We start from the raw sequence: 72,089 nt of genomic DNA on the forward strand, positions 1-72,089 counted from the left end.
ATCTTTTAGAGCAGTCTTAGGCCCTGCTTTCATTGTCAAATGTGACATGAGAAGCTGATTTGTAGAGCAAGACAGCTGGCGGTAATTCAGCATTCTGAATGCATTTCTAAAGGCCATACTTCAAACAAAATCTTACATGGTGCAGTGGACTGAACACTTACCACGTAGCCAAGACACACAGGATGTAGAGTATGACATACATCATGCAAGATGTGCATCCTGAGACAGCTTGATTGGAGAAGCCCTTTCATGGGCTGACACCACCACACAATGTAAATTGAAGTGTGAAATGCAGGGAGGACTCAGAGATTCATTTCAAGAGTGTTCAACTTACCCAAGGTAAGAATGGCAGTGTAGGTGCACCCCTGTTCTCCCAGCTGCTTCCCACACCACCTGTATCCCCCAGCACTGTGGGAATGTGCAGTGCTGAGTTAAGATCTACTCACATAAACTGACTTTAGTTGGAGTGAGGGTTAGTTCTTTCTACTCTTGTGATACTGACTACAATATCCAGGCCTTTGCCTTCTATATGCAAAAGTAAGCAACAGTCATTTAGCTACACAATCCAATTTTAATTAAAGCAGACAAGGAAATCATCAACCTGTAGTCCCTAACTCTCTTCTCTCTCCATTGCAACAGTGGTCAAATTTTAATTACATATGATGAAAATCCAGGCTGGATAAGGAAAAGTTTTCCCAATTAGTCTTTTCACTTGATGACAAAGTACTCTAAGCTTCCTCAGAGACTTGCACTTCAAATGACTACTGACAAGGTTAAGAATTATGTTCACCCTTTTTTTTTTTTTAATTCTAATAATGAATCACAAGAATATTAACTGTTTGGTATTGCAAGTGCCTGGAGCCAGGCTTCTATCTATGCAACAAAACTGTTCTCATATGCCAAGCCAAGATCAGCTTAAATTTATTGATTACATATTTTATACTGAACACAGAACACAGAAAATATTGATAGCCAAATTATCTGGCTTAATATAAAAGAAATACAATGGATTTTGGAATGAAAGCAGAACCCTAACATTTACAAGTATTTTCAATAACCAAAAACTCCATGAAATTACAATTTCAGCAGCTAGTAGTGCACATTAAAAAAAAAAAAAAAAAACCCACACCCTCAACTTGATCTATGATCTACAGCCTTAACCACTGGTGTTATACAGCTGGACTAACAATCTTGAGGATGTGTTTTCACTGATGGAGGAGTGCTCATTTCTTTTCCTCTTCTCATTTCCAGATTTTTTAATGTAGTTTCTAACAAGAGAACTACCCCACCCCCCCCAAAAAGCCCCACCCATACCTTTGCTTTTATATACAATTTCAACACTATTTTGAGACTTGGAATATATTTTAGTATTAATAATCAATATTTCTTAGGCTATTGCACTTTCTATGAAACACTGAGTCAAAGACTTACTAATTTGTCTGAGACATAAGGGGACAACTTACTTTTCTTGGAAAGTGACAACACTGATAAGCCACTAAAAGAAGAGAACAATTTTTCTAGGCTAATTATAATATCCATTATGGAACGGATATCCTTTAATAATAGTCTTTATTATGAGAATAAATACATAAAACAAATGCAATATATTAGCCACATTTCTTCATATACATTCAGAATAGAACAAGAAGCTAATAGGCATAATCAGCAGAACTAGTTGAACAAACAAATTTTTAGTAAGCCAACAACACTAGAGGGAAGTTGGAATGTTTATGCACCCGTAGCAGACAAAGAGCATGTGATTTCAGGATTTCCTTTGTATTCATTTAAAGAGAAACACACTGAAGTTGTAAGCACAAACTGCATGAACTGATGGAAGTGTTTAGCTCCGTGCGGTGGCCGTCTGAGGTTGTTCTGACTGCAACTGCTTCCCAAGGTATTCCCTGAAATACAACAAAAAATTAGATTGAGAAATGTTCTGGAGAGTGGGGAGTGCAACAGTCGTGGGAATTACTAAGTGTATAAAGAAGAAAGAGCTTTAAGTTCAGAATTAATCCCTTAAATGATGTCAACTGGAGCAACAATGAGCACACCCAAGTATCCATCATCTGCCCTATGAAAATAAAGTACAAATCAAACATAACAAAGCTGTCTAGAAAAAGAAAGAGCCCAAAGGGAATATTTAGAAGCCCTGACAACTGACACAGAACACTCATGAAACAGATAAATTCTGCTTGTTAAATACATATTTTAGAAGCTATGGGAAAACATTTGAAAGTATCCCTTTCTACAACCCAGCTGCAGGAGCACGTGTAACACAAAGGACATACTGGCAATACAACAGGCAAGCAAATAGACACTGTCTCAATAACTACATATTCAAGTTGAGAAAAATAAAAGATAATCAATCCAGGCCCACTGTACAGCAACATCTTCTTTAAAGTGCTTTCCTCACCTGCACTTTGAAGTGCACTAAGCCACTTACTTTCTATCTCTCCTCTCAACACTGGAACATCTCTCAGATTACTGGCACTTGCCCTGAGCAACAGTGTCTAAATCCCATGGAAAAATACTGCACAGTTCTTCTGAATGTAACAGTCCTTCACTTTCTCTCTTGTGAAAGCAGATCAACACTTCGCAAAAAAGAACCACAAAAAAGCTGTAAGCGGTCTTTAATAATAGTACCTGGGCTGCTGCTTGTCACAGAAAACACAATAATTGTACCACTGTATCAAGTGAAAGAGAGGCTTCAGGACTCATGAAATGTAGGCGTTCTTTTTCTACTGCTGATCATACACTTAGTACTGTGCTTTCTCACTACACAGATATTTCAACCTACACAGGTTAAGCACTAGAAGCATCTCAGAAGGATGGTGTTCAGAAAGAAGTCTCAAAAAATCCCTACATAACTCAAGAGTATGTGCTTTTGCTTAATTAAAAAAATAAATTTCAAAGATCAGGGTTTTTGCACATTTCAAAAACTAGTTTTCAGCTTAGTGTCCTGTTGAACAGTTATCCCTTACAATGAAGTTCAGCACTCCAACTGCACCACCCAACACCACTTTTCTCAGTTTTAACATTAAGCATCCAGAAAAGCAAAAGCTCCTATAAAACATTAACTTCAAACACCTCTAGCAAAGAAAATAACACATAATTTGTATGCTGAACCATATGTTAGGGTTTAGTGCCTTCATTTACAGCTCCATCAGGTGTTGCTGTAAAATCACAGTATTTTAATGCTTGGGCTCCACTTAATAGATACAACTCCTGCTCATAACAGGCAGGTTATCACCCTCAAAGTAGAGGCTCCTGCTGGCAAAGGAAATAAGCTGCTCTCTTGTGGTTTTGCAGGACTGTACCAGCAAAACAAAATTTGATAGTCATCCAAAAACACAGAGAGCAACTATGGAAGAGCTTCCACACTCACCATCCCTCTTTATGCTCCCTCTATGTTTCTGGTTGTCTTTTTATTTGTTTTGTTTTCATTTGTTTCATGCCTATATGCATGTACTGATTCTAGTATTTCTTCTCTGACATCCAGCCTTGAAACTAACTGACACTTGTTGCATACATGGCTCTGCTCATCATATTACAAGCCCACAACATTATTTGTTCTTAAAGCACAGATGAACCATATTGAATGTGAAAATCCCACACTATTACTTCCAAGTAGGAAAATCAATCAAGCTAATAATCCATAACACTACAACTATTGCAAAGTTTACACTGCTTCAGATGCATGGCCAAGGCTTTCTAAAAACCCCACTAGAGTGCAGTGCAGTCAGCAAAAATCTCCAAGGCAGCAGAGCAGTAGCATATTTTGTAGGTACTTAGTGCCTTCACAGACATATTCAACTTCTACAGTAAGTAGAACAGTATGTTCCCTACAAAACCTTTTGCAGGTGTAAGTTCTAAGTGCAGGGTCAAGGAAAATTGACCCATTTCCCCATACAGAATGAGTGCCTGCAGTTACATCTCTACATTGTCATGCTGCATACCCAAGTGAAAATCCCATAGTGTTCCTACACCATCACCTCTTTAGCCACCACCAAGGGCCACTGAAATGCAAAAACCTTGCATTACAAGCTGTTAGAAGGATCACTTAACCAAACAGAAAATTATCACTCCCATTTGAGGGTCACTGGTTAACCCAGGACAAGCTATTGCATGGTCTAGATTAGATGAACATGGAATCATAGAATGATTTGGGTTGGAAGGGACCTTAAAGATCATCTGATTCCAAGCCCTCTGCCATGGGCAGGGACACCTTCCACTACACCACGCTGCTGAAAGCCCCCTCCAACCTGGCCTTGAATACTCCACAGGATGGGGCATCCACAGATTCTCTGGGAAACCTCTTCCAGTGTCTCACCACCCTCACAGGAAATAATTCTTTCTGATATCTAATCTAACTCAGCCCTGTTTTATTTCACAGCTATCATCCCTTAGCCTTGTGGGAAGGCCCTCTCCAGCCTTCCTGTAGGCCTCCTTTAGGTACGGTACAGGTGCTCTAACATCTCCCAGAGATTCCTCTTGTCCAGGCTTAACAACCCCAACTCAGATCTTCTGCTCACAGCACAGGTTTTCCATGCCTCTAAATCATCTTCATAGGTCTCCTCTGGACCTGCTCCAAAATGTTAAGCAGGACCCTGTTCTCCCTCTGCTAAAACACATATTAAAAGAATAAGAAGATTCAAATATATTTTATAAATACTGGTGTTTCATCCTGTTAGGAGGTTAAGAAGCACTGTAAGCTCCAAACTTCACTCATAAGTTGGACATAAATGTCCATCCCCATGCTATTACGAATTAAGGCTCTAAGACTTTATTCTGCACTGATGCTTAGTTAAACTTTATTTTAAAATCCCAGTTTTTCTCTTTACTATTTACCTCTCAAAATTAAAGTCACCTGTAAGAATGCAAGTATTCAACACATTGCACTATAAGAGCAGGTATGATGGAAGGATGGATCTTGTCATAAGATAACAAATCAGTTAATAAAGTTATCAAAATAGCGTCTGAGATTTGCGATGCATGCTACAACAGGAAGTAATGAGGTAGGTATTAGACTTACTTTTTTTTTTTAATTGCAAGCTATAAGCCCAAGAATTGGACCACTACAAGATATTTTAAACCATTTTCCTCACAGAAAGGCCTTTATAAAAAGGTCAGGTTTAGCCATCTTCTTATTTCCTTCACCATAAAACCATCCTTATTAAAAGCAGATGAAGCTAGTGCAAACAAGTTTGCATTTGCACAAAACAGCATTCAAACATGAAACAACTGATTCAGTATAAATTTAAAAGAACAAAAAATATTACCTCTGCACTGCAGAAAAGCTTCAAACATGCAACTGTAGTACTCAAGACTACAGTACACTTTTGAGACTAGCTATAAAATCTTCCATTTCTCAATTAAAGCTCAGACCAACAAGACTTGAAACACCACACACTTTCACTTCCCTGGTCATCCAAAAGTCTGACAGTGAAGCAAAAGTAATTTCCATTTGCAAATTAATCTTTTTATTCTTACTAGAACAACCAAGTGAGATTCCTTCCACAGTAGTAATTCCCCCTTTTTGAGGCCTCTTTTTAGACACACATTTTCTGCTGTTCCCAAAGTGCTTTTTCCATGAAGAAAAGGAAGCTTACAGCTGAATACAAGAATTCATTTTATCTCAAATTCTTATTCTAATTTGTTTCTTCCTTTAATTTAATCAGTTTTTGTTGCTCATGAGACACCTTGAAGCAGAGACATACTTAAATGTCATAATTGAAACAAACACTTCAAGTTTATTTAGGAAAAGGCACACAGAACTGATCCAACATGTAAACTCAGTGAATATGGAATAAGGAGATTGCAAACTAGCACAAGACACCACCTACAAATTTTATACTAAATATACTAAAAGATCATTGTCAAACAACAAACAATCTGTGATAGAAGGGTACGATAAGACACAACAGATCCCTAGGAGCCATGTGTTAAAAGAAACAAGCCTTGAAGTTTAAGTAGTACTACTTTCAGTGTTATTCTCCAAATTCCAGTGCAGTCAGATTTATCTGTCCTTTAAAGGACACTGAAAATTAATGGGCAAAGGAATAAAAGTGGATGAAGCACAGAGTAAAGGAAGGATTCAATTTTCATATTTTCTCTTGTCTTACATTTAACTCTTGCATCCTGATTATTAAAAATATTTGATAGCCTTGAATATCTGCAATCTCTAGCTTGGCTTAGCAGACTGAGGTTCCCAAGAGACAGAATGCCTTTCTTTGACAAAAACCAAATTATAAAAATATTGATTTTATTTTTCTCTATCTAAACATAAACCTAGAGTCCCATACTTTCGAAAATGAAATTGAAAAGCTAGTTCTAAAGAAATCCTTCAAAAAGTCTGCCACTTGACTCAATACACTCGAAAGACATTGCCAACATACACTGCTTACAGACAAATCATAAAAATATGACAAATAGTTAAACAAACAAGTTCACAGGACAGGTAGCAGATAGAATAGTTTGAACAAATTGATCAGTTTTGCCAGCCCTATGTTGCATTTCTGCTAGAGGTCTAGTAACCGGGAAAGAAGTTATTAGACTAGAAAGAGATGGACCAGTTTTACTAATTTATTGTGGCTTTACAAGTAGGTATTTGAATCACATAATTGATATATTCCCAATTCTAAGCAGGCTAAACTAACTCGTGGAAACATTGTCTTGTTAGTGTTACACTCCACAGAGTAACCACCCCTGGAACCTCTGAGCAGTACACATGAAGTGGCAACACCACCACAAGGTTGCAACTGTCTAGTCTCCACCTAATCCAATGTGAGACAGAGCTGGAACACCGACCCTGTAACCCATTCCAGCTGTGTAGGCCTGTTTCTCACGAGGCACTCAGGGTATTCTAGTGAGACAGCACCTTTTGTTCATTTAACTCCCAGGTGAATTGCAGTGAATTGCTTTCCACAAATAAGCTCCCTTGAACATGGTTACTGCAGTGTCACATTAACACTGGTGGTGGCTGGGAAAAAGGCGAGTGGAGACCCACAGGGGCCACCACCAGCTGCATTTGTCTCCCCACAGAGCCACAGTTACAGAAGCCAGGAAATAAAATAAAGAAGCCAGGCTCAAATCAAACCTGAAGTGATGTTAATATTTGGTTCCTGATATGTAATATTAACCTGTCTTACTGCTGGATCCAAAGTTATAATGCTGCACATTTTTATATGGTTTTTTTTTTCTTCTATACTATATACAGAAAAGATATATATATACACATTACATGTTCCTCAGTATCATTTTCTTCACAAAAGTAAACAGGAAGAGAACAATTATAAAAGTAGTAAAGTAACAAACAGAGACATCTTCCTAGAGAGCTGGGCTGGGAAGACTGCCAAAGTTAGAGTGCTACCACTGGAGAACTGCTGTTGTCTTCTGTCATTTGTTTACTGAACACAATTTTTTTCTTTGACTCAGTGGATTTATGCAATATGAAATAGTCCAATTTAAAAATGGTATTAAAGGATCTAATTTATGTGTTTATTATACCAATGCCTACTATGAGTGGTTTTGAAGCTAAGTCATCACAAACCAACAACAAAAACAAAAAAAACAAATCTACACAACAGAATCAAAGCCACTTTGACCAAACAGCTTGGTCCTCCAACAAACCAAACTGAAGATTTTTATAAATTATCTTTTTCAGTAGAACCATGGTCATTTTCACCCTGTATCTCCTTGACCTATAAATGTGGCTGTGGATCTCAAGAAAGAAAAGATACTGCAAACATCTCTGCAATTCTCAATACTTAGTTTAACAGATTCCACTTCATACAAACAAATAGAACAAAAGCCAACTGTTGAGATAAACAAAATCTAGGACATTGTTTCTGTTTAATTATTCACAGTAAAGAGATGCTTAACATTCTGATGTGCACATAAAAACTAAACAGCTTGAATGGTTGTACAGAAGGATTATGAACATTACATGAAAGGGGCTTTGTGTTTCCAAATGGAGCCCTTTCTTCAGTTGAATGCAGTAATATTAATAGACAATCTACAGATTATCATGATTACTGAAAATACTACTCATAGCATGGTTTAAAGCCCTCCTTACAACATGAAATGCAGCATTAATGTGAATCTTCAAACTGAGACACTACAAGAACCTCCTTTCCTCTCAGCAGTTTCCCTGGTTTTGTCCAATCCTAGAACGTGTTATTATAGACTTCCAGTTCACAACTTCACATACAAACTATGAAGAGACAGCAGACCAATGAGGTCTTATAACAAAGCTATTACTTAAGTATTTGATTTTAAAAGAAAATAAACTGTGAAATCCAATTCAATATGTATCTTTCTATTAGGGACAAAGTGCCAGCCGTTTTTCACTCATAAGATATGCTATGAGCTAAAACAAAGAGCCATTCTGTGAATTTACAAAACCCACTTGACTAAACCTTGCAATGTGGTTTGGAAACAGTTTTATATTTAAACAGAAGGTTTAGTTACCACAAAGAATTTTTTTGCTTACAACACTTAAGAGCTTTTTATGTAAGAATGACCAACATCCGTAGTTTTTCACTGGATTTTTCTATCAGGAAATCAAATTTTTAAAGAACACTAATCAGAAGTAAATTATCAAAAAGTTACTTCTTTGGTGACATGTTTTTCAGCATAGTTCATGAAAACAAGCAATTTCTTTGAAAAGAGAAAATGCAAACTGAGCAGAATGTCTGATATCTTCCATGCTAACATGAGCTCTATAAATATTAAAAAGTGTTTCTGCCAAGAGTAGAGATCTCATGACAGAAAACATGAGCACAGCGTGAATCCCAGAGAGCATATGCCCAATAAATAAACACAGCCTCTACACCTACATGGAATGAAGTTTTATAAGAATACACATTTATGTGCAAATAAAAAGATGGAACACTCCACTAGATATCAAGTGCGCCTGCAATTAACTGGATTTTTGTTTAACTTGTCTCATTCTAGCTAGGAACTGTTCTCTTAAAAAGATTTATTTTTATCAGAGACACTATCTTCTCAAGCTTTTCATTTAGTTAACTTCTGTTAACTACTGAAAGGGAATTGTAGCGATAATGAAGGCTAAGAACCAGGAGAAATAAATATAGTGGAAGTCATTATCCTGTAGGTATTGTTTCCTAGATTTAAGCCTACTACTCTATTAAGCATTCTACACCTCAGTGTTGGGATGGGGGAAAAAATAAGGGGTGAGGGTGGGTGCAAACTTTGTGGCTGCCAGTTAACAATCACTACACCCTGCGCTTCTCACTCCCAAATGCAGGCATTGTACAGAAACTATCTGTAGAGTAACAGTTTCTAAATATAGCATATTGCAAATCCTAGGCAGTTTCAGATTTTTTACTGTCTCCCTGCAGAATTCCTCATTTTAAAAGATGGAGAGCAAGTAATTTTGTCTGGGCTATGCATTTAGAAAACCATGTATGAACTTGTTGTGTATCCAAAGCTTGCCCAATTTGTTGCTTCATTCAGTATGCCCTTTACGAATTCCACTTCCATACCATAATTGATCATGCTCAAGTGACACATCCTAACTCCCACTGTTTAGCACCTGCCAACATACTCATCTCTTCATGTCAGTATCAAGGAGGAGGTCAGGAGCCCCACAGCCAAGCAGGTGAATGTCTGAGGGAAGGCTGTGCTGGAGCAGGGTCCTGACAGGGATCTGCAGATCCTTGGAGAGAGAAGCCCATACTGGAGCAGGTTTCCTGGCAGGACTTGTGACCCTGTGGAGGGACACATGCTGGAGCAGTGTGTCCTTGAAGGACTGCACCCTGCAGAAGAGTGACCCATGCTGCAATAGTTTGGGGAGGGCTGTTGCCCATGGGATGGACTCGTGTTGGGGAAATTCATGGAGAACTATCTCCCATGGCAGGGACCCCATTATGGAGCAGGGAAAGTATCCCTCTCCCTAGCCAGTGGGAGAAAACAACGTGTGACAAACTGGCCATTATCCCCATTCTATCTACCTGTAGCCCTAGGGGAGGAGGTAGAGCTTGGAAGGAGGGAGGGGTGGAGAGAAGGTGCTTTTCAGGTCATATTTACTTCTCACTATCTTGCTCTGGTATTGTTAGTAACAAATTCAACTAATTATCTCTAATTTGAGCCTGTTTTGCATGTGACAGTATTTGGTGAGTGATATCTCCCAGTCCTTATCTCAGCTGGGAATCCTTTGTTGTATTTTCTATCCTCTGTTCAGCCATGGAGGAGAGCAATAACAGCAGCTTTGGTGGGTGCATGCACCCAGGATCAACCCACTACACAGGTTCCTAATATCAGCATGGGGTGCCATGACTAACACAATTCAAGTCAGATTGAAACTCAGGATTAATTCCCATGTACAGGCAGTAAGTGATGATAAAGATAATTTTGCTCCTTGCTTCATCAAGTGCATGACCATTTAACATGCAAATGTAACTGGAATATTTCACTTGAACTTATCTCATGTGAAAAGCTGACAGCAGTTACTGCTTTTTCCAATCTAGCTTCACCATTTAAGAGAATGCTTGACAGTCTGATTTCCCCCCATTAATCCCTGACTTAAAAACCCCTAAGGGAAAGCCTGTAATGAACTACTCAAATTACTTAGGAGTTAACTGTCTCTAAGTTAAGCTAACAGTCAAATGATACAGCTGTGTTTTAGGCAGAATGCTACTTCAGCTGCCCCATGGCATTCCCTCAATTCAAGTACCACAAGTTTTCCTTTCTTAGCTCCAGGCACAGCACTTGCATCAAGCCTTATTGTGGCAGAGCAAAGCTTTATTTTCTAATCTTTCTCTCACTTAACCTTCGGGAAAAGCCTGACTACCTCTGTCACAAGTGTCACAGATAGTAATGCCAAATTGTTCTGTACCAGTTAAACTCAAGGAAAAAAACACAATTGCTTTGAGTGAAATAACTGTAATTCCAGAATAAGTGGAAGCAAGAGGAAAAATGTTTATTGTTTCCCCAGGTCTGAAGAGCAAGGGAAATAAAACCTTGAAGTTGCTGAATAACGTATCTTATGACAATGCAAAGCTTAGTAAGCAGGCACTTAAATCTCAGTGTGTGGCAGTCAGGGGACTCAGCTTGTGTGGTGAGACGAGACAGCAATGAAACAGAAGAGCTCCCAACACTCATCAAAAGCCAGATCTACACAAAGACAGATCCAGCTTCCCACATACAGTGTGTCATTTCCTTCACTTAAGCTGTAAATCCATGCCAGGGGGAACACTAATTTGGCAAATAAGAGCCAAGGACAGTGGGCCCCAGAAGCTTGTTCCACTATGAATTAAACAAGAAAACATTCCCTACAGAGATGACAATGTAAATCTGGAAGTGGCACTAACTTACACAGATTCTTTTTACTGACACCTCTGAAGATCTGAAACTAGGTACTTTTGCCATCTCCCCCTCAGTTTCAAGTCTAAAGGTTCACAAACTGTGAAAAGCAGGCACAGAAATGTTCATACCATGAAAAAACCAAAACAAATCTAGAAGACCAGATGAGATGTTTTTACAAGTAGTAGTCTCTCACTGAAAGTGAGAAAAAGCCAGGCTTGGCATTCAGGAAAACTTTTCCTACCAGTGAGGTTTGTGCTGGAGAAAGACCAAAGGTCTTCCTACCAGATTTTCAAGACATCAGAACACACATGAAATAAAGCCCATCCCTACTGCAGAAGAGAGTATCAGTAACTAAACTTTCCACACTGTAATTTCTATTTAGAAGTAGCTGGTTTGTAATACTCAGAATGTTTCAAATGTATCAGAACAGCATAGTGAGAAAAGAAATGTATTAAACTGAGAAGCAGGGTAGAGTATAATAGACAATAATAACCAAAAATTAAATTGAACATGACCATGTGTTTAGACTCTATCTCTACACTCAAAAATTTCATGTGATTTATCAAAGTACTCATTACAGGTGGAGAGTATAGCAGGAATTTTCATAGTAGGGTATTTAAACACATGTTTCTCTTTTATAGAGGGTTCCCATAGCATCTAAGAGAGGGAGTAGGATAAAATGAATATAACATGCACGAGAGTCAAAACTTTAAAACCTATATTCTTCAGAAGGAAAGGGAGAAAATTAGCTTTGTTTCACCTATGATACACTGCAGAGAGAGACAACGGGAGTTTTTTGTCAACTTAGCCAGCCTGTCACAGCAAGGAGGAGGTGACTTAGCCTATCAGAAGGTGCTGAGGAGTCCATGTTCCCCTACCACTTTCACACTGCTAGCATCATCCCTACTCAGCCTTTCAAAAAGTTCAAATTCTGTAATAGGTGAGAAAATTGACAGATGTTATAGATATGTACAAGCACTAAGCTTTTCAGAACTAAAAGGTTGTTTAAGTCCAAAATTAAATTAGTTTTTTGTATCTCAACACTTATGTTCCAATATATTCAGATGTATTCCTGTATTTTATCTAGCTTTAAGGCAATGCCAGACTGAAAACATGAGCTCTGGTGCACTCATAATTAATAACCAGATTAAAAACTCCTAATTAGTATTTTTAACTCTCCATGCTTTATGCTTAGCATACCTAATTAGTTTGGCAACTTATACAAAGCTGCTTCATGAACACTGTTTTTCAGAGCTTCAGCCCTTCAATGCTTCCCTATAAAGGTCCTGTGTGCTGTTGGAAAGGCAGCATCACACACCAGCAAGCTCTGCAGCAGAACTTGCCGAGACTTCAGGGTTATTAGAGAACACTCAATCAGTCCATAAACTTCTGCTACTCCACACACAGCTCAAATAAATTCATAGAATCATTACAGAATATCCTGACTTGTAAAGGAACCGCAAGAACCATCAAATCCAGCTCCTGGCCCTGCACAGGGCCAGCCCAAGAGTCACACCACGTGTCTGAGAGCATTGTCCAAACACTCTGGTGCTGTGACCACTTCCCTTGGGAGCCTGTCCCACTGCCCAATCACCCTCTGGATGAAGAACCTTTTCCTAATACCCAACCTAGGCTAAAACACATTGTTCAAGTGAATTACTTGTGTGACATTCAACCATGTAAGGAAGCTACTCAAATGAACTACCTCCAAAATACACAGATAAACGAAGTTCTTACTATAAGCATCATATTAATCTGCTGTTTAAAAACTGCTGTATTATTAACACATAAAAATGTTATTTTTCCCCTAAAAGAAATCTACTGTTCTGAATCCTGTCTCCACAACAAAGATTTCTCATGGTTATTAGTATGTTAAATAATCTTCACATACCAGTTGTGAACCATCAGCTTCTGCACAGCCAGCAGTGCATTATAACGAACTTGCTGGTCTTCGTGATGCATGTGGTTCATGACCAGCTGCTTACCACCAAGCTGTTCAATCACGCTGAAAAACAGGAGAGGAGCAAGTTTTTTGACATTACTTTCAATTCTGGGTAGCTATCCTATCCAACCACTTCTCATCCAAGGCATTAAGAGGTTAAGTTTAAATTATATAATATTTATTTCATTAAAATTATTTATTTGCCAAGATACACATCTCACCTGATGTGTTACGAATACATATTACCTTCTGTAATAACTACTGATTTATTTTTTTTTAAGATTTTTTAAGAATTCACAACAGAGAATGTTTATACTGGACTCCTGTTTGCTACTTTGAAATAAATAATCAAGAAAAGAACCCTTTTCAGAAAGGGTTATTTACTTTACACAGCTCTGGAAAAGGTTTGCAGGGTACAGCATTATGAATTATTAGGTAGGAGAGGTAGTCCCCTCCACCCCATAAATGGATGGCAACCAGGTCACTCAATTTTTTGCAAGAATAAAACCTCAATCTCTTCTGGCACTAATACAGAAGAATGCTTGTAATCACACCAAGACCTATTAAATCACCCACCTCATACATATAGAGCTTTTTGAGATGCAAACTGTACTAGAGCCACAGCTACTCCTGCACAAGATGCAGAACTGGCTGTTAAGGTACCATACCCAGAAAAAAGGATATGCTTCAGCTGCATCTTTCACTACAAACTTCACCACCACAGTCAGCCTTTTAACAGTTATACCAAATCCCCTATGAAATACTGATGAAACCTTGTATTGCATGCCATGAATATATTATTACTAAATAAAACTGGTGGAAGGCAACACACTTAAAACCTGAAAAGGTATCACCATCCAGATAACTTTACATGCAGCATTTCAGTCTGTCATAACAGTAAATTTGGAGAGAATTTGCAAGGAATATAAAAGCTGATTTACTCACTGACTTTCATATGGTTTTTTACAGTGGTTCTCTCACTTAGTAGTTAAACATGCTATCCTGTGAAGACACTATCATTTGCTTTAGAGGCTTAACCTGATGTTGTCCTGTCATTTAAAACTTACATTAGCTATCTGCATGTACTACTGCTCTTTTCATGGCCAGATTAATACATACTGCTATCTGCATGTAATACTGCTCTTTTCATGGCCAGATAATACAGCTGCACAACAAAATGTGTTTTTGCAAACTAAAGAACAGGTATGAAGACATAGCCTGGAGATGAAAAAGAGAATTTTCAGTTTCATTTTCTAATTCAGTCAAAACTATCCTTAAGACCACAGGGAATATTATTTCCCAATAATATTCAAACATCTTTTCCATAAAGCAGGAATGGATTCAGACAAGTGCAATTGTTTCAAGCTGGAAAATCCTTGCCAAGAATTCAAGAAGTTATTAGTAATGTAACAGATTAAAAAAAACCTTTATGCCTGCCTTATGCAGCCTCACCTTTTTAATAAGTTAAATATAAAACCACTGCACACAAAGGCAAGAGTATGAAACATAAATAATAATTTTTTTCTTTATTAAAGGACTGACTTAAGCCGCTGGATGTTCAGGAAGTCAAAGGATGTGAAAAAGGCATTAAACTCAAAAGCTTCCTTATGATAGAAGAATGCAAGAACCAAAATGAAAGGTTAAAAGCCTATAATCACAAATGGTAATAGGCTCTTTCAGATGACAATACATCACTGAAATTATGGCTGAGAACATGAGGAGTTGAAGAACAGCATTATCATTCTTGCATAATGCTGCCTACAGGTACAGATCACTTCCCAGCCATGAGTTTAACCCAAAGGTCTAAACAGTGAAGAAGGTTCACAGTGAATCATGTTCGTTCAAGTTCCAAATGTGTCCAAAACACTATTTAGTTTCCCCTCTCCTCAACTGCTGCTTATTTTACAGAAGTAATAGAGCCCAGTGTTACAGTTATATGTGCACATCTTCTGCAGTGACTGCTCCCCATAACATCACTGCACTAAGCCAAAACAGTGTCATTTCAAAAAAAGTCTCTGGATGCTGAAGATTCAGGTTTTAACATGACCCATTTAGAGGGAGAAAGAAGACATAGCAGATAAAGACAAATGAATGCAATTTAGACTGTTATAGCAGAAAACAAATATAAAATCCACACTACTTATCTTTAAGCCAGGGTGAAAAAGGGAATGCAAGTTTTTTTCTGAATCCTGAGCTAAGGAAGAGAATGGCTCTAGGTGTCCATCTCTTAAACATGTAAAACACAAAGCCCACATTCATAGCATTTAAGAAATTCTAAGTGTTGATTGTACATAACAATAACCTGTAAGCCACATGGAAGCTGTGCTGGCAGTCTGCATTTTTAATGTCAGGAACCAAGAGTGCTAAACTTTATTTCTGATGTTACACTCTCAGAAAATGCATCTTTGTGAGCCTCATGAGAAGCCCACAGTGATACTGTCTCAACAATTTCGTCCACAAAGTGTAATTTTAAAAGCAACTTAAAATTATTTAGGCATTGGAGAACAGCCATAAAAAAAAAACCACAGGATCTTGTTAACAAACATTTCTTTTGTCAGACAAAGGGAAAGATTAGCCAGAACTGTAGCTCTAGGTCTCCACTGTGCCTAGCAGGTGAAGTTAAGTAGTTTTAGTATCCAATTCATCTCTGCAATCTTCAAAGGCTAAAGGATGATCCAGTTAGGGTTCACAATAAACACTTAACAGAAACAGAAGTATTTAGGACACCTGAATTCTTCTACTCTTCTAAACCAAGGAACTGTATCCGTTCTTGGAGTGAGTCATGCAATGACAGATTAAAATACCAATCACATGTGGGAGCAGTACACAACTGTGTACCAAAAAAACATAAGAAATGGATTATTATGCTGGAATGGACACACAGTCCATAGACATTTTAAGCTTTTAGTTAGTTCCAAAATTGCTGAAGTCGTATTTGGTAAGAATACACTGGATTACAAATGAAATTCTTTAAAAGTTTGTTCAATGGAACAGAAAGTTAAATAAGCCAAGTCTGTAGACAGAAAGCAGCTAAAGTATTAGAATTTGAGATAAGAATGTGGGTTAGAACAGTATCTAGGACACTTTTTATTTGCTGATGACCACTTCTTTTGAAGGCTGGCACATTGCTGAATAGGCTTAACAGCCTGGGAGCTAAGTGGAGCTGCAGTCCTAACAGCTATATTTTCCCAACCACAGACAGAAGGATACAGGTCCTGTTTATCCACTCTGATTTCATAGCTTTGCACCAGCAACCACATGGCCATACTAGCCCACACATTCAGGTAAATGCATGCTAACTATTTCAAGATTTGGCCAATATGTAATAAAATAATGTCATACAAAGAGCAGGTCAAAGCAGGAACAACCAGCATTAGCCAGTCCTCCAGCTTTGCCACTTGCAGCACTATTAGTTTCCACCTTACTGAAGGATATCTTGCCTCTCCTTCAAATACCATGTCAGTTCTTACAAGACTACAGGGGCTGGAATCAGTACATCTTCCTAGCATACATATGGCCTGAAGTTTCAGTCTGCTGCCCATGATTCTACTACTGTCAAGACAGCAGTCTGCACAAGAAGAGTTCATGAAATTCCCAACAAGGCTAGAAGGCTGTTCTCATCTTATCTATTGACCTGGTTTTAGCTGCGGTAGTTGATTTTCCTCTTTGTACTAAAAGCAGTGCTGATTTCATTATTGCCGAGCAGCATTTGCACTGCACCCAGGCCTTCTCTGCTCTTCACCCCACCAGCAGAGGGGCTGGGGCTGCAAAAGGACTTGGGACAGGACAAAGCCATGGAAGCTGACCCCAGCTGCCTAAAGGGATATTCCATACCATATGGCAACATGTTAGCACACAAAACTGGGAGGAGGAGGAGGAAGAGGGGAACCATTCAAAGTGATGGTGTTTGTCTTTCCAAGTACCCATTATTCATAATGAAGACCTGCCTTCCCTGAGATGGCTGAACACCTGCCTGCTCATGGGAAGCAGTGAATTAATTCTCTATTTTGCTTTACCTATTAAATTGTCTATATCTCAACCCACTATTTTTCTCACTTTTACTTTTGTTTCTCTTCCCCCATCCTGCTGTAGAGAGAACAACTGCCTATATGGACCCTGAGTTGCCAGCTGGGGTTAAACCACGACATCCATTAAATCCTGTGCAAAAACCAGGAACAGACTGCTTCTTTGCTACAAAAATTAAGTCACATGTGCCTCTGTGTAAGTGATGAGCCAGTTTCCTGCAAAAACCAAAGGCTTCTTTCTGCTTCAATGGTCTCTACCTTAGAAGTGCAATTACTCAGTAAACATCTTTCCTCATAGGTTTTTAAAGCAGGAAAATATGGCAATGTCCATGTGTATTTCAACAGGAATTTGAGTTTATAATGAACATGAAAGCTTTCACAAAAATGAATATTTGTCTAGCTAAAACATGCTTAAATGGAAGAGTGAAAACTGAATCTGTGCATCACTGAAATTACACCAGCAATTATTCGTGGAAAAAAATTTCTTTGTAGTCTTAAGTCACAAAACAGTCTTTAGCTGGAATAGTCCATGTCTACCCCAAGTCCAGTAATTACAGTCCAATTAGTCATAGAGAGGAAAAATTATATGTTCATTAAACTCTTGATAGTTCCTCCAATTTCTTCTGGTACCTGGCTTCTCCTTTAGTCTAAACATTGTATTCAATACTTTAATAATTGGTTCCCTTTACAGTTAAGAGACATTGAAATCTGTTAAGTCAGAGATCCAGTCTGCAGTTTCTCATCTGATCTAGTTTGTGTTTCCTTATCTTCCCAATAAATAAAACTTAAGCATAACCTGCAATCCCTTTGCAGCATATTTTAATATAAATAAGCAGAAAAGGCCACAGGCACAGTACACACTCCAGCTACCTTCTAAGACAACAACATACTGGCATTTTCCTACCGTTTCCCACGGGGATAGTGGCGTACATATTCTCCCACGTCATGAGCAGCTACAGCCAGCACCTGTGGATCATCAGAAACTTCCAGAAGTTTTGTCAGGATCCTAGGAAAGAATGTGAAACAATGAAGTCCCACATTTTCAGTTGGTTTTTATTTTTTTGTTTTGGTTTTCTTATTTGTTGATGGGTTTTTAATCAGTGATAACTTAAAAAAAAAAAGCCCATAAGCATAAAAATGTTTTACAAGTCACCCAAACAGTAAAGCTAGAACTTTTTCCAAACAATGCAGTTGTACTTAACAAAACAGGGAACCTGCCCTAATCAACAAAATTATTTTAAGTATTCACTAGAATCAGTTTAGTGAACTACATACACAAATACCTATAACCAAGGATTACAAAATCTCTCCTTTTTTTTTTTACTTTGGCTCCAAGACCAACAGTTCTGAATTCTAAATAAGCTCCATTAGAAAGCAGTTCTTTCCTAACTCAAAGACTGAGATGAGAGCTATGCTCCTTGCAAATTACTCCAGTGCCACATTATTTTCATAGCATGCATAGAAACACCGAGCTGTAAGAAGCATAAAACAGCTTCTGGACTCTTAACACTGTTTGAGTTTTTTAATTAAGTAGTTAAACCACCTTTAGTGAAAAACAGCTACAAGTAACACCGCTCTCTAGACAGCAATGAGAAGGGAGGAAAATAACACAGATTATGAAGGTTAGACACAGCTGAAAAGGTTAAACATAGAGATCACTGGAAAATTAGAGTATTCTATGCTTAGTGAGATGACAAATGTGTTCTAATCAGACAAAGTTAGAAACAAGCTGAAATCGGTAGGTTAAAAATTCAACTGGAATTTAAAAAAGGAACATGCAGGTAAAATTAAATTACCACAGCCACTGCCTCCCTAGAGGCCAGAAAGTGACAGGAAAACCACTTCTCAAATGAAAAGAACTACTTTTGACAAGAAAAGGAAGCAGAAACTTGAACCATGAGACTAAGCAGAAGACACCAAAGAGCCATATAATGATGTTGAACAAAATATAAGCCCAACATCAAGGCAGGTAATAATGCAGAAGGTACGAAAACAATTATGTTTAACAGTAGTGTGAGAGTATTAGATTTAGAAAACTAATAAGCAGGCAGATATGGAAAAATAAAATTATATGGCTCAAAGCAAATAAGGCTTGTTTGTCAAATGCCTTCCAAGGCAAAAAATGAAGTTCTGAGGTGCAAGAATCTCCCCATTATGTTGTGGCGGAGGGTGTTTTTTTGAGGATTGGTTTGTTTGGCTTGGTGTTGAGTTTTTGGGGGATTTTCTGAGAGGTGGAGGTGTGTCAGGAACTACTGAAGATCACTGTCTTTGCAGCAGCAAAAGTGCAAGGAAGTCCCAGAATCAGGAGAAATAAATACAGCAAAACATTGTAATCACTACAGGAAATACTAAGCCTCAACATCAACTTCATGCCACAGTTGTCAGCATCTAAAATTTTTAAGTCTATAATCCTACATATTCAACAATATGCACACAGGGAAGAATTTATCGGAATTTTTCTAAGGTGTCAGGCCAGCTGAAATGCACGTAAAGCTCAGGATCACCTTGCTCTTGCCATGTCTTTTAATATCTCACATGCTCCATTTGACCTCCTGATTTCTGTTAGATCTGGCACTTATTAGCAAGCCCTGAACTGGAAGAACACCATGCGTTATCAGTTAATGACAAGAGCCAGGCATCATTTCAGGACACAGTTTCATATGCCAGACAGCCATTCCTCAACTGCAAATAAATATGGTTCAGGTTCACTTCATCTAACAATCTATATACTCCAAACACAGTCCCAACACAAAACAGACACATTGCAACATAATGCACTGAGTCAAATTTCTCATGGAACAGTAGCACAACTTTCAACTCCAAAATATCCAAGACAGAAGTTCATTACTCGGATCAACATCACCACACAACACAAATCTAAGATTAAGATACAGCAAAAACACTTTTTTAATCAAATCAAACCTCCATGCAAGTTAACTAAAGATATTCCCTCTATCATAAATACATTTTTACCAGTAAAAGCAAATAAACAGTTCTGGTTTTGAACACAGTAAACTATACATTCTAAAATAAGCAGAATGTTTTGACTTGCTTTCATTCTTGACTTTGTGCTAAAATGTAAACCTTTATTAGATTCTGGTTCATTTAAACACAGAAAATACTAAAGGATCACATTATTCAAGACTTGAAAACTTACTTGAGTAGTTCATAATTCTTCTCATTTAGTCTTACAGCATTCTCCCGCCAAAACTTCTCAGATTTGTGCACAGGACTCCACTCCAGTCTTCCTGACTTGAGCTCAGAGCTGTATTCATCAAAGGAGCTGTAACACAAGACCTAAATGAGATATTGGCCAAACTTCTACAAATACTTTGAACCATATGCCCAAGCCTGTCCCTAACGAAGCTGGAGCTCAAATTGCTATGACACATTTGGAAGTCAGTGCTCTGCAGAGTATGAGAATTGCTCCCTGCAATTTTTTTTTTTTTGGTAAATAAGAAAATGCATGAGAGGCAATAAGAAAAAATTGTTTTCAAACACAACCCTCTATCCACCCCAAAACTATTCCCAGAAAACAAATTTTAAAAAAAAAATTAAAAACCCAACCACGCAAATGTAACATTTTGGAATTTAATTCTCTGTTTTTCTGGGTTTTTATGTTTTAACTTTCCCAGTCAAAGATTTCAGTCTACCTTCCATCCACTTAAACCTTGGACACTACCTACAACATGCACTTCAATTTAGGCACAAGACCAAGAACTAGGTAAACACTAGCAAAAACTCGAGTTAATCTGGACAGTAGAAATTATTCTAATCAGGTAGACTTCAGTTTTGACTGGAAATCCTTTAAGATCACTTTTGAGTCCTTTAGCAATTTCTCAGTTGCAAAGATCACATTTATAAGTGAAGACATTTCTATTTATTTTCTATTCAACCTCTAAATGCTGACATACAATAGGAAACTAGCAACCAGCACATCTCTGTATGCTCTATCTTACTAAATAGCATTTACATATTATAATTCTGTAGATATTTTAGCCTTACAAAAGAAAAAGGTTCTACCAACATTCACATAACTGCTTTTTTTGAAGTGCACACTGCAAAGCATACCTAAGGTCCTGCACGCTCTCACCAAGCTTGTCCAGTAGAAATTTGATATCTTCACTGATGTCTTCATCATCATATTTCTGCTGATCCAAATTCTCTAGCTGCTTTAAAACCTTACATTGAATCATGGCAAGAGCATATTCTTGGCGAGTTTCTCTCTCCGTAGATTTCTCTAACAAATTCTAGGGAAGTAAAGATGTATTTATTTTGTTTAAGAACAGACTACTTTGAAACAAAGTATTTTAAAGAAATACTCTTACTGGAACTTTTTTTGTTACTAAGTGGCAAAATTGACCACTTCCTGAAAGCATCTCTTTTTTCAACAATAGAAAGTACTAGTTCACCTGTTTTGAATATTTTCCACATGAAACTGAGGTGACTACAAATACTATTCAAAGAAAAAGGGCAGGCTTATATCTCAAATACCAGAACACCATAAACAGCCACTTTTATCTTGGATTACCATTTTAGCTTTCTGTGCAGCAATAGCATAAGGCAGAGAGCCTTTAAAAAAATAACCTGAAGTCTTCTTTCCAAATCAAAGTTACCATCTGGATTAGATCAGCTCTTTACAAGTTTGGGAATACTCCAACTAGACATTTTTATTTAAACAGCAGCTTGTTGGTAAGATTGGAAGTATAAGCACAGAATGCAGTAGTCAAGTTCCAATATCATTTAGTCATTACATTTCTACTCAATTTTATCAGCTTTCAATTATATTTTTCAATTGCAGCTGGCCACCTGCTCTTTTTGATAAAGCTAAAAACATGAATTTCATACAAAAGACAAAGTCCTTAATAAACAGAACACATGTTCATATAAATAGGATTTAACATTTGCCAGAAATAAACAGTGAAACTATATAGAAGGAATTTGACTGCATCACTCTTGTGACAGAACTATTACACTTAAGGTTATTTTATATCAGACATCCTATTAGTTACTGAAGCAGAATACTGCAAATCAATTTTAAAACTTGAAAACTAAATATAAGTCATATTACTGCTTTTAATGGCCATATATAATTAGCTTTAATGTGCAAAATAAAGGCGCCCCAGTTTCTACTTCAGTGAGTGAAATAAAAGGTAATTCACAGAAAGTAATGCTAGAGTTAAAACTGCTAATGAGAGCAAATGAAAAAATAATGAACCTTAAATAAGACAATTCAATAGGTTCAAGGAGCAGGTGGATAAAGGTTCCAAAGAACTCCTAGTTAAGATAATGGCAAACAGATGTGGAAGCTATTCCAAATATTATTACCTATCTATACCATAGTGAGATGCTCAAGCTTTTCATAGTGAATTTGAAAGGATATGTTAACAAAGTAAAAACACAAATATATGACTATATAGAATGGATCAGTAAACCATTCAGTAATAAAATCCAAAATCTTAAGGAATAAGACTAGGTCTACGAAACAGATGTAAAAGGGGATAAAAGTATGAAAAATGAGGGGATAAAATAATAGGTAGAGAAAACAGTACATTCAAAGAGAGAGTAGTGCCCAATACTTGTTGCTTTATAGAAAAAAATACTACATTTGCAGTTATATACTTCAGGCACTAAACTTGATAAAAAGGTGAAATATGTCAACTTAGGAGAAGTAATAGAGAGTACATCCAAGTTGCCAAGACTCATGGAGCACTTTCCATAATGCATAGATAGATTAGGGAATCATCAAGCCTAGTCATTTATTCAATTCCCCACCCCCCAGAAACTGTGGCATCTCATACAGGACAAGGACTACTTTTCCTCTGCTACCTATATTAATTTTGTTTCAGAACTCACAGCTCTGATGTCTAATTTCTAATCTATTATGTTCCTGGCTGCCAGTTAACAACTCATCTTCACGCCAACACAAGTCCTTAATGTTGGAGAAAGGAAACAGCTAAGTTACACTCCCCCAAGCCTGTAACAGAAACAGCTTATTCTTTCTTAGCCTTAATTTAAAAAAAACTTTAGCTTCATTTTTGTCTCCTCTTGCAAAACACAGTAGATCTAAGAACTAGCAATTATTTCTCCTATTTTTTATGACCTTAGAATAGGAAGAAACTGGATATTAACTGCTGAGCTTCTCAGCTTCTTTTTCTCTTTTAAATTTTTTTTCCAATTTGTCTTGCTATATGTCCCTGCTTAATCCTAACATTAAGATCTTTAAGAACACTACAAGATCTAGAGATTAAGAATAGTAGGAATATATAGTAAGAATAGCTCCAACTGAAAATTTCATACCACTGTTCTCCTTCAACAAGACAAACAGCAAATTCTTATGCTCTGCTTTATCCAGAAATATTTCAGTGGCAGATGTTTCCAGATAGAGAGACAGAGTAAGCACCTTCACACAGCTTATCATTGCTAATCAGCAAATCAGTAATCAACAATTTCCCTCTCCCCATTCTAATGTGCTTGCAACACTTACTATTGGAACATCCAGCAAAACAAACAGCTTCCAAGACCTGCATTTCCTACTCAGGAATACCAAGTGCTGCTTGAAAACAGCATTACAAAGTTGTTAAAAAAAAGCTTTCCTGTATTACTCACAAGACACTTAGCAAACATGCACATAAAACTAGTAGCATCCATGAACCTAAAATGGTACTCTCATAGTAAAAACATCAAGCCTAGGAATTCAATTCTTCCTAATTATCTCATATAGGAACAGGAATTTTCAGGTAATGAAGACACAGTAATTCAACTAATCACTCTTACATGGGTATTCTCATCTGCCTTTACAGAGCCACCAAGAAAAGATTTTTGGACTAGTAAATAAAAATAAGTTCTCAGTGGGAGAACAAACATATGCATTCAAAATAATACTTTGTTAATTAAAGCTTCATAAGATAAAATTTATCAGCTATTAATAACTCCAGGGTTTTACAGTAGTTCCAATAGGAAAAAACCTTGAAGTAAAAAAAGAGAAATCACTAGTGCCTGTGTTAACATTGGTCTTTTTAGTCAAGCTTATTATAAGAAGGCATTGACAAGCAGATATCTATTACTAGTAATAACCTATGTATTACCTGTAGCAAATGTTCAAGTTAACAAAAAGAAAAAAAAAAAGAGGAAAAAAAAAATAACCAGAGAGTTAAGCTTTCAATCAGCTTATTGATATGATCCAGCAGAAATAACTGTTCATCAGCAACATTTGAGACCTAGGAATCTGCAGGAGAAGCACAGCATGACTGCAGTCAACAGGTACTCACCCGAAATGCTGCGAGGATGATCCTGGTTACTTTCTCTTTGACAGATTCCTGAAGAATGTCCGAAAGCACGGGGACAATATTGTACCGACGAAGATATTCACACATTTGAGGGCTAAATGCCAGCAGCCACACACAGAAAATCATCTGATACTGCAGCTGAAAACCGCATTTGTTGCTCAAGACACCCATGATGCTAAAAAATTGACATAGTGCACATTTAGTTTTTAAATAATGACTACATAGCTTGCATTGCTCCACTCTGAAACGTTAAAAGAAATGGTAACACAAACTTATTGGAAAGAGCTGCTGAGGATGAGCATACAACACACATTTCACAGTAACCTGCATCACTATTTATCATTGTATAAGCAGCTTGTTCAGAAAGCCATCTTTTAAAGAGATGTTTTTTTTCACATTAGCCTTAAAGCCATAAAGCAGCTTTTTACATTTGAACTGATGTGGTACTGTATCCATCTTCTGGTTAACCAAGACAGGTTTTCTACTGGTATGTTTAAAGCATTATTTGACATTCTGGAAGAAACAAAGAAATCTCAACTACTCCTTCAGACTTAAGAAGAAATAAATTGAACAAAATCTACACAAATTGAACCTCGTTCCTTAATTGCACTTGTCCACAGGAGTGTCTGAAATGAGCTGAAGTATTCATTATTTAACAGCAAGTTCTCAGAAAGTGTCTCATAGATACAAATATACAAAGTACTGTTAGAAAAATAATAGCACCACAAGATCTTCAGGAAGACATCATGCAGCAGGTTTGCTCAGCTGGAGTTTTGAAAATTTAATAAGCAATTTACAGGTCAATTTTGAAATAGATAACTCAATTTAAAATTTAAAAAAGAATCTACATTCAAAATCATTCTTATCAAGTTTAAGACCAGTTCAAACATGGTGAAACACAGGCTTATTGTAATGCTTTAATACTTGATTAAAAAGCTTCCTTGATTTCAGCAGTGTCACCTTGACACACAGCAACATCACCTGAAATTTTACTTCACTAAGAATTTTGACTTTTCTCCATTTCAGTGTAAAGGGATATTTTTCATTAAGTGGAAATTATGTATCAACCATCCCCAGTAGAGGCACAGATGGCAGAAAAATTATTTATAGGCAAGCAATTTTTAAATAAGATTAGTGCTGAAATCCTAGCCTAATGCAAAGCTATTTATTAGGAGAATTGGATAAAAGAGTGACCTACTTGAAGCCATATGTGGAAAAAAATACTCTTAGCTCTAGAAAATGTTTCTCCTTTCACTAATATTTTCAGACAGAACAATTCCAAACTCTAAGACTAGGATGATCAGCAGAAACTCATTTTGTTAGTCCTTGTTCTACTAAAAAATAAACAGAACATCTTCAGCTGAAGACAAATGGTTATATTCCTGTTCAGATACCTACTTAAGCAGTTCTTCTCGAACAGGGAAGTTGCACCAATGCCTCAACAGTGCAAGTTCCATTTGTTTATTTGACTCTGTTAATGTCTGAAAACTAATCTCTTTTGTAGGCAAACAGAACAGCTGCCTATTACAAGAGAGTTCTATTCCAATGAAAGATCACTGGGGAAAACACTACTAAGTGCATGTATATCCATATAAATTGAAATAGGTGCTCACCAATTTACTCCATCTGCTTCTACCCATGCAAAGCGGTATTCATTGACCCTGAGCATCAGCTGCAGACATCCAGCAACACATTGTACATACTGGGAACTCTGGGTGAAAAGAACAGCACTTCTTATCAGAAGAGTCAGGTAGTAAGAGTTGAAGTACAGTTTCCTTAATTAGGCTTTACTGGCATAAAAGGAGAGAGTTCTGAATATTAAAGAAGTGTTATGCAAGCAATACCACTTTACATTATCAGAATATTTGAACATGCCTTACTTCAGTATCTATGAATGAAAGCTGTCTTCTGTTTGAATAAAGTTGCCAGAGCATGTTTTTCTCTCTTCTTACTCAATTGTCAGCATTACCTTCACTAATTCTAATCATAGATTAATCAGATATGCCGCTGATAAAATCTTGTTTTCTTTTTTCCTCCCTATAAGCCTTTTCCTTGAAATTCTCACAGTAGCTCACTCACATAATACAAATTCAAACCTTTCAAACATTTAATGAAGTAAAGAAGTTAGGCAATCCCATATGAAAAGAAAGGAGGCAATAAACAGAATTGAAAATAAAGAGTAACTCATTCTGCATCTCTCATGAGAGATTTAAGTCCTTTATGTAAAAGCTAAGTCAGTGCATCTGGGCTCAAATCATCTAGAAGATCAATTTCCCTGTGAAAGTGTTCATTTTCACACTCCATGAAAATAAAACAGCTACAAACACACAGACAGCTCTCCCACTCCAAATAATGCATTAATTTATCTGGATCACCAACCCATTGAATTTGGAGTTTTCTTTAAAAAGAGTCTGTCATAAAAGCATTGTCTTCCAACACCATTATAATTGAAATTTCGTAATAAGATTCCAGTTCTCATTTCCTGTATAAAATGCTACAACTGCATCTCTAATTTACTCTGAAATTAGCCAGGATCTGCTTGAAAATCCTGCATAAGCTAGATCTGAAATCCGAACACTAACGAAGTTAAGACAATACTTACCCACTTTAATTATCTAAAACATATTTGTACTCTGCTGCTCTGGGTCCCTGCCATAGCACAGTACATCCATGCAGTGCCACAGTGCAATGAATAATGATTTCTGAGCACATCAGAAGAGCTCATGGCTTCACAGTAAGTGCTGCTGTGTGCTGCAGAACTATATATTCTTTTATGGCTGTGTGACAGAGGGCTGTCAGTCTAACGAAACCTAACACTATGGAACACAGATCTGCACATGAAATACTGAAATACTTCAACTTATATGCTCAGGCCATTGTTTTATGCCCTACCCATAGTCATGAACAACAGTCTGGCATATTTTCTACTTCAAACCCCAGATGGGCTTAAAGTAGAAAAAACCTCCTTTAAAGACCTCCACGTGTAGAGGAGGTTTCTCCTCTACAGGAAGCTAACACTTTAAAGCCATGACTACACTTTGAAGAACAACAAATCCCAAGTTAAATCTTCTGAGAAACTGTGACCACTTTCAGGCTGCAAAACAAACAAAAGACCAAACTGAATTCTACTCCACATTTGAGAAGTACGATAAACTGCTTCATCATGCCACAGCACCACAGAAAATCCAGTCAGGATGATCACTTGCATTTGTTATACTGCCACAGTTCATCTCTGTAAAAGCTCAGCAGCTTTTACAGCTACATGAAATTCAGTATTTAAAAAATGTTGATGCAAAAAGGACAATCTGTTTTCCTCTGAATTCAAGCTATTCAGATATGAAAAGCTTACAGCTTTGAAAGCACTCCTGCAATTTCATGCTACAGTGGTTTATGGGCAATATCAGCTTTAATATCTGATGTGCCCTTTTCTGAGTTCTGCACAGCACAACAGCCAAAAGCTTCTCAGTTTCAGGTTTCTTCTACAAGTCCAACAGTGGTAAACAGACAGTACTGAATCACAGAATCATTTGGGCTGGAAAAGACCTCTAAGATTACCAAGTCAGGGACTTAAAACTGTTTGAATATTAAATTAATTTTACATATTTTTTTCAAGTTTTAATAAAGAAAATCCTAGATACATCAACAGATTTAACAAGACAGACTAACTTGTAAAATATACACTTCCACTGCCAATATTCTATGTGAAATGAAGTGCTTAAAAATACTTTTGTTTCTTGGCGCCACCACCTGGCACTCTGCTGTACAGTTCTGATTCCAAGTACTTCTTATCACTGGCACCAGAAGAGATCTGCACCTTAATCCGAGGAGTGAACATCACCTGCCCAAAATAGCAGATTGACAGATTTCAAAGATATACTCACATCACTTGTGGAGACTGCTCCTGAATCCACAGAACCCCCTGTACCACGTAGTTTCTAGGAAAAAAAAAGTTTAAAATCAGAGTTTAAAATCAAAGTTTAAAATCAGACACTCTTCACCCTTAAGGAACAGCTGTTACCAAGTTTCTTTCAGTTCTCCAATCTTTCTAGGCATTAATAAAAAATTTAGAATCTATTAGATATTTTTCCTGCTCAATATATTACTGTAATATATTGTATTTATTTCCCTCACACACCTCATGTCTAGAAGAATGTGCTTGGAACTGATCTGGTACATCAACATTTTTAATTATTTAAGTGTGGATGTATTCAAGACATTTATTTATCTTAGAATTTGCTAATTGTACTCTTGCATCTTTCTGAAGGAAATTCCAACTTTAAGATTCTCCCTCCAGAGGGAATAAATAAAATTCCTTTTTAATAAGCCCAGGTTTCTAAACTGGGCTTATTAAAAAGGAATTAATATTTATGAAAAATATACCATTAATAAATCTACTGAATATTTCTTGGCTCTCCAGAATCCCCTTCTACTACAGCACTAAGAGGAATGAGTGACAAATCACTGTGTCTTGAAGGAAAAATGTCCAGAAATTAATGCAAAGGAGAATGATTCATCTTTGAAGGAAAGCCTGAAGTTTATGGTTCAAATGGAGCCAATACTATAAAAATACTGTCCAAGTGACTTGGAATTTATTCAGTTTCAAGATACAGGACTAGAAGTAAAGGCTTTGTACTACAGTAAACTGGTTTTGATATTCAATTTCTGCTGCCATGTTACTTTTCTTCCCAGCAAAAAACTCTGATAACCAAAATAGTAGAGGCAAGACAACAAACTCTCATCTCATATTTTCTCAGTGTACAGAAGAAAAAAGACAGTGGTAACCAACAGAAAAGGCAAAAATATTTATTATTAGTTTACATTTCAAGGACTGGAGTAAAACACTTAAAATACTAAGTTAAAAAGTAAGTGCTTGAATAAAGAACACTTAGTTTTAAAAATGACAAAGTAAAATATCATTTAAAAAAAACAAAACCAAAAATATACCTCTTGTTTGCACATCTATACTTTCATATTATTTAGAAAGTTTCCAAAGTTACTATAAAGTTTAAACAAAAGCAGCTTTTTACCTGTGAACTAAGCTGAGTTTTAATCCAGTTGAAATAGTAATTCAAGTCACTGCCTTCCATAAGCTCCCTCCCCCAAGCAGCCAGTTTGGCAATAATTCTTGCTGCCTGAAAAATAATGCAATAAACCAATTATTCAAAGACAGCAATTTCAGAATTCAGTGAGAAGTTATGTAAACTTCAGAAACCAGTTTTAGATACAAGTTAGCCCCTTACAGAAATCTACCTGTTTTCTATGTAGGGGACTCTTTGTGCCTGTTATCATTTAACTGCAGCTGTTGAAGTTCACAAGGCACCAGTAAAGAACTCAGAAGGAGATGGAGGGAAGCTGTCAATGGGCTACTGCTGTAGGACATTACTAGAGTCAGAAATCAATCAAAAGCAAGACACTGGGTGGCCTAACACATGCAGGTTTGATTTAAGCAACTATGGCATATGCCAGTACAAATGGTAACATGGTATTGAAGTTTTTTTGTACTTAAACTGAAGGAAGTCATCTTCAAGAAGGGAGACATTTCATGCCCAGAAAAAAAAGAGCAGAAAAGTAAAATGGAAGGTACAATTTAAGAAAGAAGTTGGGGAGTAAAAATGTGGTCAGGTTAAGAATTTTCATTATGCCTATGGCTTTAAGAATACTTAAGAGTATATTTCTACATCAGACTTTACAAATTATATTTGAAGTAAATCTACACTGCAGCCTGCAGCTAATTTGCAAAAGCATTTAAGCCAGCTTACATCTAAAGAGACAGTGTAACCAAGAAATTACTGAAGCAGGGGCTCATTTGCATGCAGACAGTTCCATGATGCAGTGAGGACACTATTCCAGCCACCTTTCCACCGTACTGCATTCACATGTGCAGCACCACCTCCACTGATTGTAGAGGGATTACAAGTGCGAGTCTGGAACAATAATTGCTACATTAAAATGTGTCAGATCCCCTTCTTAATGCAAGTAAGTCACCCTAAAAAATCCCTCCAGCTTTAAAACACAAGAATTAGCTCTCTAGTCAACATTTTTTCTGAGTTAAAACTGCTACCTGGCCCCTGAATGAGAGACCATTTATGTTTAGCAGAATCTGAGCCTACACAGAGGATGAGTATTTTTATCTGTCTCATCAGATGTAATGATGTGCCATCAAAAATCTTCCAGAGTGCATAGTAAGAAGAAAAATAAAATAAACCCAACAAAAATCACACAATCCTAAAATTTGTGTTTAAAAACATTCACGTGCTTTAAAAAAAAAATGCACTGTACTAAAAGGTATAATAAGGCAGGAAACTTAAATCGTGTCCACTTTAAGTGGATTCTCTTCACATATGATTCTCTGTGTCTTGTCAAGTTATTTGTACATTTTTGCAGTACCTAAAGAATACAATATCTGAATAACACAAATCTGAGTAGAGAAATGCTGACCATCAAAATTTCTATACCATATGTTTAAAAAACACCATTCCAGGGAGACTAAATAGTTTGCACTGCAAGGGTCTAAAAATTATGCTTTACCTGCCTATTTGGGCAGTCAGCATTGTCTGACTGCTCAAACTGCAGTTTTGCAGGATGGGTCTTCAGTAGCACTAACACCAAAAAAATCACAAAACAAACTGCATTGGCCAATAAAGAACCCCAGCCACCTCCTCCCTCAGCTACATCAAGAAAACTGATCCACATCCATGCAGTCAACCTGATTAAATAAATAAACAAATCAAGCCTGACATTTTTCTTGAGAACAAGCCAGCTCACTGTTCAAGTGGCAGTACAGCCCCAAACACAGTTGCACTGGCCACACCCCAAGGCAAACAGCATGGCTTGCTCAGTGTCCTGGAATCCTTGCACCACTTCTGCCCCCACAGCCTAATGCAGACCAGTTAGTGAGTTTCTAGTTTGTCTCTGATTTGACTCTACCATATCATTCCAGCACAAACATATGCAGTGTATAAAAATTCATAGTTGTTGCAGTCTTTTCTTCCTCAAGCCATAATGTAAGTTTAACTGTTGGAAACTGTGGTCTCCACTAGGAATTTACAGTAATAAAAATGTATTTTTGGCCTACAAGAAAAAAAAAATCTGCTGAGATGAAATATCCAGTTCTCACCACTGACAACAGAAGAATATTTAAATTCCAGAAAAGCTACTCCATATACAGAAGCAGCAAACAGTAGTAGTAGTCAAAGCATAGCAGAAACAATACACTGCACATGGCTGTGGGTTTGGTTGGGATGGACTTAATTCTCTTCATAGTAGTCCATATGATGCTGCAGTTTAGACTGGTGTCCAAAACAGTGCTGGTAATGTGTCAATGTTTTAGCTGCTGCTGAGCAGCACTTGAACAACATCAAGCACTTCTCTGTTTCTCACTCTACACTTCCAGTGAGTCAGTTGATAAACTGAGCATATGACAAAATAAGGTTCATTGAGGTAAAGATATTTCCTCTGCACAAGATGAGAATTTAAATTCTAATATTTGTACAGCATTGTATGGCAGCTGTGATAAAAGAATTTCAGGCATGTTTTACTGTACTTATTGTTCTAAAGTCCCTGCTTTTCTGAATTTTTAAAACCTGCCCTAATCTCCCAGAAATAAAACAATTCAAATTAACAATGTAACTTTGCTTTTTAAAATGTGGTTAGGTGAAGTTATATTAAGAATGACTCATCTAGACTGCAAGAAGAAAACTTTGCAGTCCAGGCAGAAGCTTAGTTTCAAATTCCAAAATCTCCTGAAGAAAAAGAGAACCAGCATTTTTCTCTACCATCTTCAGAGACAGGTTCATTTAAAACTTACCATATGCACAGTGAAGAGATCTTGTCGATTCAACATTGGCAGAAAATAGGACCATGCAGTGTTTTTACCACGTTTTGCATAATCAAAGAAGATGCAAACACGCTGATGATTTTCCTGTAAAAATTGAGAAAGGAAAAGATGACAGATTTGTAAAAGCATTTGACATAAAACAGCTATTTGCTCCTTGGTATGTTAGCATAGATTATCAGAGTGTATCCTGGCTTGTAAGACCCCACAGAAATTTTTCAGTTAGACTGAAAAATTTCTTGTGGATACCGCTCATTTCAGCATTTTAACAGTAAGATTGGAGATTTGGGGTGGAAGAAACAAACCTTGAAGCCTTAGTTGTATCCCAGTACTGCAACACCTGCTTGAGCAAACCACATATTCTTCTGAACATGCAAGTGGAGTAAGGCAAATGAGAAACAAGATAAATCCTGTCATTTTTTAAGAATGACACTACTCTTCATCTAACCAATTATGCTTGATTAAAGTCCAAACAAAGTTTTCAATGTACTGCTACTTCCACACAAGAGCCTTTTGTTCAACTTCTACAAGTGGAACCTTAGGGGTAAAAATGAGCCTTTCCATTCGTCTCACTGGGAAATGAGCTCTTCTCTCCTAGATCAGGCTGCAGCTGATTCAGCACTTATCTCAGGCAACCTGCATATCTATAAGAGGACACTGCCACCAGAATTCTGTTCTCCAGGGCTCCAACCCTGAGCCACAGAGACCACAACTACCTGAGCCTGGGCACAGCCTCTTTAAGTATTTCCCCTAATAATCACTATGCAAAGCAGCTATTACAGTTCTCTTTACAGCAGGCCAGAGAACAGGCCATACAATCATGAAGGAGAAAGAAAAGCTCTGCTGTTTTTTAATAACCTAGAATAAAGACAGACAGTCCCAAAAAAAAATCTCACATTTGAATTCTTGCTTTTCCTCCAGCATTTCCATATGCATTCCAGCCAGGTGTCCTGGTGGATTGGAAGCTTTCCTTCTGAAGAGATGTTTCCTCACTGAAGTCAAACTACTTCCACCAAGAACACAACTACCATGAAGGAAGGCAAATGAGAAACTCACAAAAGGACAGTATCTCAGTCTCCACTGTGCAGACATTTTAATTTTCAAACTCCCTTAGCTAGAAAAGCTTTTCTCCATCAATTCTGCACCCTGTTATAAAACCTAGGGATGAAGAACCAGCTAGGCAAGCCTCCTTGTTGGGATATGATCCATTAAGCACAAGACGACTTGAATGTATCCATGATTCAAACAGTGGCATCTTACTAAGCCTTAGAGCTGCAACCAACCCTTCCTTAAAAGTAACAATCCTTACCTGAAAACACAAGTTTTCTCACTTTTACTCTTCTGATTCTCTTCCCCATCGCCCTGCTGCAGGAGTGAGTGAGTGGCTGTGTGGTGCTCAGCTGCCAGCTGGGGTTGAACCACAGCAGTATTGCACCACACAGGCTGCAAATTGCTGCCCTGATCACTGGCTGGGGAAGCTCAGATGGCACCAGTTATCTGCCAGTTATAATCCACTCTCTACACATAAAAATGCACCCAGAAATGTTCTCAAAATTTGTTGTACAAACCATGAAATAAACAAAAATAAGATCTCAGGGACACAGAGCCTTTGGTGAAGAGTTTTTACTCTGTGAGGGCTCGCTTAATGAGAAATGGCAGCTCGATCAAATAAATCACTGTTAGCATCTGAATGTGTTAAACAGTCTAGCTAAGAAAGATCAAAACTTACCAGATCAATGAGTTCAGTTTACAACATAACTAAGGAGGAGACAGACAAGTCTGGAAGCAGAAATGCTGAAATAATTTCAATATGCTGTCAGTCAGAAGACTTGTCTGGTTTGCTATTAAGGTGCAGGATCAAGACAGAAGGGAAGGAGTGGAAAACTCCCCGCAGCCCTGAAATATGTAGTGTTGCACCTTCCAAGGAAGCTACTGACTACACTGATGAAAAGAAAATTCTGAAGCTCTCACATCAACAATTGAATAATTTAGCAGCTGTCATTTCTGAAGAAGCATAATGAAGTTCGGGTGATACTGCTACCTGCACCAACTAGAGTGTAGGTTCTTAAAGATTTCATAAGTAACAGACTGTGTAGTGTGATTAGGTCACTAATCCAAAGAAATTGTTTCAAGAATTTATCAGATAAAGAGAGTAAGAAATGTTTCCTCAAGGATGGCAATATGCTAACACTTTCCACCTTCTGAAGTAAGCAGAAGGGTGATAATCTTATATGGTAAACACAACACTAATTTCATGTTTGCCAGTGTTCAAAATAAATCTTTCTTAGAAAGGTCATCAAATCAGTAAGTAGAACTGCTGGAACAATCCTAGACATCCAAGTAAGCTTTTGGTGAGCTCAAAACAAAGTTAACATAATTTTTACCACTTCACAAGCAAAGCACAGAAAGATAGTAGAAGCACCACAGTCAGTTATTATCGGACAAAAGCTGAATTCTGCTACCTGCGATAGTTTTTAAAAGTTCCAGCTGTCAAAAGCAGCTTCAAATATTATTTGTTCACCTCATGAAACTGCAGCAAACATACTTTCTCAAGGCAAATTTTACTGGGAGTCAAGGCCATGTCCTTGAACAATTTCTTGCTTAAAATCTTTGAATATACTGAATTAAGTTGAGTCAGGCAAAGACTAGAGACTTCATATCCACCACAAGAAAAATGGGGCAAGAGTATTTACATGAGCATGTACTGACAGGACAAAGGGGAATGCTTCAAACTGGGAGTAGGTTTAGGTATTAGGGAAAGATTGTGAGGCACTGGAACAGGTTGCCAGTCGTTCAACTGGCAACTGAGCATCCGTGGAGGTCTTCAAGAACAGGTTGGATGGGGTTTTGAGCAATCTGGTCTAGCTGAAGGTGTCCATAACCACAGCAATGGGGCTGGAATCAGATATCTTCAAGGTACCCTACAAAAGCAAATACATAGTGTGCACCAGTATCTCTATTCTGCTTTATCACTATAAGGGCTGAATAATTTAAAGCCATTACATTTAACATTAAGAATTCCATCCATGCTGCTTCTGGGACAGGGTAAGGCCCAAAATGCAGCCATATCATAAAGTCAAGAAAACACATACATCTAACCACCTATGACAGAAACAATACAGCAAAAGAGAGATTACTCAAAACTGCTTTCTGTGACTACCTAGAACTATTTCATCTGTTCAAAAGTGGGCCAGTGAAAGCATTACCTGTGGGGTATTAATTCCACAGCAGAGGAGATAGCATCAGCTATCATCTACTGTAGCTGCAGGCCATCTGTTAATGCCAAAGCACATTAGCAAAACAAGACCTACGAACACTCACAAGTTCTGGAAAAGGGCAAGTGAAATGATGACTTCTCTGGCCACTGATGCACAGAAAGCAAGACCCATTCCTCACAAAAGTAGCCATAATAAGCAGAGTTCTCACACACTGAGCCAAAGTTTGTCATCCAATAGGTAAACCAAAACAAGGTATTCCCAACCCAGTGTCCTAATCAAAGAATGATACTGAGGACACAGTATCTCTGTGCTTCTCTCTGAGACGCAGAGGTCTTCTCTTCTTCTCAACGTTTGTGTCACACTTGAAAAAATGTAAAACTTCATGAGAAAAAGTGACCAAGCTACAGATAAGTAAATTGCTGCCACCACCACTAGCTATTATCCTATTAGCCCAGATGTCAGGGCACTCACTTAGGGCTCTATTGTGCAGACAGGCACATGAAAGAACACCATGGTCCCTGTGTTATACAAACTGTGGAGAGGTTCACACTTTTCAACTTGTCTGTTGTAACACAGAATAGTCACAGCAGGAACTAGAACTCATGTAGTTCACCTCCTAGGGCAATACTCTAAACCAACAGCACTAAACACGTCACTGAAACCTGGGATCAAATATATCATAAAACAGGAGAAGAGAAACTATCAAACACAGATGGTATATGTGAATACTAGGAAAAAAACCTCACATAACTCAACTCATCTTGTTACATCACTCCAAATGCCTTCTCTTAGCCAACTTCAGAGCAAGGAAACATAAAAGCAGGATTATCTGATTGGGTAAAGCCTCTTCTTGAGTTATCCCAATCAGCTCAACAGTCTCAGACCAAGTTTAATAGCGTGCTCATATAAGGCACTGTTGTCCACAGCTACAAAGAGCTGTATGTCACACTGAATTAAAAGTTCCTCATTTATAAGTAAACCACCCAGAATTTCAGAACATGTCCCAAGCAATCTAAATTATGTTGGAAATCTTATGCTGCAGAAACTAAACCTTCTTGCTGAGGGTAGCCAAATTAACACCTTCAAAGGAAAAGCTTTAACAACTTCATATCCTCCCTGTACCACAGGAAAGGGCTGAGGTCACAAGTCACAGAACTTCAGCATTGTTTAGGTTGGGAAAGACCCTTAAGATCACCAAATCTACCATTAATCTAACACTGACAATTCTAACACAACATAAGCTGATATATCGAATGTAAAAAGTATTTAGAAAAAATTCCACAAATTAAGATCACATGAAATGAAACCACTATGCAACACTAGCCTTAACAACCAAGTTTTGAATTAAACATAGTTGGGAACCAACAGACAAGCATAAAAGTTTGTTTTATTTCTAGAATTTGAACATATTACAAGCTAAGTTAGCCTTATAACTTTAGGTCTAACATTTAATCTCTGAAGAGAGGATCTGAAAATTTAGCAGAGTATTTTTAACACAGTATGACAAACACCTGAAAATACATTAATTACACTAAGGAAACATTCAAGCATGCATTTAAAGACTTAAAAATAATACAGATTATTGACCTACTTGCAGCATATCATCAACCATAGTCAGAATGTACTGAACAGTCTGTTCCTTGGAGATATGAGTCATCAAGTTTATAAATGTTTTAGCACACTAGAAAAATAAGAGACATTAAAATTATTATTAGCAATTGTCTTTGTTCCTTTTGATAATATAAAACAGGATCTTATTAATTCACAGTTAAGTCTTACATAAGCATTGAGCATCCCAACATCTTATTCAATTGCAGTAAGAGATCAATACATTTGACATTATCTCACAAAGAAAATTCCCTGTCACATTGGTTGCTACCCTTTACAAATTGTTTTATGGCTTTCAAATTAAATAAGTACTTGCTAGTGAAAGTCACCAACATACTTGGTTGCAAGTCAGATTAGAAAAGCCTCCCCCAGCACCCTTCTTTTAATGGTAGTGAGATCAAGTAAACTGACAGAACAGCAACTAAGAGCACAAAAAAAGTTTCAGCAGTTTGAATGGAGGGAGGAAGACACGTAACTCCCCTATTCGCTTACTATATAGTAAGAAAAGTAAGTATGTAGAAAAATCTTTGTTCATCTTTGAAGAATGTTACAATTTCCGCAATAGGCTGAAATAGTTACAACATTACTTCTTACACTTCCTCCTCCCCTTCACCAAATTCAGCTAAACCACAAAGAAAATTGAATAAACTGCTACATTGTAATTATGTAGTAACATATAAAGTACACCACATGTTTTTGTTACTATGCAAACTATGATCCACTAGATAACAGTAACACACCACAGTTTGGAGAGAAGAGAAATACAAAACCAAAACAAATGGCCTAAAATTAAAGTAGAAAAAATGGCCATAAATGTTTGTGTTTTGAAAGCATCTACACTTCACCTTCCTCTCTGCCTCTCCCAATCCTCTTGATGTCTGACATTCTGTGCTAGAACCTCAGGCTGAAATACTACTGATTCAAATATTAATTAAGTGTCTTTGGGCATCCTGCCTGGTCTCCATATGGGCAAAGGGCCAATTCAGTCCTGAATCAGCTCTGTCCAATGCAAAGGTCTCATATCTTATGATGCCTAAAACGACATGAGACACCCATATCCAAGTGAATCCACCTTAGCAGTCAATGGACTTCATGCTCTAACTAATTATAATTGCTTAACTAACTAAGCAGCAATCTTACTGGTAGCAGCTGTCATCAATAAACTATAAAGAAAAAAATCTCAAAAAAAAAGAAGTGACTCAAGTACAAGTGTGCATGATTAAGTAAACCAGGATGAGAGAAGACTTGAGCTAGTTAGTCCCACAATAGAGTCAAAGGCAGATGATATTTAACAATTATTTAGTAGGTTTTAAAAATAACGAAATAACATCCAACCCATATCTAAGGAAAACTTAAAGAATCACAATAGCAAGCTTTATATTTATTCTGGAACATCTTAACTGTATGCATACAGTTAACAACAATAAAATAAGAGTAGATTTGAATATTTCCTTCCTCCCCAAAAGAGACTTCATTAAAATAAAGTTACTTGATTGCCTTCTGATTGCAACAACTCCTGTTTTTCTTCTGGATTTCTTTTCTGTTCAAATCGCTGAATAAATTCACAGTCTTCACCTGAAATCATCTGACCTCTGAAAAACAAAACATTAAACTGTAAGTAACACGAACAGTAAGTTGAAAATAACTGTACTGGGTTCACATGGCAAGGCTGTGTTAGTAGGGGACTGCTTGGATGGCTCCTATGAGAAGATACCAGAAGTGGACCCAGTGTCAGACAGAGCCAGTTCCAGCCAGCTCCAGGACAGACCCACCACTGACCCAACCTGAGCCACTCAGTAATGACAGTAGCACCTCTGTGATAACATATTTAAGGAGTAAAAACTGCTGTGCAACAGCAGCTGAGACAGGACTGAGGACATGTGAAAGAAACAACTCTGCTGACTGCCAGATCAGTGCACAAAGGAGGGAGAGGAGGTGATGCACATGCCAGAGCACAGATTCCCCTGCAGCCTGTGGTGAAGACCATGGTGAAGCAGCTGTGCCCTTGCAGCCCCTGGAGGTCCTAGGGGAGCAGAGATCCATCTGCAGCCCATGGAGGTCCTAGGGGAGCAGAGATCCACCTGCAGCCCATGGAGGTCCTAGGGGGAACAGAGATCCACCTGCAGCCCATGGAGGTCCTAGGGGGAACAGAGAACCACCTCCAGCTCCATGCTGGAGCAGGCAGAGGTGCCTTACAGGAAACTACAGTTCATGCAGGTTTCTTGCAGGACCTGTGACCTCAAGGGCCTGGAGCAGTACATGCCTGGAAGACTGGAATCTGCAGAAAGGATCCATGCTGGATGAGTTTGTGAATGACCATAACCCATGAATAGGACACCTCAGGATGCAGCAGGGGAAGAGTGTAAGAAGGAAGGAGCAGCAGGAATTGAGTGTTATAAAATGGCCACAGCCTCCATACCCCACTCCCCTACACTACTCAAAGCAAGGAGGCAGAGAAGCTGAAGCCAAGTTGAGCCTGAGAAGAAGGGAGAGGGTAGGAGGTGGTTCTTAGATTTTTTCCTATTTTTCATTAACCTACTCCATTTAATCAGCAATAAATGAATTTAATTTCACCAAGTAGAGCCTGTTTTGCCCACGACAGTAAGTGGTCAGTGATCTCCCTGTCCTCACACCTCAACCCGAGCTTTTTGCTAGGTTTTTTCCCCCTGTTCTTTTGATGGAGTGTGTCCTGTCCTGATGGACACCTAGTAACCTGTCAATGTCAACCCACCATACAAACTTTGTTTCCTTCATCTTGAGCTACCTCAGAATCATAAAATGGTTTGGTTTGGAAGCAACCTCGAAGAGCCCAGTCCAACCTGGCCTTGAACACTTCCAAGGATAAAGCAGCCACAACTCTCTGGGCAACCTGTTCCACTGCCTCACCAACCTGACAGTTAAGAATTCCTTCTTAACATCTAATCTAAACCTTCCCTGTTTCAGTTTAAAACCATTGCCCATTGTTTGCCCACTGTATGCCTGTACAAAAAGTCTCTCTCCCTCCTTTTCATAAGCACTGTTGAGGTACTGGAAGGTCTCCCCAAAGCCTTCTCTTCTCCAGGCTAAACTACTCCAACTCTCAGCCTGTTTCTGCAGGAGATGTGCTCCAGCCCTCTGACCATCTTGGTGGCCCTGCTCCAACAGGTCCAAGTCTTAGTTGTGCTGAGGACCCCAGAGCTGGATGCAGCATTTCGGGCAGGGTCTTGTGAGGGCAGGGTAGAGGAGATACAGTATCAACCATATCACTTTACCAATGCTATATCCCACAACAATGTAATGGGCTCCTTCCTGCAAAGGGTCTCATGTAAAAAAATTTAAAACTTATGGTGGAATAATCTCTCAAAAGTCTTCCCCATGCATCGCCTCTGAACAGCATTCTCCAAATAATTTTTAAACTTCCAGGGGCTGAATGCAATGTCAGTTATAAGAACTGAATTACACACAGCTAGCACATTATGCCAAAATGATAATACATAACATGAGTAACAGACTAATCCAACCAAGAAATAAGTGCTGAAAAACAAAATTAATTGTCACTTTAAGTTTGCTGTAAGCACTGAAGAAAACTGTAAGGAGAACAGAGATCATGGTTCCTAATTTATTTTTAGCTTTCATTAATCCCATCTTGAGTTTAAAAACTGATATGCATGCAAGTTCATCTAAACACATAGCAAGGGGGCTTGATATAGTGAACTGTTGTGGACACCTCTAAGATAACAGATGTCTACTTATCTTCTCTTCAACTTAATATTCAAGTGGGTACTGCCATCATCAGTGCTATTTCAGAAAGCTGTAGACTCAGCTGAAGAGTCAGACAGACTTGCAGAACACTACTGGGGTTTTTTACAATACAAAACTTCACATCACAAGAAATAAAAAAACTTGTCAAAACAGTACAATCAGGTACTCTTCAGGTAAGAAAAGTAATTTTAAATCAAGTAGTCCTAAAAATATCCAAGATTTTAATAGGTGACTACCTTTACTAGGCAATACCAAGAGGGCTTCAGGAAAGAAGAAAATCATGCACAGTCACAGGGGATGAAAGCATTAGACACTCCTGCTTCAGTTATTTCCAAGACTCATCTCCTTTTAATATTTCCACTGAATGAAACGCCTCTTCCACTTGGCAAAGCTACGTAGCATGGACTCTTCACCCATCTTTTCCATATTCAAGGTTAGTTTTCAGATGTTCCATGACTAGAGATTACATTGCAAACTTTGCAGGAAGTGTTCACTTTTTTTTTTACCCAAGTGGCTCACCTGGATTTTTGAAATAGAAAAGTAAGACCTATAATGAGTTTTTTTCTTTCCTCTTACTTAAATGAGTCTGTCTTGAGTATGGCCTCATCACAGAGCCATCTTTTATTTATTTACTATCCAGCAAAGAACATAAGTAGTCCAGTGCCATGTGTGCTACTCCTATGTTCCAGCTGCTTTGTTACAGATATCCTCATATGCACTGAGGAAAGACAACCAAGATTTACTAAAAGGAAGATTCCTAAAGACAGTGGTAGGGTAGCCCTCACCCAACTTCTGCAAAAACTTGAATAATTATAGATGAATCATATGTGATTGGCCAATGATGACCATGCTGCTACCATGCCTTTTAGACTGACCTATGTTCTTTCTTGCCTATTAAGGGTGGATTTAAATAGTTATGGAAAGAGGTGGACAATTCATCTGCCACAAATACTGAATTTAAAGACCCATAACTAGAAGCCTCTTTTGTTCCAAATAATGCTGACCGAGCCAGGGAGTCATGGATCATACTGATACAAAAGTAACCAGATAAGCTGCTTGTTTATAAGAATATTGCCATTTACAAAACACTTCAAAGATGACCTAAGAGGAACCCTTAATTTTCAGCTTTAATGTTGGAGAAAGCCTCAGCCCATGAAGAGAGATACTTCTTTACAGTCAAACTATTAGAAGAGGTCTGCCAGCTGCAAAGGAAAAAAGCTTTCAAGCTTTTGCTTTTATCCTACATTAGGCTACAGGAAAAAAAAGAAAAAAGATGTGGGGATTGATATTGCTGTTAAAGGAAAAAAAAGACATTAAAGTTTATTCTTTATCGCTTTGTTAGCACCATTCAAAAATACATCTTCCAACCCATACAAACATTACAAGGGATCTGACAGCTTTTTAAACAAGCTGTTAATATTTTATCAACGAACTCATACATCTGATTAATAGCTTTAGTAATTTCAAATGCATCTCTTCCCATTCATCTCATTTAAAAACTGAAATGACTGATTAGACAGTAAACCTTAAACAGTGTGGCGGGGGGGGGGGGGATGTTTAAGAAAAACCAACCATAAATCATGAGAAAGTGCAGAACAGCTTCAGACTCAGACAGCTGATACTGAGTCCCATGATGCTATTACACATTTTCTTCACCCCCTCTTCAAAGCAACAGAAATTTCACAGCACCTTTTAACAAACAAGCAACCAAAGCCTCCCTCCATCCCTCTTCCTAGCAGCCATTTAACTTGTTATTTTCCAGGATGTGTCTATAGTCTTTTGCCAAGATGGAAGTCACTTTGAGCTTCAGCTGTGTCCTGGTTTCAGCTGGAATAGTTAATATTCTTCCCAGTAGCTGGTACAGTTCTGTGTTGCAGATCTGGTATGAACCCTTTATTATTTTTTTCTTATTTTTTTCCTCTTCTTTTTCTGTTCCATTAAAGTCTCTTTATCTCAACATGTCAATTTCCCCTTTTTTTTTCCTCCTATCTGAGAATATCAGGTTTAGGACAGGAGCCCTGTAAGCACCTTTCAAGGCTCTGTTCCTGGGATACCAAGAGCTGCCTTTGAGAGCACTTGCTAGAGGAGACAAAACTGAAACTCAAGGATTCAGAAAGCATGTATTTGCAAAACCACCATTTTTAAATCCACCTGGTCACTCAATATGACTCAGAATCTTGTGATTCCTTCTTCATTGTGCATTTCCTCCATCAACTCTTGTTCCTTTTTCTTTTTTTTTTTTTTTTTTTTTGCTTGGATGATTTAGCAAAAGACACCCTGAAGGTTATGGTATTTTTGTTTGGTTTTTACTTTCTTTTGGGTTTTTTATATTAAAAAAAATTGACTACATATGCAGCAAATATGAAGCTCATATGAACCTACCATATCAAGGCATAATTTCTTTTATCCAGGTATCTACAGTACTTTGCATGTACCTAGAGACACTAAATGTATCCAATTGCTCAACAGTTTTAGCACTACAAAATTAAAACAGTAAAACAGACTGAATGTACTCTACAAGACTCAACCAGATTTGAGGGAAAAAAAAAAAAAAAAAACCACAAAACAAAACAGAAGAAAATCCTCCATATACTACAAATTAGGAAACTTCTATATTTCCTCTAAGACAAGACTGACTTTTAAAATCTGATATATTCAACCTGCTTTAGAAGGTTCTTCCACCCCCAGGAAAATAGAACAGATATTTTAGCATCAGAATTCACAAACATGCGTGTGAAATATTTGAAAACACACAGGAAACCAAGTACAAATTAGCCATCAAGTATCTCATGTGATTAAATATAAAGTATTGTCAAATGCAGTGTATCTAGAAAACCTACAGTGCAGTAAGGTGAAAGCTGAACTCTGAAACATGTTCAATTTTCCACAGAACTCATTTACTACCTTAAGAAAGCAAACCCAAACCTGCTTCAAGCAAGCCAACACACCCTCCCCTGGCATTCTGACACCCTGAGGCAAATGCTGAAAGCAACCACACAGAGCAAAACAGCAAATGTCTTTTTAACTCGAGGAGGGCACCCACACCTCTGAACTGCAACCAGCCTCAAGATCCAAAGGCAGCAAAGTCCCCACTGAACTAAAGCTTCCACAGGCAGACCTACACATCACCTTCCACTGCTACAAGTTTTGTTACTTTCTTCTCCCTCAGACACAGACCCCAGCTGGAATCCAACATAAAGAAAGGATACATTTTAGCACCAGAAAATAAATTTCTTTTTCCACAGCCTCATTTTGTAAGGAGCCGTGAACACACATGCAAGCTGGCAATACAGACAATTATCATATCTAACAGTATACAGAAAAAACATCAGAAGTCAGCAGTTGTGTGTTAGTGTAGTTTGATATTTAGTTTACTGTTACAACCTTCAGAGATGGAATAAACACTGTGTGAGTTAATCTTTAGCTTGAACTGACTCTACAAGAAAAGTCAGGCTACTGAAGTCTGACCAGCTACAAGTAAGCCATTTTACTTTTGCACTGAAGAACAGAGAGAGGAAAAAAGAACTTCAGAATGCCCTTCTGTGTGACCCTGAGCCCAATGCTGTTGCAAGTGATGCAATCTTCAAAGCACCTTTATACACATACAACTGCCACAGGCAGAGGAGAAAAAAACGCTTCATCAGAATTTCTTGTGAAATTCTTTGACTTCAACTATCTAAGTACTAACTACAGTTTCTACAACTACATAACTACTGCCTCTAGTTTAAGAAGCATAGATCATGTTTAAGAAGCAAAAATCATGTCACATCTGAATTGATGTGTTAACTTAGGGAAAACAAAAATATTTCCTTTAATTTAAAAACATCTGATGAGTTGAAGTAATTCCTTCATATTCATTTATATGCAAGTTTACCACAGTAAATACACAGACAATCAGAACAAGGAGCCCAAAAGAAAGAGAACTGTCAGTTCTCAAGCACCCCATTTTCCTTCTCCATGAACCAGACTAAAACAAACCACTCTGACCTGCCTCTAACAGCTGCATCAAAGAAAGTACTTTCTACTCATTTAATAATGTACTTCATTCCAGAAATGAATCAATATAACAGCACTGACTGACTTTCCAAGAAATCCCTTAAAGCTCAGCCTCAAAGACACCATCACATCCAAACTTGTCCGTTGTAAAACAGGACATGTCCAAATCAAGGTATGAGTTTATTTCCTTTGGAAGCACCAAAAGTTCTGCAGATGTTTTTCAATAACTCATTATAAGGAAACTCCTCAGCCAAAGAAGAAGTTATCTTCAAGAAGCTCCACAATCCCTCTGGCACCATTTAAGTCAATCCTTAAAGCCAACTTATTCAGACAGCCAGGCTTTGTTTCTCAGTAGGTACAAGACACAAAAATTACATTTATTTCAGAGCAATAATAAAGAGGACACACTGTTATTGACACATAAAGGACACCAAGCATCAAAAAGTCTCACTCATCCTCTCACAGGATCACAAACCATAGCCAGATGCACTACAATAGCCTCCAAAACCTAGCTAATTCCAAGAGAGGAAATAACTAGTTTATTCTTCCTTCATAGATTCCAGAACAAAACCAAGTCAAATTCTACAGGTAAAATCCAAAAAGGAACCCTGCCCTCTGGTCAAAAGAAGTTATATAAAAATTTGCTGCCAGATTAACAAACTAAACTCCCTGTTTCACACACTGCACCAGAGAAAGAGAATTCCAAGAATAAATTAAAATTACTAACAGCAGATCACATAGCCAAACAAATAATACTACACAAATTCAACTCCTTGTCAAATAGAACCATCTCCTATACCCACAAAAGTAAACAATTTTTCTCACCAGCCCTATAGAAACACCAGAGAAGCAGTGAAAGAATCTCATTCATTTCCATGAACAGTGAACAACTGTACTCCCACTTTCATCCTAAGCAACTGCAAACCAGCTGTTCACTGCCACTAGGACAGCACAGGAACAGCTGTCCAGATGTCCTTGGGACACACTTCCTATCAGACAGACAAAAGGGCACACAGTAACAGCAAAAGCCACTTAAATTGTTTGAGAAGTGCTTGGGAGCTGCCACTGCCAGGTTACCACCCCAACCTTTCTCTTTTGCCTGCAAAGCCACAGAGTACCAAACTCAACCAGGAACTGATCCATCTTAAGAATAGCCTAGCAAAAAAAAAAGTTCTCAGAAGATCAGTTCCTTTATGCAGATTTATCATGCAGATATACAATCACATAGAAAAGAATAATACAATTAAATGAATGGAATAAGCAAGTCTGAAATACACAGGACAGGGCAAAGCAGATAGTCATTAGTAAGATTCCACTGGGTTAGCATTTCTCAGCTTACATGAGTACAGTTTTGCAAGGTTATTGCAAATATGACATGCTTATATGTACCACAGCAATCTGAAAAAAAACCCTATTTTTTAAAGTGGTATAATGTTGATAATCAGAAAGCATCATCAGTATGGTATGTAGCTCTACAATTATGAAGATTTCTTCCACTTTAGTTACAAAGCAATTAATTATAAAGTAATTTGCTATTATAAACAGTAATTTACACTTTGTCAATATTTCTCATTCTCCTGTCACAAGGAACAGGCTGCAAGAACGTTTCATTTCACTTCAGAGTACAGAGGACTAAAAGTGTGTTTCTTCTCCCTATTTCCTACTTCACCCATAAAACTTTTCCTCAGCTTGTCTCTATATCCTCTCAGGAAAATACTCTTCTTGCTTCTCCTGGTGCCATCACATCCATGCAAAAGGACACACTGAGCTTGCCTGAAACAGCAGCACAGCTCTCCCCAGACTGAAGCATTTGTTTCAGCCTACTCCCTGATTTACCTGCTTAAGTGGTCCTCCAGAATTAATGTTCCTTTACTTAAGATACAGCTTATTTTCCTGGACTACCACTCCAGTTTTGCTAGTACAATTTGTATTCCCACAAAAAGCACTTGAGCAATAGACATACCATAGTTACACTTAAGACAATTATTACTGTAAACACTTCTTAATTCAGCAGTCACCCAATAAGGCTGAAATTGAGACTGGTGTTTGAATTATCAGGAAAAGAAACCGTTTTACCAAACATTTGTGCAAACCTATACCATTTGCTATTACAACAATCAGCTGATACAAGTAGAGTTCCCCTTCTGGTAATAAGTCATAAGAAAATTTTCCACAGCCACTTCCATTTAATGTAGACTTTTTCCAACTACTTCCATGCAGACAGAACATTCTTCACTGCAACATAATGCTCCACTGGAGCCTAAAATCTCAAAAAGTCTAACACTTAAAAGGAGAAAAGAATGTGGAAATGTTTTACTTACTGGAGATATGACTGCCAGTTTACTTTGTTTGCCCGAACTTCAGCAGCTTTGGCAGCAATGATGTTTGTTGGGACAGCAGCATCTACAGCACCTCGGATATCCATCTTGACTGATAATTAAAATGTACCTAGAAATGCAAACCAGATTCGAGACCTCTCATTAAACAGCAGAGTATTTGTCCAATATTTTAAAGAAATGAAAAGAAAAATCTGTTTCCAGGTGCCCCATTCCTTAACACTGTACTAGTTAGCTTCTGAAAAAATCCAAGTTTTATAAAGTACTTAAAACATGGCTTACTGGAAACAAAAATAAGCCAAACCTACACACTCAATCATAAGTTCACTAAAATAAAAGACACAGACCATTACTAAATAACTCCCAGTCTTGTGAATCCTTGAACAATGAAATTAAGTTACTTGAATTAAGGTGGCTCTTCTGCATCATCCAAGTAGCTCTACAGAGAAGAGAGCCTGTCTTCTTTCCAAATCTTCTTTCCAGGGTAAAAATTCATTGCATATCCTCCCACCCCTACAGTTTAGGACTGATTTACTTCAGGTCTAAAAGCATTTAGACATTAGAAACATGCAAACTACAAGTTCAGGGAGGAAAAAAACCCACAGGTATATAAATTAAAACCATGCTACACAGACTTAACAAGAAAATCAAGATCAATAGTGTACAGAAAGCAAACTGAAAAATAAATGTGAACAGAAGCTCTTTATCAGGATATAGTACATTACCACAGATAGTGACCTTCACCACTTCTTCCCCCTTCCTTTATGGTTTAAATCTCCACCTGACTTTGATGCCAAAACAAGAAGTGTGTTGGCAGAGACTCCAGATTCAGCTGGAGCTGGAATTCCTTACAGCCTGAACTGTACCCAGCCTCTCCACACAGCCCGTTTCTGGACTGTTCTGGCCTCCCTTACAGAACAAGCAAGAGCAAACTGGCACATTCAGGCCTAACCCTCGCAAGCACAGCCTGCCTTTATGACTGAATTAGAATACAGTTCTAACAAAAGAAACCAAAAAAAATTAGGAACTATCCTGGGCAAACAGAAAAGAACAAATGCCCTCCGTTTGAAACCACTTCAGTGAGCAGACACGCACACAGGCGGCACCGCTCTGTCCTTCAGTGACCATGGAAGGTTTCCAGGCCCTCTGACCCACCCAGAGCCACTCAAACACTGCCCGCGGGCAGGGTCGGTACCAGCGGCTTCGGAGCTGCAGTTTAGCAGCAGAAGCAGCGCCTGCGACAGAGCAGGCACGGTCCTGCCGTTCCCGGCACGGCTCACCGAGGGGCCCGGCAGAACCCGAACCCTGGCGGCAGCCGCGGAGCCCTGCGGAGCCCTCCGCAGCCCCCGGGCCCGCCAGAGCCCGTGAGGCGGCACGGCCCGAAACCGCCGGCACCCACCGCGCCAGGGCCCGGGGCAGCTCCCACTCACCGCAGGGGGGTGCCGGCGGCAGAGGCCGTGCGGGGCCGGAGGGAAGGAAGCGGGGAGGGAATGAAGGGAGGAAGAAGAGCAGAGGAGGCCGCGGGCGGCCCTGGGCAGCCCGGGCAGAGCGCGCACCCGCCGGCCCCGCCGCTGCCGCCGTCATGTGACGCCGCTCACGTGAGCGCGACGGCGGCCTGCGAGGGACATACCGCCCCGCCCGCGGCTGCGCGCAGTCAGTGTTGTGGCTATATCCACGTATTTAAAGCACATAAAAATATACATGTAGGTTTGTACGTACCTATACATGTCATGGAGCCATAGGATGGGCTGGTTTAGAAGGGACCTTCTAGATCATCTGAATCCAACGCCCCTGCCATGGATGCAGCCCGGGAAAGGGCTGGCATTCTGGGCTGTGAGGGCACATTGCCGGGTCATGTTAAACTTCATGCAAACCAGCACCCCCAAGTCCTTCTCCTCAGAGAATCTGCTCTCAATCCTTTCTCTGCCCAGCCTGTATTTGTGTCTGGGATTGCCCTTGAAGCGATACGCAGAATAAATAAACTCCACAACCGGATATAGTTATGAAGTGGGTATGTATGTCAGCGCCCGGCACAAGCGAGATAGCTTGTGCCCCGAGCCTCAGTGTGACCCACACCTTTATTCACAAAAGTATTCCGTATGCAATACATTTAGACATTAGAAACACAAAAACTACAACTACAACTTTTCCATGCATATTCAACCCCTGGCCCCAACTGTCCTCGCCTCGCATGGTAATCAGATCCACGCCCTTCTGGGCATGCGTTGTTTGCTGTGGTGGTTGCACGGGGGTCTCTGGTGGTCTCTGAGGCTGAAGATTCTGGTCTTCCTCGTGACTGAACTTTTGAACGTCTCTCCTTTACGCATGCGCTTTGGTCTCTTGGTGCTTATCTGAGTACTAATCAGCCTTGATTAGCTTGGAGACGGAGGAGTCCCTTTATTTGGGCTCTTTGCAGCCCTTGGTCTTCCCTGGTATTATTCTCTATGCAAGAAGCTTCAGAAATTTGCATTTTCCTATGCCCTTTGTACCGTGGCAGAGGTTTCTTAAGTAAAAAGGTTAAAACTCAACACATAGTTCTACAAGCTAAACTTTAAATGCTTAATTGATATTGCTAATTCAAGTGAACTCCAAAAATCTCTATTTCACCCTGACCCACATGTGTATATGGGTACGGTTTTATTCAGGGGATCTAATCCCTGACTGGGATGAAGCGTGTGCCCAGAGGTGCCCACCTATGCTGTTTGCAGAAATGGCTCTGGTTTTCCAGAGTGTGAAAAACGCCAATCACTGGTTTTTAGAATTTTAAAAGTTTAATAGTAATAAAATGGTTATAAAAATAGGAATATAATTAGAGCAATAAAAATTTGAACAATTTGGATTAGGACAATACGAGACAATAAAAACAAAGAGTTACAGACAGTCCTGGTACCTCTTTCTGGGCAAAATTAGCCTGAAAAAGGACACATGTTAACAAAGGATTAACCCTTAAAACAATGCCCTGTTGCATATTCATACATCTCATACATGATGCATAAATTCCATTCAAACACAGGATTCTGTCTGGTCAGCGTCAGCTTCTTCCTCTTAATCCTGACGGTGTCTTCAGGGCTGGGCAGGGCGGGAAGGAGTTAGTTTCCTCTGAAAATGGAGCAATAAATTCTTTTTCTCTGAAAGATTTAGGTGTCCTGTGTCTGCTATCTGGTGCGAAAACCTCGTTCCTTTCTTTAAGAAAAAATATCCCACATACATATTTTCTATTTTAACATTATGTTATGACCTAAAACTATAACACACTACTTAAGAAAATTAATACAGCATAACTTTCTAACAAAACACATATAATATTCATTTTTATATTTGTGAAAAGCCAATCATAAAATACACATTTTTCACACCAGAGACAGCGCGAGTCTGGCTGGGAAGGAAACTTGTAAGTAAAGGCCCAAGTGTTTCAGAAGCTATGGGCTTAAACCATTTCTGAGAAAAAAAAATCTCAGTACATTCATTTGCTGAGTGAGGTTTTCTGGCCATACTATGCTGAAGTGCATAGTCCTACCACTGCTGGTCAGAAATGATCCTGAACAGTCATTCTGCTAACATACAAGGAGAAAACAAAAATAATCAGGGGTTTTTTTGTGTGAGGAGATCAAGACAGCCAATGTAGAGCTGTTCTACTGCTAGCCTAATTTTTCTAGGGTCTCTGTATTTTCCCATTTAGAGGATACACTGTGCTTTAAATTTTGCCTGGCATGATAGGTGCCAATAGGTGGGGGGACAGTTATCCCTGTGCCACTGATACATCTTCCACAGAATTTTTCTTTTAAAATGAGTCTTCCTTCAAACCCCAAAAAACCCTGTTGGTTTCTTCATAACACAAGTGTAAATCCCAGGTACAGTCCAAGTAACAGCATTTGCATGTCTTTCTGCTTCATCAGAAGAAAGCTCCCTAAGCTCTGTGCACACTCTGTGTCATCAAGTCTGTAATAAATACATCCATTAATGTGATTCTGTGGATTACCAAACATGTGGGACTTGGAGATTTAATCCAACAAATTTGTGCTCTTGCACATTGCTTACTCACAGTGATAAGAAATGCTGGCACAGCTCCTGATCTCTAGCATAGATATGTCCACACAATTTTGAAAAATCTGTTACTTTGAAAGTTTACTTGAATCTGATTTTTGCTTCATAGCTGAGAGTTAGAATTTGGCCTTACTTTAACCAGTTCCTCTTCTAAAAGAGTGTTTGTAACGTCAATCCTGTAGCATTCAGTATTTCCTGCTTCTGCTCTGCCTGTTTATGGCATGTCTCACTTGCCACTCCTTCTGTGCCTAGCATCAGGCCTCTGGAATAAACATACTCACCTTTTCCACAGTCCTTTCAATGATACATATGGCTCTACCCGTTTTATAAAGAAACAGAAGCCAAAGGTCTTGTAAGATAAACAGAACAAGGCTTGAAGCTTTTAAAATGCAACTTGCTTAATGAGGGCATGTGCTGGTTTTGGCTGGGATTGAATTTGTTTTCTTTACAGTGTCTAGCATGAGGCTATGATTTGATTTGTGCTGAAAACAGGGATGTTTTCACTGCTGCTGAGCAGGGCTTGCACAGCACCAAGGCTTCTTCTGCTCCTCCCTCCACACCACCAGCGAGAAGGCTGGGGGTGCACAAGGACTCTGGACAAGACACAGCCAGGACAGGTGACCCCAGCTGACCGAGGGGATATCCCACACCCTATGGCATTATGCTCAGCATATAGAGCTGAGGGGAAGAAGGTGAAATAAGGGGAGATATTTGGAGTGATGCTGTTTGTCTTCCCAAGTACCTGTTATGCATGATGGAGCCTGACTTTCCTGGCGATGACTGAACACCCGAGCCAAAGGGAAATGGTGAATTAATTCCTTGTTTTGCTTTGCTTGCATGAGCAGCTTTTGCTTTCCCTATTAAACTGTCTTTACCTCAAACCATGAGTTTTCTCACTTTTACTCTTCCATTTCTCTCCATTCCATGGGGGAAAGTGAGTGAGCAGCAGCATGGTGCTTGTTTGTGGCTGGGGTTAAACCACAACGAGGCTTCAAAGGCCTGAACAGTGATCCTACAAGCTACCAGTCAGCACATCAAGCTTTGCTTCCATGAAACTCCCTCAGTTGTCCACAATGATGCTTCTGCCCAGATCCCAAACTGTCCCAGCACTGAAAACACTGATGACTGTGCATTCTCTTACCTAGGCCAAGTATGGTATTCTTTCATCTTCACCATTCCAAGCTCAGTCCAATAGTTTAAGTAAACCCTTAGAAACTGGATCAGCAGCTCTTAATGTGTATTTCCAGCTGTCAGTTTTAAGATACAGAGGTGCTTCTCACCATGTGCCCCTATGTCTAGTGAGGTAATGTCCTGGATTCTTGCTTAGACATGCAAAGCCATTTCTTCTGCCAGGGATCACCTATTTCAAGGAAATCATCCAAAATGCTGTATCTTTCTTTATCCAGCATATTTCTTCCGGGCCTTTAGCACACTTCTGGCTTAACCCAGGAGTGCCACAGTATTCTGTCTGAACCTGAGTACAGATATGCACAGGGTCGTGTAGTTCTCTCACTTCTAGTTCCTGCTTTCAATATTGTTTCTGTACCTTACTCTGAAACAATAATAATTCATGTAGTTCATGAGCAGAAAATAATAATTCATAGTTACAGTTTGGTGCCCAATGTGATCTCTTGTTCAGAATATGCATCAGGTCATCAGTGGCCTTTTTTCTTTATAGCAGATGATTTTTTGCTTAATTCCACCACCTGCAAGAGTTTATCACCATCCATTCAGCCTGGAGTCTGGCTAAAATAAGATGGATTGTTATTTGCAGTCAAAATTTTGATACTATAGCAACATAGTCATTTGTCTGTAGGAAAGTTTTAAAAGGTGTGATTTGGCATGTTGACTTCATCATAAACTTCAATCTGGTTTTACTATTCATTTCCCAGGCTGTTAAGAGGCTACAGTAAAAAATATTTCCCTGTAACTTTTCTGTAGCCTTGGAGTGAGGTAAACTGGTTGAAAATATTCATCTACTGAATCAGCAGAAATGCAAAGAGGAGAAAAATAATTGTATTAGTGATTTTTTTTTTTTTAACATAGATTCCAGGGGGTATTTAAGGAACTATGAGAGTAAGCATGACATCTGTGCCAGGCTACAGATGTCTAAAGGTAATAGAATTTCTAGCAGAGGAATCAAAGTAGTGAACCCAATGTGCCATGTTAGAGATTGCAAACAATATATTGTTTCTGAATATATTTAATATATATATATATATATATATATATATATATATATATATATATATATATATATATATATATATATATATATATATTTAATTTTCATATTCTTTATGCCATGCAGTGGAATAAAGGCGTTAACACAAATTTCCTGTAGCTCTGTAAGGGACAGTCATGTCTCACACCTCTGCAGGGTTCTTCATGTGTACAGACAAGATGTGTAAGGGGTGGTTCTCCATCCAAAAACTCGCCTGGGTTAAGAGGGAAAATCTGGACATTGATTCATAACTCTTGAATGAGACACATAGAGCAGAAGGTAGAAAGAAATTAGCAGCTTTCTAAGTACAGAAGGGTCTTCAACAGAGTGCAAAAAGCATCTGGTTGGAGTCTGTTCTGTTCAGCACACTCAGCAGTGTTTAAGAAAGGATATATACAATAGTGTCATATACAATTATACATATATTACACAATAGTGTAGTGGAAACTTTGCTGGTGACAGTGTTACTCCTTTGACAAGTGCACAGTGGAATTGTGGACCACCTTGTCAGAGTGTGGTGGGTAAGCTACCAAGATTCACATGTGCTCTTATCCTTCATCTCCACACACTTGGGCACATCTGAAAATTTTCATCAGTGTGAGTCCCATGAGGCACTCTCTGTGTGAAGGAACTTCACTGCATTGCAAGGGAAAGCTTTGAGTAAGGAAAGAATTGTACAGTTTTTACAGGAGCCTGTCTTGTGTGCCTGTCATCACTATGACAGCAAAAGGCAATTCTCAGCAACCAGTACAAACCCATCCTGTGCCATCATCAGCTTGGAGCATCCCATGGTGCCTTATTTATGCTGGTTGATTCTCTGGATCTTGCTGAAGGTAATGACTGTAAAAGTGCTGTGTGCCTATTTTTTGGCAAGATCTATGCTTTAGGAGTCAGGTGTGCAAAACAATTCTCATTTAGGTATTTTTGGTCACATCAGTGCTTGTCCATTAACTTCTGGCAATGCAGCTTCACTTGAAGTTGCTATGTTTAGATGATTTTATTGATGTGTGAAACAGAGTGAAAAGTGAAAAGCACATCAGCATGCAGGAATAAAAGTCATCAATTTCCTGGATCACAAAGAATAAGAATGCTCAATAGTTTAATACTAGAAAATTAATGCAGATGAGTCATCCTCACACTAAAACTATAGACAGCTGGATCGTGAGAATGTTTTTCTGTTCTCCTTTCTTTCTTGTAATAAGAACAATGTATCATTGTCTATCACTTATTCTCCAAACTACAGAAGTGTTTTGCACACCTGCCATTTAACTTTTCAGCATGCTGTATGTCACCTGGCTCCTGCATGTCTGCACAACATGTATATTTAACATGTATAGAAGAAAATGCTTTGAAAGTTTATCCAGGCAAAACATGCTTAGAAGGTTAGGAAAGTGAGCACACTTCCCTAATTCACAAAACTATCAAGTAAATTTTTTTCTCTCCTGTCTAATTTTGGAGGGTTGAAGAGGCCTCATTGAAGAGATTTCCTTGCATGGACACAGAAGTAATTTTTCAATATGAGAAGATGTGGAGTACTTCATTAGATGTTTGTCCTGAGGAATTACAGCAAGATTGGTGCATTGTGAACTAGATTTTTACTGCTTCATCTGTCTTTGTTTTCTCCTCTTATTTTACCTTCATTTTATTGTGCGTGTCATGGTGGGAAAACATTATTTTGTGATTATCCTTGTAAACAAGTAATGCCTGCTTCCTGCAGCCTATATAGACTTATCTGATTTCTAGGTCATAGATCATTTGATAGATCATGGATCACTTGGATAATTTTTCTTTTAAATTAATCAGATTCTGGCCCAAAGGATCTGGCAAAGCTGATATGCCACAGCTGTGCATATGTTACAACAGGCAACCTTCTGATTGCTCCACCACCTCTTTGAAATTAGGTTTCACAAGCTCAGTGAAGGAGCTACACATAACTTATCTGCAGTAGGAGTGGCCTTTGTGAAAGAAATATAAACTAACATGTTATTGTAATAAATACATCTTCTGTTTTTTCCCCTAGTATGATGGAACAATGCTGTAGTGCCCGAAAATTGGAAGTGAAGTGCCATGCAAAAACAGGAACAGAAGGGCTATGCAGTACTGTTTGTAGCTTTGAGAAATGTTGCATCTGGGGTTAAAATAGCACTAATTTAGGGAGTAGGGACACATGTCTCTGTCTCATGTACATTCCCTTCTCTGTTGAAAGCTGAAGAGTCTCTAGCCACTTTTTGAGCCTACAGCATCTCCTCCTTTCACCATCAGTCTCTGTTGCTTTGTTCTAACAGCTTCTGTCTGTATTCCTGGAAGTGTAGAAGGAGTGCTCTTCTCCTTCATCTTCTCAGAAAAAGGTAAAGCCAGAACAGTAGATTTTGGAGAAAAATGAAATGCTGAGCTACCCAGTGCTGCTGATGGTAAGTCTGGCTAAAGGACAGAAAAAAAATTTACTTACTCAAGCTTATGCTACAGCTTTCTGTAACAGAGTCTACTGTACAATGACTTCTAGTGCCATTGTCAAGCCTCATTATTCTTAGTTTTTCTCCTCAGCATTTACGGGATTTCTCTGAAAAAAGGACAGAAGTGTGACCAAGGCAGCTCTTCTCGCAAGAGATGCTGTGTGGGCAGATGTGTTATATCTACCTTGTATCTACAATGCTGATTGTCAAAACTTTGGACTCTTGGTAGAAAAAAAAAATTGTTGGGCTAGACATATTTTTTAGTTTGAAAAAAAGATGTAAAGGAAGTGGGTGTTGGCAAAAACCTGGCAGCCCTCTATACAGGTGGGAGAAATAATCTATTAATAATCTACCTGGAGCCATAGTCCTTATATTTAGTGTGTCTCTATCCTGAGACACGGCTGCAGCTCGTGTGCTGTTTTCACTGGTGCTGCAAGGATTAGCAGCAGGCCATCTGTTCAGGCACTGAGGAAAACCATGTGATTGGCAGGTACCACTGACCTAAGACAGACATCTCCTTTTGGTGCTGCCTGCAGAGTGTAACTGTGTGCTGAGTTCCTTCTTCTTTCAAGTTGTAAATGAAATACATTCACTCTGAGGTGATAAAAAGTTGGTTGGTTGTTACGCCTTGTTTCTCTGGCATGTTCAACCACTCTGTGCTTGTCTTTCTCCTTTGCAATTTACTAAAACCTACAAAGTTGTACATCTAATCTCTAAGCTGGCACATGCTGAAGGGATGAGACACTGCAGATATCTGAGGGCAGATAATCCTGTTTGTCTCCAGAACTCCTCCAGGCTGCAGGAAGAAGTGGCAAGCTGCAAGAGGCCTGGACATTTGTCCATCAGTGTAAGGACAAGCAATCTTTATGTTGTTGTCATTCAGCCCAATGTCTGGGATTTGGTTTAATTTCATCATTAAATATAAGTGGAGCTTTTCCAAGAAAGGTCATTGTAAAATTTGATTCAGGAGCAGCCTTTTTATTTCTTGATGTGGAGGCAAGTTGTGCTCTACTTCAGGACTCACAGCTACCAAGCAGACAACTGTCAGGCAAAGGACAACCTCCAAAAAGAAGATGAAGCAGATATTAAAGCTGCACAATGGATTTTCAAGGTAAGAAAAAAATGCAGGATTAGTTATACAAATGTCCCGTGGGAGGGGGTGAAATGGTGTGTCTGGAAAAGAGGAGAAAGAAATATTGATGTCATGAACAACAGCCATAGGTTGTTTATCACCAAGACATCACTATTCATGCAGTTTTCCTTTTTCCTGAGCCTCATCCCCTGCCCTCTGTTCCTCAGCATGTTGCAACCACAGTGACAAAGGAGGTGGTGATCTGCCTTCCCACTAAGTGTCTGCTTTCAAAGAATATAATAAACACATCCATCTAACAAAAATTATTCATACTTTGTGAAGCTAATCTGTTGCTAAAAGAGTGAGGGAAAATATGTTGCTTCATGGTGTTTAGACACTGAAGAGTTTTGCTGTTTTTTACTGGTACTATGTCAGATTATTTTTATTGGTAGTTGACAAAAGATGAAATGCCAAAGAAATCAAACTGCATAATACTGAAGTCTACTAGGGAGTTACAGTAAATCCTCTTTAGTGAAACTATAGAGTATTCCTTAATTAAAAACAACAGTCATGTATCTTCTAGGTTTTGTCAAAAGCCTGAAAGCTGCCTGAGGGGTGAGCTGCTATTAATTTTTTTTTTCAATGCATGTTCCTATGCAGCTCAGCAAGAGAGACAAATGCAAGAAACTGTATCTTATTAAAGCTTTGGGGCAAAGGTGGTGCACCATTGTGCATGATAGGGGAAAGAATGTGATAGCAAAGTCCTGCGCTCCTGGAACCACAAAGGTTGTCTTTTTTCAGACTTAAAGCCAGCATAGGGAGGGGCTAAGGCATCCAGCTGAGTTTGTTGGCAGGGTTGGTGAAAGTTAAGACAGGGGAAGAAGCTGTTCCAAATTCCACATCTGCCTTACAAATATTCAAATTAAAGCTAGAATTGATCTCTCCATCCCATTTCCTTAGCCAAAGTATAACAATTTCTAAGAGGCTATTTCATTTGATTATAGGAATGCACTCATCAGAAATCCTAAATTACTTTCACTGCTTTTGCTGAGAGAAAATGTTCAGCCTGGTTTGCTGATATCAGAAAACTGTTTCTGATAATGAACAAAGTACCCTCTGTTCAGAATTTCATGCCATTCTGTTTTCTGCCCATTTGGCATATGAGCCTGGGGACTTCTTGACCCTCTTCAAGGCAAAAGGGATTTTGTCATAGGCACAATGGCTCTTGAAGTTAACCATTGACAGTCATAGTTTCCGAAACACAGATTCTGAGTTCTTCATCACTCATGTCCCCAGACATTTCTCATTTAGCCATCCTTTAATTCACTGCAGGTGAATTGTTCCCTTCAGCTTTCTGATTGATTTTGTAGATATTGCCTGAATTTGTAGTTTGTTGCTGGGGCTCTGAGAACTTGGTGCACAGTACTGAGTCAGTGACCTCGCAGAGGATAACTAATTATTTTTCTATTCTGCAAAGGATTTGTCTGTAGAGGGGCATAAATGCCCCTGGAATGTTCAGAGCCAGCTAGTGTCCACAGTTCCTTTAACAACACTGCTGCCAGCTTCCCTTCTCCTGCTTGCTGTCTGTTCCTTTTACTTTGTTTAGTGCTTTTGTTTCTAAATGCTGCAGCTCTACTGGTGTGTCTCTTATCCCTGGTAGCAGAGACAGCCTGCAGGGACTGCCCAGGAGATGCTCTGTAGCCACTTTCTGAGCTCAGCTGAGTTGAAATTGCTGGGATGTGGAAGCTCCGGTATGAGGCTACATCCTCTGGGGGAACATGTCTCCAAAATTTCATAAACCTTATCAGCAAATGATCCTTTCACATAAGTAATGTAAGCAATGTTACTGGTAGCTAATGAGTCTACAAGGATTGTGTTAGTGATAGGAAGTTAGAAAACTTACCCATCCAGAAGTGTGTACAGTCCTAAGGCTGGGGAACTAAAATAAACTGCAGGCTTTACTTCACATGGGTGGGAAATGCCTTTCTCTTTTACTGATAGGGAACTACTGCACAGAGGGTTTACATTATTTTCTAGTAGTATTTAGGAACATAACTTCAGGTTTGTAAGTTTCAAGACCAGTTTGTCACTTACACTTCCAGAATCAAAGAGATCACATTAAAACTTTTGTTTTCTTTTTAATAACTGATGGAGAATGCCTGTCTTATGCTCCACTCCCCACTGCTGGACAAACTCTAGGAACTCCTTGGAGGCATACGCTGGGCCATTGTCAGTCTTAATCTCCCTAGGGATCCCCAATACTGAAAAGGCTTGCACCAAGTGTTGTTTGGCATGCACAGCCCTTTCCCCTGTGTGGGCAGAGACATAAACCACACCTGAGTATGTATCTATGTTGACATGCACGTATTTCATGCAACCAAAACTGGAAATTTATGTGATGTCTGTCTGCCACACTTCACAGCTCCCAAGGTCTCGGGGGCTAACCCCAACACCCAGGGATGGCACTGCCTGAAGCTGGCAACTACAGAAAGTTCAGGATCTTTTGGTAAAACAATTCTATATGTGATACTGGTTGCTACAGAGAGATTATGTTCTTAGACCTGTAATTTGTGTGACTGACAGGGTCCTTGATCAGAGTGATTCCACAGTCCTCATTAATTCCCGTGCTCCCTTCCACTTTAGATGAGATTTCGGATTTGATACTTCTCAATGTGACTGGTGACTGCTTCTGAGAGCAAGTTGGCATCTAATTCAACATGCCAAAGAGTAAAAAAGCCAAAATATCAAATAAATTTTTCAATTAAAAAAACCAAAAACAAACCTAAATATTTTAATGGAACACTTGAATGAGGTTTATTTATTCTTGAATGTGCTTTCAAAGAGAAACTGAATTACAAGAGAAATGTTTTTGAAAAGTGGTGGGCAGAGCTTAAAGGCCTTTTAAATTCTCTTAATGACATTTAAATTAACTCAATGAGTTGTTTGTTCTTATCTCCATTTACATTGCTTAAAAAGCCTTTCTCTCTGACATGTTTGCATCTTGATTTATAAAAGTGTTAAAAAGCAAAAGTGAATAAACTGCTTTTTACCACTACCAACACAAAGATACAAGGACTTTCTTAACCCAAAGCTAACACAGACACATTTATGTGTGCTCCCTAGGAGCTTTTTGCTAGTAAACAAACTAAAACACCCCTGAAGCATTATGACACCTTGCATCATATGTTGCATTTCATAGGGAGATAGTGCAAGGTTTCAAATATATCACAGTTTCTTTCCCCTATGGACAAAATTTAGCCAAAGTCCTGTTCCACAGAGCTCATTGCTATACTTTCCTCAGAAGAGGGTGAGAATGTTCCCCAGAGAGCTGCCACATTTTAGTTCACGTTCAGATTACACCTGGGTAGAACCTGTTTCACTTATAACATAATTGTGGTTTCTAAGCATACAGTCTCCAGGTTTGGTTTGGTTTACATGAGTAATACACTAACAGACAGCAAGGGCCAGGGCAAGTGCAGATAGGAAAACAGTGTGAGGGCTCTGAGGGCATTGCTAAGTGTTCATGGCCCTGACCAGCCTCAGCTGGGGCCTCTGCCCTCACCCATGGACCAGCAGCTCTGTTTAAGTTTAGCCCACAGGGCCTGTTCCCTTGAGCTGAGCCTGAAGGGGTGATGGTCTCCAGGCAAGTGACAGCCATGGAAGGGAGCTTCCCACCCTGGGCTGACTTCCTGGCTTGGCCTTGGCTCTCAGCTGTCAGTGTGGACTTGCCTGGCAGTTGTGGGACCTGATTGTAAATCTGATCTGAGAGTTGACTTCCACCTTGCTGTGGTACTGTTTTATGATCTGGGTCTTTCTTGAATTTGTCTCTATGTTCTGTTTGCCTTGCTCGAGTAGTGGGAGTGGGATGTAGGATCCCTTTGCTTCCAGCTCTCCTTCTGTAAGGGGACAGCCCTGTTCTTGCTAGGGATTGAAGTAGAATCCTTTCCAGTTTCTGCTGACATTTGCCTCACCTGTAAGGGCTTCCTTTCCTCCACAGGGCATGGAGCAGAGAGGTGAAGAACAGCACAGTGTTAAGTGAGGAGGTATGTGCCAAGGAGATGCAGAGAGCCAGTATGAATCCTCCTCAAACAATAACCTGTAGGCTGAGGCACTGTGATACCTGCATGGTTATGCCAGCATGGCTTTCCTGCTTGCCAAGTCCTCTCCATTTAAATTCTGTGTGGGGGACCAGGCAGAAATGGAAATGGCCTCGAGCATGCTGTCTGAAGGAGCAGCCCCAGAAAAGTACGGCATCCTTTATCCTTGCTCTAGCTGATCTAGCTCTGCAGGAATCCTTTGGGTCTGGAGATGTCCAACATTATTCTGTGAACTGCTTGTAGTGTGAAAGTCACTCATGACCATGCATAGCTCACCTAAATTATTTGGCAACTGCTGTGAAACATCATTTATTTGATAAAATAGGAATCCATTCACAAACAGTTCCAGAAAGGTCAAAAATCATAAAAGTTGTTATTTGCAAAACTTAGGTGCCAGTTGAATAATTGCACTGCTTTTATCCAAGTACCCCAGTGTCTTCAGCTGATGAGTGCTGGCAGTCATTAATTGCTGTTACTCTTAACAGTCCCTCTGAAGTCAGATGTTTTCTTTATCTTTTGTAAGAGTAGGAAAAGTCCTGTTATTAGTAAATATACTCACTCTTTTCAGTCAATATCATCTCCACCAAGTATGTTTACAGTATGTTTTTCATACTTAGTCATTTTTGTGTGTCTGAAAGCTTGTGGTTGTCAGAGGGTGTTGAGAACAAACCAAGAACACACTTCTTTTGTTCTTCTGAACAGATCTTGTACACAGTTAAACAGGCTGAAACATAATTGAACAGTCACATATTATCTCTTATGTTTGAGATAGGCAGGGGATGCAAACTCTATGGCTAGGGATTGATCCCCTTTCAGATGCAGCCAGCATTCTTTGTCCATGCCAAAATAGTTATTCTTACACAGCAGATGTAAAATTTGAGACATGTTTGATGCTCTGTTTTATTCAGGAACAAGGTTTCAAAGGGAGACAGAATTCTGGGAGAGATATAGGAGTATTATAGGGCATTTAGGACCACCAAGTTATGAGCAACTAGTCATACTGACAACTTCTTTGAAGATATAGAGTACTGTTTGATAGGGAAAAGAGTGGGTATTTTGCCAAATAGTTATAGCCTAAGATAATAAAATAAAATCATAAGCACTTAGTTTTAAAGGTAAGCAAAGTTATTTCTAGGACAAGCTGGAGAACATTATCTCTGTGATGTTCTCTGGTGGTTAATTTAGTTTGCTGGACATGTATCCTTTATAGCAATAGTATATCTTGTCCCTGAAGTGCTTTTACTAGTTAAGAAAGGGCTACTCCTGCACATTTTTACAGACAATCAACCTTTATGAGACCTGCAGTGTTGTCTTGGTTTCAGCTAGGACAAACTTAATTTTCTTCCAAGTAGCTGGTGCAGAGCTGTTTTATGGGCTCTGTGAGACTAACTTTACTAACAAAGTGAAGTTTTAGATGTTGCTAAGCACTGTTTGCCCTAAGTCAAGGACTTTTCCATTTCGATGTTCTGTTGGTGAGTGGGTGCACAAAAACTGGGAGGGAGCAGGGCCAGGAGGACTGACCCAAACTGGCCAAAGGGCCATTCCATACCTCAGGGTGTGGTGCCCAGAATATGAACTGGGAACCGTTGGCCAGGAGAGGCCAATCCAGCTCTGGGGGTCCTGCTGGGGGCAGTGGAGGAGCACAGTGTGCTGAGACTGGGTCACCCTGCAGCAGACCTAGCCTTGGAAGACAGGCACTGAGCCACTGGCTTCACTTCTGTCAGTGCATGGCACTCATCTCACCACTTGCTGGCTACCCCTCCACAGCCTTGCAGAGATCTTTAGTGTTGGGTTTGGGCTTTTCTTCCCACGTTTCCTCCAGGTGTCCATAGTACACTAGTCTGCTCCAGGCAGCTCAAACCATTAAATATAACTCCTTTTAAAACATTATCTTTTAATCTTTAGCATGAAAGTAAGAATAGATGAGTGTGGCTTAAGCAAGAATTGTTCTATCAGACAGAAAAAGTTGTGGTGAGGGTGGTGGGACAGGTTGCCTAGAGAGGTTTTGAAGTCTCTATCCTCAGAGAACTCCAAACCCTGCTCAGCACAGATCTGGGAAGCCTGAGGAGGCAAAACAAGACAATATGCAGAGACCCCCTTCCAATCTCAACTATTCTGAGAAACAAAGAGCTCTTCAAAGAGTCGAGTCCTTCTTTTTAAACTTTTCTGTAATTACATGGAAAAATAATACTTTTAATTCATAAATTCTTTTTTTTTCTTTTTGCATCCAGAAACATTTTTCAGAGAATAGGTGGCTGTATTGCTCATCATTGTCTATGAGCCAATAATAGCTGCATAGACAGCAATGAGAGGCCATTCTTTTGTAAAAGTTGTCAAAATAATAAGGTACTACACATTAATGGGTGGATTACTTGCATATTAATGGTGTGCAAATTTTCTAGTCCTCATAGATAATTTGTACTAATTTGCAATAATGTGTTTTTCTAATTTAGTCATTTACATATTTTACTATTGAAATAGTCCTAAAGCTTCCTGTTCACATATGCACCTTTGAAATGGGCAAAATGCAGATTCCTGGGCTGATTAAGATATTGCTGTCAGAAAGAATTTAATTAATATGAAAACCAAAAGGCAAGGTGCTTTTACACTAGTTCTGGAAAATTTTCAGCAAAACAATCCTAGACTGACCTGAATTACCGAGATTGTTTTTATTAATTCACAATGACCTTCTTTAAGTGGAACAAAATGTCATGCTGATTAATAAATAACCTACTCAGCCTAAATCTAGATCAACTCATTTGAGATATGGGCAGCTTCGGGTTTACAAATACATTAATTTACTGTATCCTTTCACCAGCAAGAATTAACAATTTAGATAAAAGATGCTGGGAAAATAAACATTTCTCTGGAGGGCCACAGAGACCTTCTTAAAAAGGCATCTAGTCTGGGTGTCTGGGAGCCAGAAGGAATTTACCTTTACTCCATGATATGCCTCTCAGACTCAAACTTGATGAAAGTAAATGACTTTTGGTATAATACAAAATTAAAATGACATACCTTTCTGCATCACCAGCCCAGCATAATGCAGTTGGTGTTGCTGTGACTTGCAGCAGTTCAGCCTCTGTGCCATGATGTGTTAGAGATCACCCAAGCATAACATTCCCATTGTACTCTGATTTATCTCCAATACACCTTATTTCTAATTGAAAGAGGAATTGGTGTATGGGTTTTTTTCAGCTCATATTTCTCAGGGGTTTCTGAGTGCCAGAGGAATCCTGAAGTACCAGATCAGCAAATCCTTCCAGTGACCAGGAGAATGATGTGGGGTGCAGTATCATGGTAATCAGAGGGCTGGAACAGCTCTCCTATAAAGACAGGCTGAGAGAGTGTGGGCTGTCCTGCCTGGAGAAAAGACAGTTCCAGGGAGATCTTAGTGCTCACTTCCAGTGCCTAAAAGGAGCCCACAAGAAAGCTGGATAGGGACTTTTTACAAGGGTATGGAGTGACAGGACAAGGGGAAATGGGCTGAAACTGGAAGAGAGGAGGTTTAGATTGGCTACAAAGAAGAAATTCTTGACTGTGAGGATGGTAAGGCACTGGAACAGGTTGCCTAGAGAGGTGTGGATGCCCCATCCCTGGAAGTGTTCAAAGCCAGGCTGGATGGAGCTCTAGGAAACTTGGTCTAGTGGAAGATGTCCCATTCATAGGGTGTGCAAGGTTGGAAATAGATTATTTTTAAGGTCTCTTCCAACCAAACTCATTCTATGATCTAAGATTATCAGAGGCAGTTCTGGGTGGGGGTTTGAAAGTGTCATCTGACATTTGCTGCTAGGATCAGCCTGAATATCCCTGTTTAAATTCATTACTCCTTGCTGTGTATACTGTGAGTATGAAGAGTAATTTACTCCTCCTCCTTGCTTGTTTGTATACAGTGCATGCTACGTGAGATGTGTTTGTGTACAATGCATGCTACCTGAGATGCATTTTTCATGAGTGATGCAAAGACACAAAAATCATGAGTTCCACACTTGCTTTTTCACAGTAATTTCTTTCCACAAAAATTTCAAAGACTCCACAGGAAAATAAATGTTTATTCAAGCCTTTTAATACTTACTCATTCCTACATTTGCTAGCCCCTTCTAGGACAGTTTTTTACTTCCATTTATTTGCATCTTTTCCTAAGGCTTATTCAGTCAAAAAAGAGATGCAAAAAGAGATCAGAATCCTATCGCAAATACCTTACTTTCAAAGCCAATCTTCATGTTGCTAGCTGACAGCTAGGTGCATCCTTCTGAGAAGGTCAAAGCCATGCCAAGTCAGAAAATGCAAGGCAGAGACCATCACTCTTTCCCAGAGACCACATAGGGAATGAAAACACCTTGTTTATGTACAATGTAAGTAATTGTATATTTCTTCACAAGCATTAAAATTTAAAAGTGAGACAGGAAAAACATTATTTTTCCATCAGACTCATCCAAAACATGGGCTGAGGGGTAATACTTGGGAAATGGCAAGGATCTGTGAGCAGGTGAAGCCTGGCTTGCAGCAGCCTGTGCCTGCTTACTGACAGTTCTGGATGTCTCAGAGAGCTTAGCCTTTCCCAAAGCCCCTCCCTGTCCTAATGCTGATTCCAAAACTTCCAGGAAATTAGATGTTGAGATCTTTAAGCTAACAGATATTTATCCTACCACCTTACGTGGCTGGAAACAGCTCAGGAAGTTAATTGCCTTCAATATTATACATTTAGTGTCAGTCTCAAAGTAAATCCAATCTAAAATACTGAATCAACTGTTAAAGGTAAGAGCAGGGTAAAATAAATCAGGAGCTGCCCAGTGATGCCTGCCAAGCAGCAGCTGATTGTCTCATAAAATGTCACATAATTTTTTCTGGATCACTGTAGCAAGCACTTAATTACTCTCACAAGAAGGATGAAATTATTTTCAGGAGCCTAGAGATGTCAAGTCTATGCTGAGGAGCTCATACAGAAAAAGGGGAAAGGCTCAAAATTGTTTTTTTATTTATTAGGTTCCAGTTGTGAACACAGCTTAATTTCAGGAAGTAGCTGTGATTTTTCCTATGACATTTTGTGTGATTTACTTTAGAACTAAGTAAAGAAGAAAACAGTTCTCACTGTTCTGTTGACTTCACTGCTTCCTTTGAGAATAATCAAGTTAAGAGCAAAAACAGTGGGTCAGTCTTAGACCAAATAGGATAAATTATTTGTTTTTCAACTGTAAAACAATTCATTATGAGAGACAGACAGATTATAATATTTTAAAGTATTAATTTTCTTGCATTGTAGTGCTTCATTTTGTAAAATTATGCTCTTTTCTTTTTATTACCAAACCAATTTGTTCAAACACACATATTCTTATGAGACAGTTGTCTTTAGGGAAGAAAATCTCCTTTTAAGAGATTCCTTGCTAATGCTGTAGTTTAGTATCCCAGCTGAGCTTTGGCACTCACACCCTTTGTGCCTTTTGGTACTTGGAACTCATGCTCAGATTTGCAGAGGTGCTCAGACTGTGCTGGAGAAGCTGCTGAGTTGCTCCTCTCTGACCCCTTGTCCTGCTTTTTCATTTGCAAATTCTTGCTCCATTTACTGATTTACATTACCCAGAATTCTGCATGGTAATGCACAGGACATGTATAGCATTTATATTTAATATGGGTTCTAAATAAGAGAGTTTAATGGTGTTTCTCAGTTTCCATCCAGACCTTCTGAATGGAGTCCTTCAGCACGGAATAGTTTTCCACTCATAAGACTGACAAAGTGAGTCACAGCCCTTAAAAGCCAAGGACATTTCTACCAACTAGCATAACCTAATGTTCACTGAAATGTTTGATTCTGATTTTGATGACAGACTAGTCTTTCTTACTGCACTGCATTTATTCTGCTCATACAGACTCTGTGCAGCTAAATGCATGCTTTTCATTTCAGTACGAGAATAGTGTCTTACTGAATGATTTTACCTGGAAAAGAGTGGCATGCTCTGGTTGTAAAATTGTTTCAGACTCACAAAAAAAATATGCTCTCTCATTTATCCCTCTGGCTTCTAAACAGGCACACTTTAAACAGGTTCTTACCAAGCTTTCCAAATCATCAGGAGAAATAAGTTAGAGGTGTTACAGAACAGAGGAAGAGGTCAGGCTATCACAGACAGGACAATTTCAGTCCCACTTTGTGTTTTCTGTGTTTGGTCAGGAGGTATGTTTGAAATGAACCCCAGGAAGGAGGCTGGAAGGGACATTTTGTCTGCCCAGGAGGGGAACATGGTCTTTCAAAGCAGTAGCGTAGCAGAGGGAAACAAGCCTCAAGTATGGCCTTGTCAGTGAGTTGATTTGAGCAGTGATGCACAAAGATGGGACACAAAAATAGGAATGTCCAAAATTCTATCCATCTGGAGTGCTGTTCTCCCTCTCTCAGGACAATTCTAGAATCCAGAGCAAAGAGCAGTGCAGGGAAACATGGTAGACAGCCCTGGAGAGGCCAGAGAAAAAGCCCAGCCTGCATAATGGAGGGTCAGTCTCTCTGTACATCAAAGAGGAGAAATGTGGTTTTGCAGGAACACATCAAGTGCCTCCCTCAGTAAGTCTGAGTTGGGTTTTTTTTTGGGGGGGGGGTTTGTTGATGTTTTTATTGCCTTGTTTGTTGGGGTTGTGTTTGTTTGGAGTTTTTTGTTTGTTTCTTTATTTCTTTGTCTACTTGAGGTCCTCTGTCCTTAACTTGTAACTCAGTATCTGTGGTGTCAAGGGACACCTGGGAACTGATACCATTTGTTATGCTGCTTCAAGCCTAAAGCAAGCACAACACTGAGCAGGTGACTTGGGCTGTCTGTAATTACAGTCTCTCTAATCTAGGCAGATACTCCTATAGGGGCAAAATCACATAAGACACCTCTGACATAAATGTTAGTGAGAGATTGTTCAAGGAAACTCCAGGGCTTTCTATTCACTTCCACAGGCATACTCACTTCTACACAACAGGGATAACCTGACCTCTTTAAGAGAGTATTGGTTTGGTACCACTGATAAATCAGTACACTGGGATAGATAACACCTGAAATCTTCCCTTTCTCAAAATATGTTCACAGTTTCTTCTTACTGTTATTCTTATCAGATCAACTCCTTTTCCTCTCATCATCATTCATATGTCTTTTTAAGATGCTGGATAAGTACTCCTGGTCAGCAGATCAATCTAGTTTGCAATGAGTCAAATACAGAGTTTTGTATTAATGCAGCACCAGCCTGCAACATTCTCATTGATACTGTCCTTTAACCTCATACTCTTCAGCAGTCTCTCATTGCCTGCTCTTTATTCTTTTGTTCTTCTTTTTCAAAGGAATTATAGTGTATTTCTCCTTTCATCTTCTCCACCACCAGTCCTACAAGTGCATTATATCTTCTTTTAACACGGCTGCATAATTTTACAATTGATCCATATTTTATAAGGTCCAAAACCTGATGAAAATTAATGGCAGAAATCACAGTGTCTTCCTCAGAAATCTTGTCAAGCTGGAATGTTACTGTGCAGCCACCTTGTGAAACCAGGCTTTCAGACTCACTTTGAACTACTCAAAGATTCTGAAACCTTGATCTGTTCAGGGACACTGGTTGCAAATTGCCCTGTTAATCTTCCTGTCTGAATCAGCTCTGGAATGTAACTATAAACTGCTCTAAAAGACCTAAAAATTGTATTCATGGCAGCTTTGATTTCTTCTTTAATTTAACTATATTTATTACCTTGCAAGTAAGAATTCTGTGTAATAATTAGGTTTTGTGTGACCCAGAATATCAGAGATACTTCTGCAGGTCACGTTTGATTGGTACCTCTTGAGTGACAGTGATACTATGGAGATATTTTTACTTTTTCTATCATGAAAAAAGAGAAATATTGTTCCCTAATGGATCGTTTAATTTCCATATGGGCAGAGAAGAGGAGCCCTAATAGCACAAGGAGGAATAGTGCTTTGGCACTAATCCTTAAATGTTGAGGTTCCCCATTCAAATTGTAGGTGTACAGTGACACCTTCTGGAAGCTGTAATGAGCGTCCCTGAGCCACTTCCTCCATCGTCTGGAAACTCACAATTTTTGTATGCAGAAGCAAATCTTTTTCTGATCAACATTTTGACCAGAGACTTACCACAGGGTGTATCGTGTCACTGGCACGTACAATAACAGAGCATGGTCGTGATGGAAGGGATTTTTCTTTATAAATCAAAGCTGTAAGGGTTTTCAATTATTCCAAATAATTCAAAGGTTTATGGGGAAAAATAGAGGATAGAATTAGAGATGTATGCTAGCCTCATAGTTTAAAACAAAATGTATGCATTTTGGTTGGCATTTTACTTTTAATTATTTAATGTCATACATCAAGTGAGAGGATCAGAGAATATTGGGAAGATTCAATTTGCCAAACATGACAAATTAAATGAATGACAGCATTTCTTAATGCACTTGCCCTTCAGCAAAGATTTCATTTTTGTGTGTATCACGTTGCAGTTTCTAATTAGGCCTTCTCTGCCCAAGCCACCACATTCCTGTGTAGTCTGTAAATCTGCCAGAAACTCTGCATCACCAAGGATTTTAAGCATGAGTTGGGCCACAGAGCAGGCCAAGGGCTGTCCAAGGGCTCACAAACCCCACAGAGCCCACACCCATCAGCTGGACTGGGCCAGAATGAGTAGAACCATCACTGAGCTGACTCTGACACTCTGAAACCCAGCATTCAGTGCCAATTCAGTATTACTGGAGAACATATCCTTAGCTCTAATATTGGATTCCATCTCAAATGTTATTTCTCTTTAAGTTTCCTCTGCCTTAGAAGTAACAAAGATGTGATATGTAGGAGTAGAAAGAAACAGAGTTGTGAGCAGAGATGGCAGAGGCTTCCTGCAGCTTTGGAGCAGACACTGACTGATTTAAATACTGAAGCTAAGGGTTTTGTCAGAACATACATATGGGACTGGACAACCCTGAGAAAATACACCACCCTAGAAAATGACCTTACAGTGATGAAATAATTATCAAAGCACTAAGCAGAGCCACCAACTGCAAGAAATTCTGACTGCACTGAGATTTAAATCACATCTAACCATTCTGATAATGTTTCAAGCCCTAATGTAATGCAATCACAGGTTTTAGCATCAGATCTTGAGGAAACCTAGTCCTCCAGAAAAAGGCTAAGAGACACCCTGTGACTGCATGAATGACATGACAGTGGGACTTTCACACTTTGGCTTACAAAAAATAAATTCTACTGATTAATTAGCACACCACTATCAATGTTGATGAAAAATTAAATACTAGCAGGCATCCCTGCATGTAGGACAATTTAGTTAATGCTCTGTGGAACCATACTACTCTATGGTTGGTCTTACATGTTTGAAGATGCCAGTTTATTCTTCCATCAACTTTGAACCTATATTTCCCACTTGAAACCAACTACTGATAGATCCATAAAGAAAAGTGGCTTTGCCTGTAAGAAACTGATTTGAAAAAAAACAAATATTTAAATGTTCAGCAAAGCTGCTTCCCATAATATCACTGGTATTAAGTGAACATTATGTTCACTTCAAAATATGGTTATTTAAATGCATCTTTTATTTTATTTTTCTTTTTACATTTTTAATTTTTATTAAGGGGTAAGGGAAAGCAAATACTAGAATACTGCTGATACATAAAGAAAATTGAAGTTCAGCTGAAGTCCCTGGAAACTCATTCTGCTTCTGAAAATATCTCCTTTCCCAGAAAAGCCTATCAGTCTTCAAAATTATTTGTTACAAGTGCACTTTAATGTCAATGAAAAAGGTAAAAAATGGCTTCTTACTCTCTGTTTGAATTGTTCCCTAATTCCCTATGAATCAGCTCCATTCAATGGTCTAGAAACTCTCCTTTTAACAATTTAAGGGAGCAGGAAACACTGAAATAGACTAGAACACAAAAGCTGCCATAGAAATGTGTATGACCTCTCCTTGGGCAGGGAGCAGAAGTTCAGGTATGAGACAGCAATTAGCCCTCACACCGTGAAGGAAAACAGGCCCAAAAAAAGCTGAAATGTTCATTATGTCACCCATTGACATGTGACTGCATGACTGTTGGAATACAATGTTATTAAAATACAGATACATGTTCTGTATTATCTTTCTTATCACCTCTCCTGAACAGTAAGAACAACTTAAAAAGTTGTTAAGTTTTCATTAAAAAATAAAATAAAATAGAACAATAACAGATTTCTTCATTTCCACAAAGGCAAAATTAGGAAAACATGTAAACTGGACAAGTTTGCAGAAAGAGGGAGGGTGGAGTCTAAGAAACATCCAAAGGGGCAATATTAAATAGCAAAGGTACCCTCATATAAAGCTATCTCTTTCTGATTTAGAATGTAAAAAAAACTACTGCATGCTGGGTAGAATTTCCTCCTAAAATTTATCAAGACCTTATGAGTCTAATGTGAAATATTCAGGAAAGCCAAGTAAAGGGTGGAGGTGGGTTTTGTAATGCCTGATATACTGGTAGATCATACCAATATTGAAACCAGATCTCCTGATCTATTATTTACCATGTATGTTACAGAAAAAAGTGCCATTATATGGGATAATTATATTAAATGCACAGCTCACATGTAAGGTCTCAATTTTCCCTAACTTATTTTTTGAAACAGAAATAAGTGCAAGGTCAAGTACTCCTGGGCCTTGCTAGATTGACATTTTGCTTTCCCTCTATCCCAGTGAAGTTGAATTAACCTGAGCAAAGTAGAGAAGTAGAGGGGACCAAGAGTAAGGTCACAGAGACCCATGCAGAGCAAGCTGCTCTGATGACTGGGGGAATTTTCTTTCATGCATGAGAAATGCATGTTCACATTCCTTTAGGGACAGAAAGGGTTCCAGTCTGGGTCTCTCAGCTCTCTAAGCTCTGTTT

General features: G+C 38.8%; 1 protein-coding gene across 2 annotated transcripts; it reads right to left on the bottom strand.

The window, feature by feature from the left end:
- Nucleotides 1-1,552: 1,552 nt before the first annotated feature.
- ATP6V1H (ATPase H+ transporting V1 subunit H) lies at nucleotides 1,553-49,055 on the bottom strand. 2 transcript variants are annotated; one of them, XM_066563149.1, is made up of 14 exons: nucleotides 49,037-49,055; nucleotides 47,303-47,429; nucleotides 38,734-38,836; nucleotides 37,228-37,317; nucleotides 32,392-32,505; nucleotides 29,612-29,716; nucleotides 28,466-28,519; nucleotides 26,198-26,295; nucleotides 24,567-24,759; nucleotides 21,367-21,545; nucleotides 20,453-20,578; nucleotides 18,200-18,301; nucleotides 13,220-13,333; nucleotides 1,553-1,901 (listed from the first exon to the last, which is right to left on the bottom strand). In XM_066563149.1, the coding sequence occupies exons 2-14, from the start codon at nucleotides 47,404-47,406 to the stop codon at nucleotides 1,841-1,843; spliced, it is 1,443 nt and encodes a 480-aa protein (XP_066419246.1). In that variant the 5' UTR covers nucleotides 47,407-47,429; nucleotides 49,037-49,055; the 3' UTR covers nucleotides 1,553-1,840. The 2 variants fall into 2 exon arrangements, with proteins under 2 accessions (XP_066419246.1, XP_066419237.1); XM_066563140.1 differs by lacking the exon at nucleotides 49,037-49,055 and adding an exon at nucleotides 48,748-48,911.
- Nucleotides 49,056-72,089: the final 23,034 nt, after the last annotated feature.

This window comes from Molothrus aeneus, chromosome 1 (assembly GCF_037042795.1).
Source record: "Molothrus aeneus isolate 106 chromosome 1, BPBGC_Maene_1.0, whole genome shotgun sequence".
NCBI lineage: Eukaryota > Metazoa > Chordata > Aves > Passeriformes > Icteridae > Molothrus > Molothrus aeneus.

Excerpts from the sequence above, each read along its gene's own strand:
- ATP6V1H (XM_066563149.1), bottom strand. The coding sequence starts at position 47,406 with ATGGATATCCGAGGTGCTGTAGATGCTGCTGTCCCAACAAACATCATT. Across the intron at positions 24,760-26,197 it reads GAAGCAGATGGAGTAAATTG|CATCATGGGTGTCTTGAGCA; the intron begins GTGAGCACCTAT and ends TCAATTTTTTAG. Across the intron at positions 1,902-13,219 it reads AAGCTGATGGTTCACAACTG|GGAATACCTTGGGAAGCAGT; the intron begins GTATGTGAAGAT and ends GTTGTATTTCAG.